Source organism: Cygnus olor, chromosome 2 (assembly GCF_009769625.2).
Source record: "Cygnus olor isolate bCygOlo1 chromosome 2, bCygOlo1.pri.v2, whole genome shotgun sequence".
Classification (NCBI taxonomy): Eukaryota; Metazoa; Chordata; class Aves; order Anseriformes; family Anatidae; genus Cygnus; species Cygnus olor.
The window spans coordinates 19089274-19161362 of record NC_049170.1 but is presented as its reverse complement, the minus strand read 5'-3'; the positions used below and the strand labels follow the sequence as shown (position 1 = coordinate 19161362).

Sequence of the window (72089 nt, the reverse complement as noted above, 5' to 3'; positions counted from 1 at the left end):
CGAAAAACATACACTGAGAAACTGTGCGGCAAGGAATGACCTTCGAGAGGCAAAAGCACCCAAGAGGCCTACACAGATCCGGAGGTAGTTTGTGGCAGAATTGTTATTGTTGTACCAGACTGGTGGCTGTCCACTTTCTGGACTCATGATGGACTGTGCACTACCCCGGCTTTGTCAGCTTTCCCATTTCAGGTGTCCTTCACACCCATCCATACTACTTTGCAGGACACAGAAAGGTCATTGCAAGCTTGGGGGCTCATGAAATTTGTCATGCAGGACATACACTCCAGCCTTTTAAATGCAGCAAAACTGCTGTGCTTTAGCCACCAAATACCTTCCATCTGGTCATGGGGCGAGCTGCACTCACCCTCCAAACAGGTCTAGATGAGGAATAAAGTTTATATCCTAGCAAAGACTTACACAGACTCATAAAGAATCTCAGTAACACTTCAGATGACAGTGTATCACTGGGAGTTCATGTTCAATCTGTTATCCACAAAGTTTCCTGTGGAGCAATTGTTTTCCAGAGGATATTACTGCATAATACAAGCCACCTTATTATTATTATTATTAATTATTATTATTATTATTATTACTACTACTACTACTACTATTATTTCTAGATATATTATCTTGCTTTGGTCATTTTCAAGCTGTTTGTTACCTGACACACCACCCACATTACAAATTGATCCACCTCACTCAGTTTATATTACTGATCTGTCCTCATTATTAGCACTCATCAACTTCTCTCAGCTACAAGATAAACTTTTAATTTTTTTCTTCCTATTCAGTGATGATAGTGTACAGCAGCTTCTTGACCAGGAGACTAAGAAGTCATGTCAGCCTCTCAGGTCACTGTTTTTAAGCTGCAGCAGCCAAAAGGCCACCTAGTAGTACATAGGCTGCCTGGCCTTCCCTGTAGTAATTCTGTAGCAACACCCACTGTATTCTCTTTTTTTCTCAAACACTTCGCTTTTCTTGCAGATCACTGATAATTCACAATCTCTTTCCTAGAAAAGTAAGCATGAAGAAAAATAGGAAGCCCAGTTATTTAAAGAAAGACTGGTTTCATAAAGGGAGTCCATAATTTTCTGAACTACATCCAAAAACAAAGAGAAAGAGACAAAATAATGTGCAGCTAGTTAAGAAATAGCATTCAGACTCTATTTGGTTGTGTAATGTTTTAATGTTGCTCATCACAGCTAGACAATAGGGGCATGACCTGAACATCCTAGGAAAATGCCAGCTGCTCTGAAAGAAAAAAAAATTAAAACCATATGGTGAAACTGGTAATGCTGAGGCTTTTAACTTGACAAATTTCACAGAAGTTAATTCCGGTGGTAATGCAGTTTCTTCCTGGAACATTTATCTATTCACACTCTGTTTTCCAAGAGAGGCACATCCTGTTTTTTTCCCTGAGGTTCACTGTCTCTGGGGAATTTAATTCAAATCTAATGTTGCTTAGACTGGTCTTCAAGCACACTGCTCAAACAATGCCTTGAACAGCACAGTTGCCTCTCTCTTCAGTCAAGCCCTCTCTCCTCTTTTCACTACCTTACTTTCAACCTTACTCTTAAAGCTTACTAATTTTGTGAAGGATCTTCCTCTTACCTTAACACTTTTTTTTTTTTTTTTGGTCTGTTTTCTTCACAATTAGATGCTTACTTCCCTTAAATCAGTCTTCTACTTCTTTCTTCAGGAAGATATCTTGAGTCAGCTTGGACACGGTCTACTTTTCTTTCAGCTTTGTCTGATGGGCTGCCAGTAGCTCTCCTGGACCTGCAACAGCTATTGAAATCCATAATCATGTCCCAGTCACCACATCCTGACTATTGCAATTTTCACTTATGGTTCTCCTAAATCCTTGGTGTCTAAGTTCTGAGGTTTCTGGGATGCTTCAGTGCCATTAGAGGTGATACTGGTCCCTCTCAGGTCAGAGGTCTTTAGACTGCTCTGCTTCTTGTGACCTGTCCTAGCTGAAGTCTCTCGGCCATGCGGCTCCATCAGCACAGGCAATTCCCTTCTTCTGAGAACAGAACAAAACCTGCATTGCAAACCTCCATGTTAATGTCCCTGTCTGGAAACTGCACGTGCTAATCTGCATGAGAAACTACTTATCTTTAACAGGTTGATACACATTTCTCTGTATATTAGCCCAGCATAGGAATGCATTTTTCCTCCTCGGTATAAGGACACATTGACTGCCTTTCAAATTTCTGAATTCCATTACTGAGATTCTGTCTCCATCTGTAACTATGATTTTTTTTGGCTTCTCTCCGGTCAAAATTTCACAGATAATCTTCATATTCCTTTGCTGCCAAATACATTATTAAATTACATAAAAAGAAGACAGAAACTAGGGTTCTATGAGCAAGAAAGATGACATAGATCAATATTTGTGTGCAGTACATAAAAAGATGCCAGTATACAAGAAAGAGCAGAAGTATTGGAGCAGAATTTTCTCCATTGAAGTTTTTTTTTTTTTTTTTTTTTTTTTCTTTTTCTCATATTAAGTAGTCCAAAACTGAAGGCATGAGGGAATGCAGCATGAGAAGAAACATATCAGACAGGCAGGAACATAGGCCAGAGAGGCAAAGATGTATGGTGCAGTGGTGCGTTTGAGGATGGAGGGTGGCTCTTCATCCCTCCTGGCTTGCTCAGCCCCTGAGATCTGGGTGTGATGTCTGGGTGTGATGGAGGGGGGGGGGGGGGTAAGCAAGCCAACCCCAAAACTGGGGTGTGGCAAAAACACAGGGCTGTTACAGGCCTCTGGGGTTTCTGAATGAAAACAAGAAGTTTAGCAAGCATCTACCATAAACCTCTCTTAATCTCAAACTGTTTCTTTCAGCATATGGAGTGCATTAAAAGAATATAAAACTATTCTCAGTGGAGGTTTACTGTGTATTATACAAAAATTGAATTGTTGTAATAGCAACTGCAGCTGACTACCACCTCTAAAGATGCACCATAAATCTAAGTTTTAGTGCCCCATATAGTAAACGTTTAGTGGCTAACTTTGCAGTCTGCACAAACGATAGTATGGAGCAGTGCCTCTGTACCAAAAGAAACACACAGCCACTAATCTGCATTAGAAATAAGGAGGCCACACAAAATTACCAGAAATATATATTAAACAAAGCAGACCGTTATTAGACACATAAATCTAAGTTGTTGTGAGATGTTGTTTAGCAATACCAGGATCGTAAAATGATCCTAATAGCCTATAGAGCCATTTGGCTTGATATAAAAAGGCACATATTCCTTTGACATATATAGGAGTGGTATATTGTTACAGTAATTACCTTAATCTCACAATTGCCATAAATATTTCTGCTTTTCTAGGACTTGAGGATGCTCTGGGTAGTTACTACTCTTACTATAGTATTTTTTTGTTGCACAAAGTAATTATTTAGCATTTGAATGTGACTAATGTCTTCCATATAAATGTATTTAAATGTGTATAAATTATTAACTGTGACTAAGAGGAGAAATAGAAAAAATCAGGACCCAACACAGAATTGTGGTAATGTCTCATGCATATATTTTTCTGATTTTCCAGATTTTATGTCATTTCCCACATTAATCACAAAATATCCCTGTTCTTCTTCTGTTTGTCAATGTGTTTTGAACTTGTGATTTCTGCTGAAAATATACATAAAATGAATTGTTCAGACATCTTTAAATTCACAAGCAAAGACCAATGGAGAAAATGTTTTTTCTTAAGTCTGATGAATTAAAAGAGAAAATATCAATGAACAGTAAAAAAGTTAACACACACAACCAATCTTTTAATCTAGCAAGAGCTATAAATTTCATGAATAGAATAAGGCAAAATAAATACAAAATGTCACAGGGAGGAAATGCCTTAATATCAGGAAGAATCTTTGTGTCCCATCTCTATAATATTAGAAACATTCTGATGTGTATGTACAGTGATTCTGCAGAATATAAAAACCGTGATTCCTCTGTCATTTATAATCCATAAGCAATAAAGTGAGGTCTTTCTCATTTCCCAGGTGAGAAGGGTTGTTTGCATTCAGAGAGGCAATATGCAGTATTTTGGTATTTCAGTACTTGAAATCGTGACTCATTGAAAAAGCAGAGGAGCATTGAGTGCTGAGCTCATGAGGAAACACCTAAATGCACGAATTTGGAGTTCCCACAAATGAATAGATGAACATCTTCTACGTGTGGACCTAAGGCAAGGGTAGGAAGATTCAATCTACAAAGATAAAAATGAACATCACAATTGTTTACAATACTTACAATGACTTTAGACAATATTAGAAATACTAGAAGACATAATAACAAATAATCAATTTCACCCAATAAAAATTATAAAAAAAATAATCAATGTCACCCAACGGTGACACCATTCTGGTGTTGTGCAGAACACCACCAACACAGTATGCTCTTGCATTCTAATAGCTGCAAGAAGTTTCTGAGGATGCTCAATCTGAACTAGCTTCTAGAAGCCTAAGCAGAGCTGGGCCAAACTGAGCCAAATCAACACATGGAATTGTTTTGCTTCTAAAACTTACCATACTTTAAAAATAAAAGTAACATCTCCATTTAGCATGAGGAATGGGGAACAACAAGTTGACTGCAGTACAATATAAAATCTTGTCTGAATTCACCAAATGTGTCCAGGACAGTTCCTGGACGTGGGGCAGCTGCCATGAAATGGCCCAGGTCTGTCCTGAATTCCCCCAACCCCTGGGACAAGGTGTCATATCTAACCTGACTGATGGGAACGAAACCAGGCCGTGCTAACTCCCCAAATCTGTCTAGGGATGTTTTCTGAGAGGAGGAGCTCTGACAGCTCTAGCGCCTGGGAACACTCCCACAAAGTGTTGACACAACTAGGATTGACACAACAAAAGGGGCAATAGTCAAACAATAGCTGAGTGTGTGTATGCATGAGAAAAGTAGCCATGAAAAACCCTTGAAGTCTAACATATTTTTAAATCTTTCTGAATACATACTGTTGGTTCCTGCAATCGTTCTCTTTAACCACAGTCACCAAGAACCCGGACCTGCATCTGGGGAAAGTGAAGGTCTGGTCAGCAAGTAGGCAATATTTGCAGGGAGTGTTGGCAGGACTGATGCCCAGGCACCTCTGCTCACCATGCCAGCATACCAGCATTTAATACAGTCCAGTGTCCCTGGAGCAAGACTCCAACAGTGTAGCAGCAGAATGCAGACAACTCAGCACTGCCTGCGTCTATCTCACGCCAAAGCTGACCCAAGTCTCACCGCTGCCTGCATCCTGCCTGCCAGCCCTGCTCCTGCTTCCCTGTCCTCGTTTGGAGGCACTGCCTCCACCTTCCTGCACTCCCCAGGCCCATCCAGCAGCTGGTTGTGTCCCCCAGGCCCATCCAGCAGCCGGTTGTGTCCCCCACCACCCACACCCTGCCTCTCCAGCCGCCTCCTGCTCTCCCAGACACAGCTCCACCTCCCTTGCCTGTGAGTCACATCCTTCCCCTGCGCTGCTTTTCACCACACACCCTGCCTCTGTTTTCCCTCTGGCCTCAGCCCCAGTCCATTTGGAGAGCTGATATCCACCATCAGTGAACCTCAGCCTTCCCAGCATCGTTCCTCTGCTGTTTGAGTCATCTCCTCTTGAGCACGAAGCAGCTGTGGAGCCCAGGACACCCACTACAGAAAAATCTGCCTTGGCTGCGTGTCCTGGCCCCAAGACGGTGAGCCACGCCACGGGGACACTGCCCTCCCCATCACTGGGGCAGCTGGAAGAAGACCAGAGGAAAGGGAATGCTTGGGAACTGTGCTGAGAAAATGGAAGGCCCCACCCAACAAAGTGCTTCCCTCTTCTGAAATTTAGAAACTGGCAAAATCTGGGCAGATTTTCACAGGGCAGAAAAAGTGCAACTCAGAAGCAGGATGCTTGTGTCAAAACACTCCAGTGCTAGTCTCTGCTGTAATTAGGATTTTTAACACTGCTAAAACAACATATTTCTCCAAGTCTTGCTCCCTGAAATGCTAAAAACGTTTGGGCAGCAACACTGAAAACAGGCAGCAGCAGTAACAAATACCACTTGGAGCAAAAATCCAGATCAGAAATTTCTCTTAACTGAATGGGCACAATTCTGCAAGAAACTGAAAAATGGGATCTATGGGACTGTCAACACCCCCTGCATATAAAAGCATTCTCATAATGCAGGTAATATGGATGACCAGTGCCTACCCAGTTTAATGCTGAATGGATTAACTGTTTCAATACTGCATTTGAAATGTTCATACGTATGCTGGGCTCTCACACAATAAAGTGGCAGTGGTTGTTGCTGTTGTCTTTTTTTTTTTTTTAAAGCTGACTCTCCAATACCAATGCTGTACCGTAGCCTAAAGCAATTTAAATGATTGACTAGCAGAATGTGCTAATAACTTTGATTAGCTTCATTTATTTGCATATAATTATTTGCTAATTTCTCTGGAGTAATTAGAACTGTGGCACATTGCTGACATGACTTTTTTAAACAAGAATGTTTTTAGTAATATTCAAACCTGTTTTGTAGTTTCCAACTGGTGCTTTCCAGAAAGAGAAATCAGCTTCAGGAAAGATATTTCTGAAACAAATATGTAGTACTTGATTTCGAGCAGTCGTTATACAGACATTTTCCTATGACTATGCATGTTTGAAACACAGAGGACCAAGAAATAATAGAAGTGACCCAATGTTCTGCACTTGAAGCCCCAAACAGGTTGAAAGAAACACGGATAGAAAATAGTTCAATCCTGTACTACCCTATTAAATGTATTTCAGTTGACAACTGTATTTCAATTGACAACTCTACCTGTGGTTTTTAAGCACATTTACATTTGCTTACTAATTATGCATATTGCATTTTGGTTAGCGATTTTGGGGGCTGCTAGTGACTATATTACTCTTGTAAAAGTATTTAAATGCTGCTTTTTTTTCTTTCACCATTTTAAATTGCATGTCTACTGTGGATGACTGGGTGCTAACAACTGAAATATTTTTACAGAGCTAGCCTGGATACTAGTGTCTTTTCTTTTCTCTCATTAACATGGGGTTAGCATGCAATTCAGAACCCAGTTTTGTGCCTATGTCCCTACAAGACAGAAGAATAAAAGTCAGGGAAAAAAACAACTCTGTTCTGGAAATCATGACTGGGCAAATGTAAACTTTCCTGAATGCTTTGCCAGCCACCTGACAATTTTAAATAGAAGACAGTGAGCAGGTGAAGAAACCAAACAAAGTCAGCATTAATGATGCTGCCTAAACAGTTTAGCTGTCTTTGCTCCATTTCTCCCCCAGCTATTGCCGACTGTGACTACAGATAAGTTGAACAAGGATGGAGGTCACCAAAACAAGAAATGCCTCCATAATTAAGGGCTCAATATGTTTCACAAATACACCTTCTTCTCTGTCTGCTGCCAAACAGCTGTGAATCTGTGGTATCTTGTAAAAATAAATTAAGAAACCTGAAAGGCTCTTCTCGTAATCTAAATGTGGAACTGGAGATGCAGAATGAGCATGAAACTCCTAATTACTCTCCCCAAGCTCATACTCGCAGCATAATCAAATCTGTCTACCAGGGCGATCTGCACTTAATCAATTGAAGTGTGATATAACCTTGCACTTCACAAGACTGTGAAGCTAGAACTAAAAAAAGCCCTGTCATTGTTATGAGCATATTTTCAAGGCACAGAATTAGCAAGCTCTGCTCTCCAAAATGAGCCCCTCAACATTTAATTAACTATAGTACACTGAAACATTTGCTATGGTTTGTGCCTAGCTAACAGCTGAGCCTGCCAACACCACCAGGTCCTTCCTCTGCGGTCCTAAGAGCAGCCTGCTATTGGGATTCCTTGTTCCAGCATGCTTATTAAATGGTAAAATGTTAAGTTCTCTGCTTGTTTTAATGCAAATGATGACTTATTCAGTAAAGAACTAAAGCACTTTACAGTTTTTGCATTGCTGTATCTCAAAGTCTGAAGAAAAACCTAATTCTAGAAGAGAAAAGATTTTTTTTTCTCTTTTGTAATTGAGAATATTCATGATAGCCTTGCTGAAAACCTATGTGTAATGTCAATAGATGCTTAAATGCTGTGTTTGGACAAATAGCAGAATTTCTAAATCACAGGGCAGCTCCTCTGAATGTTACATCAGGAGTGGCAGTTTGAGAAGCAGGCTTTTCCTCCATGATTCTCTTGTCTTTTAATTATGGGGATTCAAAATAGCCGGGATTTTTATGACTTCTACTTCCAGCTGAAAATGGGAAATACAGGGACACACAAAGCCAGAAAAAGATTTCAGGTTTCTGAATCTGTAACTTTTGGGTTAAAAATTTGAGTAAAGATTGTGTGTCCACTCTTGTTTCACTCAGACTTGTTTTTTCTGCCTTCACAACTGATATTGCTATTCCATGCCCATTTCCATGTTCCTTTCCAATCAACATTTGAAATAGAAGTATCAGTAGAAAACACTTCGGTTTTGTTTGGCATTTCTCGTGGAAGGCAGAGTGTGTCAGATGAGTACTCATCTGCTTTTCAGTTTGGGTAATCGCTTGCACCTGTATGAAGTAAGGGTCCAGGCCCCTGTCCTGCTGCTGTTACACATCCTGCTCTGATGACTGTACATCATTGTATGAAATGCAGGGGGAAGCATATGGCCTAATTACTGTGTTTCTGCTGAAAACAAAATCTGTCAAGTAGCAAAGACAAAATTCTGCATTTTAAAACCTTCACATTTTTTGCATCTGTTTATTGTGACGTCTGTCTCGTAAAGAAATGAAGGCCATCTTTATGCCACGGCATAAATGAGCAAACCCCACATTTCTGCTTCCTAGTTGTAGCACAGCCTGTGCTCTCATACAAATACTCTACTAGTAAGCAAAATGGGAACGCAAAGGCATGGTAACTCTTCTCACTCCTATTTTGTCTTATCACCTTCTGTCAATCTCCAGACAAGTGGAACAATCTTCATAATTTTAAAAAATAATACAATCCCCTATGGGCCTCCTTCCATTAAACAGGAACAGCAGAACATTAGAGGAGGTCATCTGTCTCCCTGAATTTGTCAGCAAAATAAGAACATCGGAATTATGAAAATGTCCAAACTCAACCAAAAGTTCATTAGCATTCTGAGGAGTCACTTCAATTAAAGACAACTCTTTTTTTTGTCTGTCTCACACTTGAAATGTGGACTAAAACTGGAATATAAATGTGACTATATTTTATAATGGTTTAATGTGACAATCTTTCTATTTGCAAATGGCCTAGCAAAGGGTCACAACATCAATTCATAATGTGCACGTTCAAAAACATACCATAAGAATTTGCAGGATGCTTTTTAATTAGCTGGCAAAAGACACATGGAGATTTCTTACATGATTCATTTTTTGCATGTGTTGCCAGTTCTGAACCACTGGTAACTTGAGTTTTTAAATTTCTCTTTGGGATGTTTGCTAAAATCTGTCAAGAAGCTCCAGCAAAGCTTCCCTTCATTTCCAAACAACTTCAGGTGGGCTGCCTTTTCCTGCTGATGGGATAAATGTGCTGAGCATTTTCAGCTGGATATCAGATGAAACGAACCAAAATCACGTCCTTAAGGCTCTGATTTTCAGAGCACTTAACACTAATAACTGCAGCTTAATGTGGTTGAAGCTGCTGGGGCACTGTGTCCCTGAAAACTTGAAACAGCGCTGTCTTCTTGATGAGGATGGTGCTTGGTTCATCACGTCTGCCTGGAGAAGAGAGGTAGGGTGATTTGGCACATATTCTAGTGGAGGGAGAGCAGTGCCAGCTCCATCACACACCATGCAGGAAACTATAAAAGCCAAGTGAAGTCAGGGGTCTCTTGCAGCTCTTGATTTCCATATTTCCTTTTAGGAGAAGCCATTGGGAAGTAAGGGGTAGTGGTATTTTGGAGGTTGCTTCTTTTTTGTTTTTTAACTACATCTTTATTAACCATGATGCAAAACAAAACAAAACAAAAAAATAACAAAAAAGGAGCTTTTTAACGTAGTTTTAGTGTAGCCTTGTCTATTTAACAGCAAATTCCTTGCAACTATTTTTTTTTTTTTCTTTCAAAGAGCCAAGAGCTTCCTTCTTCAGCTGAATGTGACAGACTGGTAGCTGAGTGTGTCTCAGTCATACCTATGAACATGAGGCCATTACAAAACCTCAGGCTTGTCCTCAGACTTGCTGTAGCCCTGCCATGTGATGTGCCCATTCACAAACACCTTGATTATTTCTCCCAGCTGGGGGTCCAGAAAAGGAGCAGGACTCAACAACATCAGCACTATCAAGTACTGGCACCCAAAGTCAGCATCAGCAAACCAAGGTCTAAACTCTGACCTCCGTAACTGACAGTCTGTGGTTACTGCAAACTGACAAACTAAGGCTTAAACCACCATCTCGGCGTTCATTGTAGTTGAAACTAAGGAGTGCTGTGACTGATATGAACTTCATTTGCACCTAAATGGGCATGCTAGGGTCAACCCAGTACAACTGGCCATTGCCAGTTGCTGTAATGTCATGCTACAGTTAATTTTCTGCTGAAGCACTGCTCTTGTGTCAATTTGTCAATAACTTGCATTCACTTATTTCTTTCACAGCTCCAAGCATGAAACTTCAAAGCACCACTGAAAAAATATTATCATTTTCACAGTCCAGTAGGGCTCCTTGCTCACCATCCGTAGTGAGTTCCACACAGAATATGTTTACTTTAATAGAATAAAAAATAAAAGTGTTTTATTAGCTGTCAGTCTTAGAAGCTGGAGTGGATTGATTAAGCACACGAGACAGGCTGTACAGGGTTAAGCTAAGCAGTCATTTACTCCATCATCTCTCTGACAGCAGCCAGTGAGAGGAGCACAAAGCCGGGACAGCCATAAAACACTTCCCCAGCACAATGCCGCGGCTTCAGGTGACCCGTCACTCCTGCACTACAGATTCTGTTGCCAGATTTAATAGAGCTGTATGGAGTTTTCTTACCCTGCTTTGCCTAATCGCTTTGTGAAGCCCAGAAAGCTCTGTTGAAAGTCTCTGGAAAGACATTTTACAGCTAACTATGTATTATTTCTTCTGTTTGTTTTGAATTTGCCATCTGCTTTGTCTGAATCTTCCTGGTTCTTTTATTAGAAAACACGATGAGTGCAACATCCTTATTTATGTTCCCTATACATTAGTGGTGTTGTAGACCTTTCTTACAGCCTCATTCAGTCATCTCTTTTCAGATTGAAAAAGCCTAATCTATTTAATCATTTCTGATGCAGAAGCCATTTGATACCTTTGTCATCCTGATACTTTGTCTCCAAATTCTTTTTTTCAGACCTGCCGTATGCTTTTGAGATGGGTGGACCCATCAATATTCATGGGGTGGGTGCCCCACATTTATACAGTGTGGGATGACTTTCTCTACCTTCTTCTCTTTTTCCTTCCTACTAATTCCTAACACTCAATTTCCTTTTTTTTTTTTTTAAATTTATTATTATGACTCCTGAGCATTGAGCTGACACATCCATAAGCTGTTTATTATATTTTCAAGATCTTATTTCTGAATTATAATGATAATTTGAAGACTGTCACTGTATATATAAAGCTAGGATTGTTTTTCTCAAGCTTGCTACTTTACATTTATCTCCTTTGAATTTCATCTGCCACTTAACCATCCAGTCAGTCTGTATCACCATGTTGTGCTGGTTTTTTTTCAATTGCACTGAAAAACTTTTTATCAACAGAAAACATTGTCATCTCCCACTTAACCTCCTTTTGTGGGTGATTTAGAAGTGGGTTGAACAGCTCAGACCCAGTAAGACTCCACTGGTGCCTTTCCTGCATTGAGAAAATTGACTGTTTATTCCTATTCTTCATTTCCTAAATCTTAACAATCTTAACTCCTTTTTTTTTTTTTTTTTTTTTAAGAACTTTTGTTAAAGGATATTGTCAAATGCCTTTTGGGAATCCTAGGAGGTTGAATCCCAATTAGTATGTGCAGAATAGGGTGGGAATTGCTTGTTCAGTGTCTCTTCTGTACATGAACTAGGGGCCATTTAAGGGCACTGCTAGAAACCACACTTAGAACAAAAAGCAAGGTGATTCTTCATGCGATGTGTAGGTAAGTTTCAGAATTCATTGCCACACATTAGCAGGATAGTGTAAGGTTTTCTGGATTCAAGAGACAGACTGGCCAAGTTCGCAGATGACAAATCTATTTAGGGTTACTAAATTCATAGAAGTCTGCCCGAGGAATTCCTGGAAGCCAGAACAATTGGAGGCCCCAAGAGTACTCATCAGGAACATCACTTACATATTTCTCGGTCTTCTCTTCCCCAGGCATTCACTTATGGAGGCGAGACACTGGGCCATTAGCAAATCCAGCACAGCTATTTTATTTTATTTTATTTTATTTTATTTTATTTTATTTTATTTTTTATTTTATTTTTTCCTGCTGCCTAGGTTCTTATCTGGGTGTCGTCTTGGTTGCCTTCAAAGACGCCTGCCTGGTTTCCAAGGCATGCCTTCCTTTTTAAAAGCTGCTTCTCCAGGGTACTACGCTTTTCCCAGCATACACTGATTTATTTTCTACCAATTATCCCATCACAGTTGTGAAAGCTCCTAGATGGTAGCTATCCTTGCAACTTTTTAAAACTTGTCATCACATTTGCCACCCTTCACTGCTGCAGTGCCATGTCAGCTTTAAATGCCTTTGCAGCTTCCATTAGTAGGTCAGCTTTTAAATCACCTGGACCTGGCAATATGTTACCTTAATTTTTACAATTTCTTCTAGAGATTCTTCTAATGAACTCACTCCGAGATAGCTTCTCTGACATATTGCCTCTGATGTATGAAGAAGGGTTCCAGCCCAGAATTTTCTCTAAACTCCTTCAAGGCTGCAAAAAATCATTTAATTTTCCTCCTCTGCTTTATCTTCTCTAAGAGCTCCTTTTGTACTTTGATCAATTAATGGGCCTACAAACTCTATAGCTTCCTGCTCCTGATGTGTTTGAAGAAATGATTAATTATGAGGTTTTTACGCCTTCTGAAAACTGTTCTTCAAACTCTTTTTTACTGGTCTGAAACCAGAAACAAGGGAGCTTTGCTAAAGGCATTCATTTTGATCTTCTTTTTTTCTTTCTTTCTTTCTTTTTTTTTTTTTGTATTTGTACTTCATAAAAGAAAAGAAAATTTCATAATCAAGCACATATACAGATTTGCAACTGAATATACTTTTATACCAAATTTGTTACTCTTTTGGTCCTACATATATATTTATTACAGCAGTTACACAGCATAACCTGTTTTTCTCTGTAACAACATTTTACATTTTTTCTACCACATTAGTATACACCGAATAACTAGATACTTTTTCCCTTGTGATTGTACCAAGTGGCTACAGTATGGAAAGTGGATTGCAATTTAAAACACACTAAAACAGAATTTCAGCATTCTCTTTCCTTAGGCAAATGAAATGACTCAGCTTTTATTATTTATTTCCTTTAAAGAAAAGCTAAAGAAAAGCCTTTCCATTCATCTGCTTATGTCCAGCTGATTCACAGTTTACTTTATGCTTATGCCAGTTTGTTGCTCTGGTGTTCTTCCAAAGACACTTTTTGCTCCTTTGCATTCTTATATTCGCTTCTGGATGATATTTACTGTTGAAACTTACATGCTTCTAGTTTTGTACATGCCCAGTTCCATGTGACAATTTGTGGTCATTAGTATGTCCTTTGTTTGTTCATATGTTTCTATATTTGTAACTTTGCTAGTCTGCTCAGCTTTTGATAAAGAGAACATTGTGAATTAAAATTATTTCTTGCTTTCTGTTCTGTCTTAGGACAGTGTTGTGTTTGGGCATGCCTCTGTTCTGCCTCCTGATGGCAATAATCCTATGTTGTTGCACAGCTTCATCTTTGTAGATGTGACAGATGCTTCTTATGTTGCTTTCTGCTTTACCTTAAGTACTCATGTTGCCAGAAACTTTCCCTGATTATACCTTTATTTATGCTTCTTTCTTGTTGTTCATAATGCTACTGAATTTTCCATAATCTCTGATTTACTCTTGGTTATTCACAATCATTCAAGTTTTGCCAGATTTGGTGGTCTTGTTGAAACATGTTATTTTCTCCATTGCTCATGACTTTGGGGTTTATCTGTATGTGCACAGAAATGGGGGGAAGGTTAAGTCATTAACAAAATGCAGCTCCTCGCATTTCAGATGTTCAGTCCCAGGATCTCCACGGTGTCCCTTGCCCAGGCTGTCTCATGGGTCTCTCTACGGCCAGCCCAAGAGGCTGTGATAATAACACACTAACCCGATACTTTTCACTTGTTGCGCTCTTCTCCTTCTGATTTCATGGCTAACAACATCTGCCTCCTCACTAGAGGATTATTACTCCTATATAATTCTAACTATCTTTTGAGGTCACTTTATTCTATGAAGTGTCTCTTGAATGACTGTTATTAGAGATATTTTGCACTTCTAGGATTCTTAATGACATAACTTTTTGTTCAATGTATGATTTTCCTTCTCTGAAACCTTGTTCTTAGGTACTTGTCTCTGTCTGATTTCATTCACTGTAATATGACCGACATTAACATTTTCTGGTACTGACACTAATAATAGCCTATTTCTTATATTTCAGATTGCCATTCATTTGGCAGTTTGACAGTAAAACCCTTTCTGACATTAGCAAAAGTAAGACATTAGGCTTGTTGGGCACTTCTAAAAATCTCCCTATGCTTCTTTACTTGTAGTTGCCTACATTTATTTATTTATTTATTTATTATTATTATTATTTTTAGTCAATCTCATCTCCTCCCATCTGTTTTTTTTTTTACTTCATTAGGAGAAAACAATAAACTATTTTTAAGGCAAATGCATCTAACAAATAATGAGTACTATTAAGTAGTTAACCATGTTTACAATTAAACAATTGTATATCCACAATTTAAAAAAAAAATCTGTGTTGGATAGCAGGCATGGATCTGTCTGTGTGTTATGAGATTTCTAACCCTTCATAACCCCTGGCGCTCCAGATTCTGTTGAGGTTCTTGAGTCAAGGCGTTTGTAAGAATAAATTTCTAGAAGTTTAAGGATGTTCTTTGAAATTTCTGACAACAGAACCCACTGTAGAGGGATTAAATATGCACTGTTTACTCTTTCCCTTCTACTGCCCTTAGAGATGCTGAGCAGAGCGCAGGAGACCTGTGATTCTATGAAATGATGGAGGAAGATGGTGCCCATACATCACCTCAGATGTTGCTCTGCATGATCGGAGAGTCTCTCGTGATTGCCTCTTAGAGGTGAGCATGTTTGCCTTTGCACCTCCAACTGTTAAGGAGTATTTTTGCTTTGCTCACTTGGTAAGCCTACCAATGCCTATGCCCAGCAGTAAAGGAAACTGTTCAGATGAACTGCCTGCAGTGCTTATTCATTGACAGTTGACTCAAGACCAATCTAAACTGGTATACAATGCAATTGACCCCTCAGTGAGCCAGCCAGTTTCAAGGCACCAGACACATGACCGATTTCTGCTGGGAAAAGAGATGCAGCTATATTCACCCTGGCTCACTGTCCAGCCCCTATCTTAGTGCCCAACTCCCCTTCCAAACTCATCATGGTATGCTGTTAGGGCAGCTTGGGCTTGGCCAGGAGATGTGCCCTCCCGCAGAGCCCCCACTTGCTTGTTGTGTTTTCTGATGGGGGGAAGCTGCTGGTGGCTCCCTCCAGGCCTACCCATGCCACTCCACTTGTCCACACAGAATATTGCACATGGGAATTTTCAAGCGATTAATGTTAGCTAATTCCTACAGCATGATAATTCCTGCACTGCGGTCGAGCTTTCTTTTATCGCTTTGTTCTTCAGCATGAGCCTGGTGGCCCCAGAAGGATCAGGGTCCCACTAACCTGGGACTCGTACAGATCTTTAACGGGATGTGGTTCCCTGCTACACAGTTTGCAATCTACAAATTCCTTGTGACGTACAATGAAGACCAATCTACAGAACATAGGCAAAGGAATTAATTGAATGTCATATCTGTGAAAGCCAAAGGGCAAAATCCTGGCCTCACTGGGGTCACTGGCCAGGCTCCTGTTCATTCCAGCAGTGCCAAGAGTCTTTGGGGCTCAAGCATTTGTATTCTGCTCATGTTGACCTATTTCAGGTTGAAATTCCTTTTAGTATTGTTCACTAAGCCATAGGGCTTGCCGGTAACCTTAGCATGTTTTGCCAATGCAAGCTGACAAGGGCATGACATAATTAGCCAAGTTTCACATCCCACTGACCTTGCCATCATGACTTAATCTGCCAGAGTCTGTCATCCCGAATGGTTTGATTTTAAAGTGCTTTACTGCACTTGTTTATTCACCTAGCATGGCCAAGTGTGAGTGTTCAGCTTCTGTTAAGGAAATGCAGATGTGCGGAAGCTGCTGTATGTCTCCTACAACATGAGAATTATAACAAAGTTTGATAATATTTTAGGTAGTTTGCTGGAGTAGCAGGCTGGCAGCTCTGCTTTGTCTTGTTTTCTGAGTTATGGATTTTTTTTAAAGGCTGATATTGTGTGAATTGTGTCATGCTGAACTTACCAGGTTCTGGGAAAACTTGGTGTTTCTACTGAGAGGGTGATTGATCATATTTTGCACATCTATCACATTTGTCTTTCAAAATTTCACACCATTTTATAGGCCTCGTTACCCTGATATTTAATTTAGAGGGAGTGAAAAATCATTTCACACTGGCAGGCCTGGCCAGGAACCATCTTCTTCACTGCTTCAGTCTCTCTGTGCCAAGAGAGGGAACTCTCAGTGCCGAATCTCCAGTAGAACGCTGAAGTACTGCAGGACTGTTCTGCAGACCAAGCACCCAAGGAGTGCACCTTCCACTAGGAATAACACGAATGAGAAATATTAATTCCAGAGCATTGTCTGTACTCTTCTCTACATGCTGGGGGGGGGGGTAAAAAAAAAAAAAAAAAAGTTAGTTTATGTGGTGTCAATCCTTCTCTTTTCTAAGTGGCTTGGGCATCTGGGAGAAAAGAGGGAGCTTATGGACCTGTCCCTCAGGTACTCCTGTTTGAAGTGTCTTTCCACGTTCCCAAGGTCTCTCTTCTATTCCTGCCCAACAAGCTGCATCATGGCCAGGAGAGCGAGCATTTTACCACATGAAGGAAGAAGTGTATAAGCTTTACAGCTGTTTTGCTGAACTCCTTATACTGTTTTCATTAAGAATTTGTTTGTATGGGGGAGTTATTGCAGAATAAATTTTTGAATTTAAAGTGTTACATGCAGTCTGTACTCATGCTCACTGAACCAAAGAGAGAGACATTTTCAGTATGGATCAGGAATGTCCACATGAAGAGTTAGTATGCAATAACTGTTCTAAGCTATTTCCCCAGGTAGACAAGCCTAAACATCTGATAAATAGGCCTATTGCTTTTTCTCTTAACCAATTAAGTACTTATTTTAGAAGGATAAAATGAATTATCACATAACTATTTTACTGCAATATGTCTTACTTAGTACTTTAATGTCAGAAAAGGCAAACTACTGTCCACAGAATGGAAGGAAAGGTATTAGTGTTTTTGCATGAGACGACTTAGAGATGACTTTTGGCCTTATTATATTTTGGGTGAAAATTATGATGTATTGTTGTTTTTGCAACATTTCACATTTATTTCACAAAATAAATCACATAATGGACTGTCATAATAGCTCCAGTAGCATGACAGCAAAAAAGAATTGGTAGAGCTACACTTCAGTGCACAGTGAAATAGCTAACAATTTGTTAAATATCCCATGAGTGGATTAAATAGGCATATGATCAGTTATGTGGCTGCCAAGCCACAGCAGGAACCAATTAGAATTCACCGAAAATAATTTAGATGAAAACTGATGAATCTATCAAAACCTAATTAAATTTATGGAAAAAAGCAAACATCTCATTGACAGATTATATAACCACTGAATTTCTCTGTAAACAGTCTGCAAAGGATGGCTACTGAAAGAAGAGCTGTATTACTGGATCTGGTTTGCAGAGTGCTGGGTCTTCTAACATTTAATATTTTTCTGGTATCGGTTTCACGTAAATAACTCCCATAGAACTGAGTTAGTCGATTTTACATGAAGTAGCATGAAGTCATCCAACAAATTGTAACTATTGTTAATAGTTATATTAAATATTATTAATATTGTCATGGCCAGTCTTATGTGAAACATGGAAGAGCCTGTTTAGGGAAGAATTAAATGCAGAAGAAAGATGCAGATGGGGACCTGTCTTAAGGATCTGATTTTTTTTTTATTATCTTGAACTATAAAATCTGTGAAATACAATTGTATTTTTGTCTCTGTTTTGCAATATCATTTTAGGGTAGGACGTTATTTTTATTGAAATGCTGGATATTAAGCCAGCAAAAGGTGAAGCAAACCTATATGAGAATGAACACTGATATATCGGTAACAAAATGCATGAGGCGGAAAGGCAAAATACCTCTCAATCAGGATTTTTAGCTGCAGTAAATAGACATGCTGCCTTCACAACAAAAAGACATAGGCTTGCGTAGTTATTCTCATTTAATCACTGCAAGGAATTTGCCAGAAACAATACTGCTGCTCATCTTAGTCTAGCAATGTCAGGATAGATCTTTCTGCAGTGTGCCTTACACTCCAGTTACTTCTCAGATTCCTGGACTGTTCATTCTTCCATGAAACGCTTGCACATCGTGAACTATAAACTGAGTTTTCTCTTAACAGAAATTCAGTTTTCCCTATTCAGAAGTGAAGCTTTCAGCTGCCAAGAGAAGAAATTTTGTATGTGCTTCTCCTCTATGCCTTTGCTTCTCTTTGGTGATGACCTGAGAAAGTGCTAGGAAAAAGTCTGATTCTTCTGTCTTCAAACAGGGAATAACTTTGTTCTTTTTTGGTCCTCTTTTCCCCCAAACTCAAGACAAGTGGAAAATCAAATCCTTCCAACACATGTAATAAAATTCTCCCAAACTTAAGAGGCAGATTATTTACAGACTAGATACCCTTAAAAGAAAAAAAACAAAAAAACAACAAAAGCGAGTGTATGCTCTGTCATCACAAGATGAATGCTAGTGTTATCCAGGTTCCTGCAGTGCATAAAGATGCCTGAATTGCCTTGTGTAAGATACCATTACTGTCTATGAAGACATTTTCAAAGGAGCCTCTCTTAATTCATAGATTCATTGTAAGAATGTGTTTACTTTCTTTGTGAAAAGGAGCAATCACATGTGCTTCATTTGCTGATTTTCCTCCCCAAAAACGAAAGTTATTCTTCAAACTGAGGGAAAAACAGAGTTGCGCTGTAGGATCTGATGCCTTTTCATTTCTCAAATTAACTTTAAACTAAGATGACCTGAAATGGTGAAGAAAACTGAATGGGAAAAAAAAAAAAAGAAAACTGCAAACCTGAAAGATGAAACAGAAGAGCTAATTGAATTAACCACCCTAAAAGCGAAGGATGAGTTCCTGGTCACAGCATGGGGCTGTATGGGCAGGTCTCAGCATCAAGCAGAGCAGCTTCCCTGAGCCTGAAGGCTGTAGGATGGTGGTGAGAGGATAGGATACGCGTGTTGCTGCCACATGAGTCTGTGTTTCAATACAGAAAACAGGAGAAGTGGCTCACCAAAAGATGTTTCATAACTCTGGGTGCAGCTCTTGCTCTGGGTGGTCTCTGAGGTGATGAGGAGAAGACTTTTGGGCACGCTGGGCAGCGTGGAGGAGCAGTGGGTTGCAGGAGTGATGCACTGGGTCATTATGCAGGATGACACCCTGTGCAACTTCTCACCAGCTGTGAGCTTCTAGCACAAAGCACACAGCAGACAAGCTGTGAACATGTAGCACTTCCTCAGCACTTAAAAACACATCACCTCAGAGCTAATACCAGAAAAGGAGGCTGCCACTGTCTCTCTCCTTGCTCAAATCAGTCTCAGGTCATAAATAAGTAACTTCATACACTGCTGCTAAGTACTGCAATAAGCTCTTCAAGGACCAGGACAAATCGGATTTTGCCGAGGACATGACAAAATACAGGAGTACAGTCCCTCACTAGTAGATTTCCATGGCTTGTTTTTAGGAGAGCTGGAGCACCATAGCTCCCACCGGTTCTGCCAAGAAGTCCTCTGATAACAAGGCCATTTGCTGCTGTGATGGGTCCCCCAGGCTCCTCCTGACCAGCCATAGCCTGTGCCTAGCTCTGCCCTTAAAGACTTAAAGGACAGCCTCCTTCTCTGTAGCAAGGAAACAGCCCAAAGCTAATTGCTAAAAACTTGCTATATTTTGAGTTTCTGAATGTGTGAAACAGAAACTTCAAGTATTTTCATTATCATAAGTTGATTGGACAGTAAAATATTTTTTCACACAAATATAAACACTTTTAGAAATATGTCCTTTCCACATCCAAGGATCAGTTTCCATGTGTTGCTCCTAAATAGTGTGGCTTGGGAGGAATGGAAGAAAATATGGCTGTAGATCCCTTTGAAACATGTATCCTCCTTTTCTGCTATGGCTGGTGCATGGAAGGGAATAAGGACATGTCAAGTGAGTGCAAGTGAAACTTGCTCATGTCTTGTGGTAGGTTTTGTATCAGATGTTGCCAGTATGTTCTATGTTTATGTCTGACCAGTTTTTGATAGTTCTTGAAAACTTTGTAGTTTGCCTTGTTAGCATTTTCTTGCTGTTTATTTTTATTTTTTAATTTTTCAATTATACACAAGTTGGATCTCAAAGTAACAGCACTGGGTATTAATAATATTCAGCAGTTGTTTATTTAAAAGACAAAATAACAACAAAACCAGATAGCTTTACTATCTATTTGCATAAGTAAGCAGGAACAACTTGACATGCGCAATTCCTAATGCAGAAAATTTCACGAAGTCCCCTTAATAGAGGCAGTACATTGTAAGGTCTAAGAATGTATTGCAGGGCATCCTTAAATGAGATTCAGAGTCTTGTGGAAATTGTCCATTTTTAAAAATTGCTGGATATGCTCATGATAGGGAGCTTGATTCATGCCCAATAACATCAATAAAACTATAGTCATTGGCTTCACTGAAAACAGGCTCAAACTAATTATTTGCTGCTGTTTTTACATGTGCAATTTATTTTGAACTTAATTTTCATAGGTACTAAGGCACACTCCCATAACCCATTGATTTCAAATAATGCTTTGGGTGCCTGGCACTTAAAAAAAATGAGGCTTCATTATCCTCAAATTCAGTCAAATTGATAATCCACATTGGAAATAATGGACTAAGCTAATGGAATCTGCAAATAATTTGGAAATGGTGAATTAGTGCCTCTCCTGACAGTTGTGGAGAGGTGCCTTATCTAACCAGCCCTATCCATTTTGTCACCTTCTCTGACAACAGGCTGCCAGGTGTAGGTTGCTCTGCACAGCAGCAGTCTTCAGCTGAGGCACTTTCTGTCACACAAAAATATATTCAGTGCTTGAAACTAGCCTATTATTAATAAACACTGGCACATCTCAGGGGTGGTACTCCTCTTAGCGCTATCCTTGTATAAATCTTTTTACTCTTTGTGTGATACATTCTCAAGATAGTAATATTTTGTATGTCTGGAAATTATTATTATTATTAATAATAAAATCCCTTCATTTTTCTCTGTGAATTCAAACCTGAAACTGGCCAGTGCAGAAACTGTATAAAATTGGATAATCTGATTACAGAAAGAGCTGGATGGGTAAAAGAGTCGGCAATGACATTCAGCCTTTATTTAATTGGCTCAAATACATTCCAAGCCAGTAGTTTCAGAGAGGCTTTACTGACTAAAAGTTCCTTTGAAAAACCTGTGAAAAAACAGTTCATCTGTCATGTTAGGAACACCATCCAACATAGAAAAGATACCAGCACACATAACATTGGCTGGTATTGTAGAGAGACTGTCAGGATTTAAACCAGAGATGATGAAACAACAAATGGGATTTCTGGTACTTACAGGAGCCTAGAAGATCTGGTTTCAAATGCTGATTGGCCTCACTACCCTAACTAAACAAGAAGAATGGGAACATATGTATAGCAAGAATAACTATATTTTGTTATTTTATACAAAAGAAAAAGGCACCTAAAAACTCATGCATGTTTAATAAAAGTCAAGGTTGGAATAACTATTCCTTATTTTTAATGTCCTAAGCTCAAGTTTCATTTCCAGCATCTCCAATGACTGCTGAATATTCTCCTAAAATGAACTTTGGATGAATGATTTCTCTATGAGCTTTAAATTCTGTATTTCAAATGTATGAATCTACTGGTATAACAAAATGGAGAAACTAGACTGAGGCTTACTAATGAAAGCTGAGCAGACATGAAGTTTAGAGTAAAGCCACGTGTATTGGTTCTGCCTGTTCTATATTTTAATCCACAGGATGCTATATAAACAAAAATTAAATGGAGAGAAGTTAACAAGTAAGGACAGAGAATGAATGAATTAAAGGGACAGAAATTGGCAAAATAAAACAACTTGTGTTTTAAAGTTAAAATGAAAGCAAAAGGTGTAAAATTTCCTGAAATACTATAAAATTATGAAGAATTTGTTGTTTTCCATTCTTAACATTGGGAGAAATGCAAATTAAAATAGGTTTTTATTTTCAGAGGTAAGTGTGATAAAGACATACATCTTTGCAATTTCTTATTGCTGTTTTGCTCATGCTGCACAGGTAAAGGAAGTAAAATCCTTTGAATATTCAGTTCTAGCTCTTCCTGTAGGCTGTTTGGCATCCTTGCAGCTGCAAGAAAATGTCATGCCAGATCCAGGTAAGTCTGGCTGAAGCAGATGGCTCAGCAGGAACGTCTCAGATGTTAGGACTTCTCCTCCATTTGAGGACTTGTAAACTCCCGGTTCATTTTTTGTCATGCTTGTGCTGTGTCTGTCCCATGCACAGGGATGGAGAACATTCAGTGCTGGATTCCATGTTGTGGTATGCCCCAAGGAGTAAGAAATAGCCTTCCTGGCCTCACTGCTCCCCTGATGACACAAAGATGTGTCAGGGCTTTAGTTTCCACCAAAATCTGTGATTATGGCAGTGAAGAAGTGCAGGTACTTTATTGCCTGTTGCAATTACAGCTTCAGTACCAAAGTTCTTACACCTGTGACATCTATTAGATCATTTTCACTTTAGTAGAACTTACCACCTATATGTAGCCATTGTTTTTCTGTTTCTCACCTGCCTCTCACCCTTAACAAAAGCTGTCTGTATTTATAAAAGTTCCTGCTGTGAAAGTCTTGCTTAGCCATGACATGAGTGATGACCTGTGCACCTGAATCTGGAGGGAATCTGCAACTGGAACAAATGCTCACCTTAGTGGCAGTTCTCCTCGGCCTGGGTACCTGAGAGGCAGCAGGGTTTTCTGATTTGTTTGTGTTTGGTAACAACATCACCTCCTATTGTGTTATGTTTTTTCTTCCTTCCAATAGTAGAACAAATACTTTTAGGGGAAAAGTCACTGTGACAGCATCCAAGTTATTTAGCAGGTTCCAAAATTCTGAAGGAATGTGATATTTGCAGGATTTTTAGTAGCCCCATAAGAATGTTTGACTGAATTTGCAATGCATGGTATTGCGATGGATATCAATCTGCGTCTGGAGAGGATTTTAAAAAGCAGTGTGCTGCTATAGACGACAGCAAGGTGAGTTTGTAATCAAAACAGTGAAGCACTGAAGTGAATTTTATCCTTCGCAAGCCACTCTATAAGCCAACAGAACATAAAGAAGTAGACAAATAGTTATGTCTCTCTCTCCTTTGTATTAAGCTATGTAGTACCCCTCAGAAGGCCCTGCAGCAGAGGATGATTGATGCACGTAACAGCAAATTTCATCCTGCACCCAGAGGACACGAGTGATTGCTGTGCCTTTGCTCTTCATTTTACGCAGCACACCATACTTTTGGCTTCATTCTTTTCAAGTCCTTGAGTGTAATCAAAATAGTGATCCTGAAGTAAAGCAGACAATTTAGAAAAACATTTCAGATATTCTCCCCCTCTGATTTTTTATTTGGCCTCGGATCAGTCTGTTTTCTTATTTAGGCAGCCACCACGTTGGCATTTAAAAACAAAGACTATACAGCTAAAGCCAGCCTTTGCAACAGGTACAGGAAAGACAACACTGTGTTCTCAGGCTGAGAAGAGTGCTTGACTGGATTGTGTCATTTTAAAAAAGTCTCTTTTGTCTGTAATAAAATATTAATTCAATATTTTGCATTAGCTGTTCTTATTTCCTTATGTGCAGCATTCTTTCATACGTTTCTGGTATATTCTAATAACTCTACAGACCTAGGAGGAAAAACATGCTTCTAAAAACTTCTTGCTAATGGAAGAGTGAAATTACAAGTCAGTCATCTTAAAACCACTGAGTCACAGTACTTTCCTGTTTACTAGAAACATTATTTACTTTTTCCAAATGGCTTTATCTTCCTCTTAGATTTTTCATCTCAGCCTGCTCTCCAGCAGAAATAAATAACTGAATACAGTCTTCTGGTGTGGCCAAAACCTGTCTCTGCATTAGCTGCCCTGGGAAGCCTGCACAAAATTCAGTGCTACCAGCACTCAGGTACGTCATCGTGATTTCCATAGGGTTGGGATCCTTGGTATTTAGAGGAGATCTGTCTAGGTCTTGGTATTATTATTATTATTTTTTTTTTCATAGAAATCGTTGTATGGAAAAACAAATATGAGGCTTAAAACGTGGGGAAAAAGCAGCTTGTGTGTCAGCAGAGCTTGCCTTGAGAAACCTAGTAACATCTACATTTTCAAAAGAGCATGGCACGTATGCAGTTTTGCCACAAAAACATGTGTGTGCACTGTGGGCTAGTCCCAATGACAGAAGTTTTTCCAGTCTTGGCAAAAAGACTTGGTTTTCCAGGTGATGTGGGAGCTGTGGCAAGGAGACTGGGATCCTGACAGTGCTGGAGTTGTTGTTGGTGGGAAAGGTTTCTTACAGCCACCATGTGCCACTGCAGCCTTCAGCTGGAGAAATGGCCAGTTGGGACCAGGTAAAATTTTAATCATGCAGTGAGTTTTAGAGTGGCTATTCTATGTCCTGAAATGGTGGAAAACATGGCATTTGTTGCATGTTCGTGACTGGTTTGTTGGCTGCCTTTTTATTTCACGTGGTGCATTACTGGGCAGGGGGGGAGCCAATCACACCCATACAGTCTCCAGGCATGATGAAATGCTGCATTTACTGATTTCTATGAATCAAAAACGCTAGAAACCCATACAAACTGCAGACCAATACAAAATATGGTATGGTTTTTAGAGCACAAGCCCTGCTACACTGTGCTACTCCTTCAGCTCCACAGGTGAATGCTGTTTAAGAGAGAGATCCTACACAGAACCTGCTGAGCCACGTTGGTGAGTTACTATTTGTTATGAATGTGATCTGCATTTTCTAGCTTCAAATTATGTCATCACTGTCACCGTTCAAAGGGCAGCATGTCATCTTGTCTTTGTGTGTTGATGATGTAGAAAAATAGCTTTATTACTTCATTTTCTAGAGTAATCACATGTGGTTTTGACATACTCCGTGTTTTCTTTAGTCTCTGGGAACTAATGATCCCTATAAACCAAGCAGGTTCCTTCAGTATTCATAAAATGTCTTGAAATGTTTACCAGTAGTTCACCACTGAATATGTAAAATGAAGTTCATGCCATTAGCCAGATTTACTGGAGTTTATTTTTGGAAGCTCCAAGTGTTGATTTCATGGTTTCACGATGGCTCTACATCTTAATATACTTGTTGCACAGAGCAGTAGTTCTGTTACTCTAAAGATAAACTGGAATACTCTATAAATCTATAAAGAAAGGCATAATCCCATAATTTAATGCCTGTTGGGTCTGTCATAGGTTTCCCTAAGTCAAAAAAGACAACTGTGGTTTTAGCATTTTATCAAAGGTGCTTTTATGATGTTGGGAACTGCTCAATCACGTAGTAAGAGCAACCATACTGGATGAGACCAAAGGCACACCTCACTCCACATTCTGCCTCTAACAGTTACCACTGGCAAATGACTACGGAGAAAGGAAGTATAAGCAAAAATTCCCACGATTTCTGCCAGTCATCAGTTTAGGGACTTCTGTGCCAAATATTGCATCCACAGAACTGTGTTCAATATTCTTGGACTTTACTTGTAGAAATCCATCTAATTGATTTTTGAAAATGTTTGTATTTCAGGCTGAGTCAGGCGTTACTCACTGGGTGCTTCAATTTCTTTATTTTAAACTTGAAATTGGATAATTTCAACTGTGATCTTAAGATATGAAGGAGAATAAATAACGTTTAATTATTTGCTAGCCCCATACTGCTCAAGATTTTAATACTTTAGTTACATTCTCTCAGTTACCTGTTTTCCAGAATGGGGGGTTCTGGTTTTCTTGGTTCCTCTTTGCAAGGAAATTGTTCTATCACCATTCAGAAGCTGTTCTACTCGGTGGGATCCTCTCTGTGGGATTGCTATTACAGCTCAGGCTCTAATAGGCTTCAAAAATGTGTTAAGAACCATCTACTGCTTTACTTAGCACCTCTAAAATCAAGCCATTAAAAATAAGAGTTAAAAGTTATTTTATTTTCCCACTGGAATTTACCCATGGTTAAGAAAAAAATAAAAATAAAACAAAAACACATAGTTAAAAGATATGGATCTTTTTTCCAGGAGGAAATTTGACAGCACAAATACACATTCACATGTTAGGTAATTCTGGAACTTTTTTTATCCTTGATGTAGAGGTGAGGAGAGGATGAGCTTCACTTTTTGCATTGCTCTTCATAACCTCATTCTCTACTGAGCGTTTAGGTGTCCTTCCTTCCTTGGTCACAGGCACATAAACAACAAACATGTAAAACAATTGTATGTATACACACACTTTCTTTTTCCTTCTGGCAACTTGTCTGCACTGCAGAATAGTTCCTGGTCCATTGCTGCTGCAAAACCATGGCTGGCAGTGCTTCAGCAGGATCTAATGAGCCTACGTGCCAATAGTGAAGACAAGGACACGGCGTTTGTCCCATCCTCCCACTTTCCCCTTGAAGACTGATAACCAGGAACTTTCAGTGCCCTACAAAAAGAGTTTGTGTGGTTCTCCAACCTACTCTTATTACTCTTCTCCTTGTAGTTGCATGTTACAAACTCCTACTGCTCAGCAGCAGAAGGGCTGACTTAGCTGGGAACAGAACCGAGGATATTTGGTTTGCCTTCCTGTTAATGCTGGTGTGTCACTGTTCATTTCCATTTTATTGAAATGTTATGACTTTCAGCATTTTAATGTAATTTCAGCGGATATAGTCCAGTACAGAGTTCAAACCTAAAACCTTTTTTTTTTTTTTCATTTGAGCTTTTATTTTCTAATATATTCTTCAGTTCAAAACCAGATGATTCCAAGGTCATCATGTTCTTGTAGCATCAGAAAACTAGTCTTCTTCTCCAATGCATAAAAAACATGCGACTAAATTAAACTGTAAAATGAATTGCTAGGAAGGGCAGAAAATGTCTTGTTCCACTTCAGTGCCAAAGTGGGCAGAGAAGTAAATCTTTGGGCTCAAAAATAAGGCAATACTTGGGATGGGGGAAGGCAAAAAGAAGCTTTCAGTTATTTGAGGGATCCAGAACAGATATTTGGGGTTGAAATTAAATATTTCGTTAAGGACTTTAGTTTGCCCAGAGAGGCTCTGAATGCTCCATCCCTGGAGCGAGGTGTTCAAGACCAGGTTGGATGAAGCCCTGAGCAACTTGATCTAGTGGGTGGCATCCCTGCCCATGGCAGGGGGGTTGGAACTGAATGATCTTTGAGGTCCCTTCCAACTCAAGCCATTCTATGGTTCTATGACTTTTTTTTTTTTTTTCCAGAAAAAGCAGAGAAAAATGTAAATTTGGGATTAGATTTGCAAGGGAGAGCCAGGACTCTGTTGCAAACACCCAAGCCAGAGGCATTGGTGATAGTGGTGATAAAGCTGGAGACAGTCCCCTGGCCCACCAGCTGGATGCTACACATGCCTCTCTGGGGGGCCCTTCCTTCACACACCCAGATCTGGGCTCTCACAGCAGACTTGATCTCACACTTTCCACCAGTTCACAGAGAATTTATAGCAACTCCATTGTTCAAGAAAAATCCTCCTTCATGTAGGTAGATTACCCATTCCCTGTCTTGTCCTGGGTGTCCTCAAGCAGCCAATTTTCATAGAAATTGTAGGAAATTGATTTTTCAAGACCTTTCTCTTGTTTTAAAACCTTGTTGAAATTGGCTGAGTACTGTCACATACTACTACTAAGCCCTATAAAAGTTTTAATATACATAAATGTTTGGTATGTATATTTTAATATTTTCTAAAAACAAAACAAAACAATTTTTCCCCCCTGCTGTGTATTCCCTGTTTTCAGGGAGGATTGTGTGCTGCAAGAGGGTGAGAATGTTGCCAAGATGAGGAAGTTTCTTGCAGTATTCCTTTCTTCCAAAATGCAGAAACTTCTGAAGGACAGTTTTTCTGCAGAGCTCCCTGCTCAGAGATCTGAATTAAATCCAGGAAAATATAAATAAATAAAGTCTAAAGCTCATCCCACAAGAAAAAAATGAAAACAAATGCATGCTATAGCCCCAGAAAATATAAAAGACTAAATTAATTCCTCATTGACGTGGATGCCAGGTCATGTTGCAAGGGGAATGAATTTGGCTCTGAACCTGAACTGCAAGCCTGCAGCCTCCCCAGAGGTTTGGGTTTGTTGCAGTGGCTCTGTGTTGCTGTGAATGCCGCTTTCTGGGAACTAAGCCTTCCTCCCCTAAGTAATTCTGTAGAATTGCAATACTGTATTTAATCAATTCAGGTATCTTAAAATATTTCCTTGCCCAGCAGGAACATCACTGCACAGACCCAGAGATCAAGCAAACGTGTACTTTGTCCCCATTCACAAAAGCCAGACATTCCTTCTTTAGGAGAACAAAAGGTAGGGAGCAGACAGAAGAAGGAAAATATGAAAATATTACATCAGACTTTTCATCCCTTTTGTAAGGTGATAAAACTTCAGGGAAGTTTGTTTTCCTGCTTATTTTTTAATACTCCCGATCTCTACTTGAATTTTGGAAAACAATAGTCTTAGACATAACAGTACCTTAGTGACCTCATGTTTGTCTCAGAAAGACAATAGAGCAATAAAATCAGTGAATGCAGAAGTTTTGTGGAGATCACATCAACAACAATTTTCTTCAATTTTCATGGTGCAATTGAGAATGAGAACTTTCTTATAAATGGGACATACTCAGCGAAGCACAACACATCGTCACAAGAATCCTGTCACAATACCAAATATTTAAAAAATGTAGATCTTCATCTCAAAATGGAGCAGCTCAAGCTGACTCAACACTTTGCTTTCTGCTTTCCACTTGTGAATAGCTGCATATCCGTATCTTGCTATTTGTTACGGTTACAGAAGCTGTAGATAACAGCTAACAAAATTATCAAATACTTAACCTTACGTGAAGACAATGTTGAAAAGGGATTCCTTTTGAAAAAATCCCACTGAACAGGGAAGGTGGTACTTTTAGCATCTCTAAGGCCCTTATTCTGCCCGTAGGAATGATTACTGCTGACTTGATTAGGAGTACCTGAAAGAACAATCCTTGTCTGCAGATGGCAATGCACTGTTTTAATGTAAGGTACTAATCCATGAGAATTTAGTTTTGCTTCTGCAAAGGACTTTATATGTACTTTCTTAAGGTCATCTTAAATTGATTAATCATGGGTTTGAATTAACCGTAAACAAGGTTTTCTTCAGTATAGCTCTGGTGTAAATAAGTTGTTGGAAGTACATGTTTACGAGGCTTTGAACATGCTTGTTAGTCCCACAGAGAGAGACTCTAGGGCCTGTACTAAACCTGAGGGACATCACTGGGATTTTCCTATAAAATGAGGTCATTTGCCCTGCACTCTGTAGGACTGGGACCTTCTGTCCCCCTGTGTGACAAGGCTTGGGAAGCATCCTGTGAGAGAGCAGGAGACCTTGACTCTGCTGATGCCAGTGAGAGCAGAAACCATGCAGCACCTCTCTGTATACCTAAACAGCATCCTAAATAGTGGGATCTCCTAAATAGCAGGATCTTGACAGCAGCATCTCTTCATGAGAGCACCGCACCCTCTGTGGCACATGGAGGGTGTATATATGGGTGCCTGCAGTGCAGCATCTTCTCTTCAGTCCCTCACAGCTTCCTTGACCCCTTTCTGGAAAAGAAATGGTAGACATTTGGTCTCAGCTGGACTGAGATCATTTCAGCTGTCTTTGAATGAAACCATCTGAAAAGTTTCTAAATAGAAAAAGATTTTTTTTCCTTTGGTTTATGCTAACAATATTGTTAATATTATAGAATCATTCAGGTTGGAAAAGACCTGTAAGAACATCTTGTTAACTGTACAAAATCACACTCTGCTGAGAAACTTACAGCCCAAGAGGCATCACAAGTAATGAAAACAAGAAAATCCTTAGCATTACTTTAAGAGAAAAATTCAAAGCTGGAAAAATGCAGTTAACTTTACGATCATAAAGTAAGCTACCACTACTGTAGCTGTTGTATTTTACACAAAGGCATGCAGTACATAAAGGTACATACTTTTATTTCTAGCACATGTAGTCAAATACCATCCAGCAATTCCTCTCACAAGTATCTTCAGTGGAGGGGCAATAATTTGCACTAATGCTTGGAAACCCAATCAGAATTCATTAATTTTGTAATTTAGCAAGGAATGGACAGCTTTAGCAAGAAAGAGTAAAACTCCACTGAAGTAACCTGACTAAAGTTTGGCTTCAGGACACCAGCATGAAATTGTATCGAACAACTTTTGCTACTAGTGCTTAGCAGAACAAAGCTTCAATAAATTAATGCACCATGACAACAAACACTCTTACTAAAAATGCACATTTTGTGCATTTGATTTTCAGGACTGTGCTCAGTTCATCATTTGAGGCAACGCTTGGCATCACTGCAACTGTCATACAGGCTGCTGAATCAGAGACACTGGCTCTGCATCCAGCACTGCTACAGGCCTTCTGCATGGTCTTGGACAGATTATTTCACCTCTCCAGGCTTCTGTTTCCCCTGCTGTCTCTTGCATGACTTATCTGTTTAGATCTGTAAATCTCCAAGACAGGCATTCTCACTCGATGTGTCTGGTGAGCAGAAAACCCAACTCCTGGTTCAGCTGCAGCCCCTGTGCATGGCTATAATACAAATAATAACACTCCCTCTTCCTGTGGGCAGAGATGCAGTGTATCACACTTAGCAAAACCAAAGGCTTTGTAATAGGATCTCCCTCTAAAGCATCTGCTCTAAAATCTCAGAGAGATGGGCAAACTGCCAATTTGTTATTTATTTAGATTAGCAAGTATGAAGTTTGGAAGATCATACATTAATGATGTTCTGTTGCAGCTCTAGGTCATGTTGAAGTGGGATTATTGTACTCCATCACTTTATTATACTCCATCACTTTTTTTTTTTTTTTCCTCCCAGCACTCTATGCAGACAAAGCAATCTGCTTCAGGATAAAAGGTCAAGTTCAGGCTGTCCGCTTTCCAGACAGAAGTGTCAGCTGCTTGGGAACACAAGGTGTAGAAAAGCAGAAACAGAAAGTGTGTTTCTAGCTGATTCCACCTTAAACATCACCTGTAACCTAAACCCACTGCCCTTTCAAAATAAACCCAGGCAAACTCGTGCCTTTGTAATCAGGCTTTTTAAGTCTCAAGCTTTCTCACTCTTACCTCTAAAATTTCTTAGATAAGCAAAAGTTAAAAAGATGGCAGCTGTAGAAGGAAGTACTCTGAGCTTGGGGAGCTCCTTGCGTGCCACCCGGCATCACAAGTCATTTATGTAAGTGGAAAAAAAGTGAGATGAATTTACTATATTCCATTCATACACTTTTTTGGGGGTCTGTTTTGAGACTCACAGTTATTTTTAAACACAGATGCAGTCGTATAAAGTTTCTGTCATGTCTTATCCTTACTTTCTAGAGGGACTACACAGCCAATTGCACCCAAGATTAGCTCCTTATTATTTTAGGGCTCCCTGCGCGTTCAGATTCTCGCAGGAGATATTTTCCACAGCTCGATCCGAGCATAAAAGCCTCGATTTCTCCAAGTGACGGTCCCACAGAAGAAAGCAGCAGTTTCCTCGCTGAGGGCTGCATCCTGACAGCCACCACCCGCCTTGGCAGGGGGCAGCACAGCCCCAGGGGCCGGGGCAGGGTCGGGGGTCCCTTAGGGCGCCCCCCCGCAGCAGGGGTGCCGAGCCAGCCGCCTTCCCCCCGCTACACACATGTAGGGCTGCGAAATAAAAAAGTGCTCCGCTGATGCAACCATGAGGATGCTTAATAAATATTTATAGCCCCTCACCGGGGAGGTGATTGGCAGCGCGGGGGCAATCCCTACCCAGCAGAGGCAGGCTGGGAGAGGAACCTGGGGGCTCTGGGCACCCGGGGGCTCCGTCCCTCGCTCCTCAGGTCTTTCGGTCCTTCTCCCTTCCCCGCAGCCCGGGGGCAGCCCCCGGCCGGGACGAGCGGCTCCCCCCGCGGGGCGGCGAGGGGAGGGCGCTGCCGCAGTGACTGCAGTCCCGGGGAGAGCTGCGGAGCCGCCCCGCCGCAGCCGGGCTGCCTGCAGGTGAAGTGAAAGTCGGTGGGGGGAAGGGGAGGAAGAGGAGGAGGAGGAGAAGGAGAAGGAGGAGGAGGAGGAGGAGGAGGAGGAGGAAGCACGCAGCCCGCCCTGCAGCCGACAGCTCCGCGCCGCTCCGCGCAGCCTCCGCCTCTCCGCAGCTCGCCGCGGGAGCGAGGGGTATCCCGAGTTTGCCCCCCTCGCCTTGGGGTGACCTTGGGCCGGCTGCCCCCTTCCCACCCTCCCACCTGCCCGGGGCCGGCCGTGAACTTGGGGAGGGCGGAGGGGGCTCCCCGTGGTCCCTGGGGAGCCGTGGGGGGCTCCGGCAGCCCGGGCGGGGAGGTCCCGTAGCGCAGCATCCTTCGGCTGGCCCGGCTGCCCCGTGCGGAGGAAACTTACCGGTACGTCCGACTTGCGAAGTTGGTGCTTTGTGAGCGCGGAGTACCGCAAAAATGACTTTTTTTTTTCCCCCAAAAAAATGTTTGCGGGAGGAGGGGTGTGTCGCGTGTATGGACTGATGTCGGAAGCTTCCCATCATAGAATTGCTGCGCTCTTTGGAGGGGGGATACAGAAAATGATGTAAGAGAGTGCGATGTCGGTGGGAAGCTTTCCCTTTGAGCCCTAGGGGCAGAAATCAGCGTCCCCAAAGAAGCGTCCCCAGGCCTGGAGCCGCCGCTCTGCCCGCAGGTACAGCGGGGGGATGCTCAGGGGTGTTTGGCGTGTGGCTCTGCCCTCAGGTAGGGTCTGCTCGCTGCCCAGGGCCAACTTTCTGCTGCTTCTGAAGTTAAAACTAGTGTTAACTTTAAGAATTTGGCTTCTTGGTGTTTGGCAAAGTTCAGCTGCATGCGATGCTGGTGGCTGTGGTGACGTAAGTTTCTCAGCATATTTAGACGTCGTGTTTAGTGCTTCGTTTCGTGCGCTGCTGTTGAAAATCGGTCGTTGTCATTCACTTTCATTTTTCTTGGACTTTCTGTGACGTGATAGTTTCAAAAGAATTGTTTGGAGCCCTGCAGATGAGCACTGCATACCGCCCGGGGAAATCGCCAGCTGCTCTCGGGTTGCTCAGGAGGGCTGTGTGGACGATAGCTGCTTCTTATCGTGACAGTGTGTTTAGACTCTTGGGCAAAATATTGCATAATGTCAAACATTAAAACTCCTTAAGTTTACCTCTTAATAAGCTGCCTTTCTGCAAGTTTGAACTGAAAATGAAAACCATGTTTATTTATTTATTTTTCTTCTGACCTTGTGAACTGTGTGAAGCAAAGTGCAGTGAGGATGCAGTGTATAGGAGTCTGTATCACCTGTCTCTAAGAATTAAAATTGTATACAGTGACCAATCTAGAAGATCTCTGACTAAATGTAACAACTCTTTTTTTTTTTTTTTTTTCCTTAGCTCTATGTTTATCGAGAAATTTAACCTAATCTCAAATTCCTCCTGTAGGCTTTGATAACACCCTAAGTAATGCATGCAGGAAGTCCTATGCACGTAGTTGGTCCTGGTGTTACGTACATTGAGCAGGGTGCAGTGCTAACAGAGCACAACTCCTGCAACCAGAGAACAGCTCTGACCCCTTATTGTACGGACCCGGAGCTCTGACTGACGTACATAGGCCCGAAGACTTTACATAATGTCATAGTTCAGGCTTGTGGGTTTTAGACAGCTTTTATCCACAGATCATTGCAAAATTGGAGGAGGTCGTCTAGCACTGAGTGCTCTTAATGCTACTGTGCCTGGAACTATACACAAAGGGGGTTTTGTTTGTTTGTTTTCTGCTCCTGTGCTGCAGATGAATTATTCTAAAACTGTTTTGAAAATTTACTCTAGTTTAGACTGGCTGTGTTTTCTAAAGCACTCAATGTACAACAATAAAACTGCCATTGAAGAAAACTACTGCATTTAGTTACTTTTTTTTTTTTCCACAGAAACTCTTCCCCCCATCCCAGAAAGCATTGCTTTTGTATTCAGTCATCTTTTTTCCTTTCCCGAAAACAAATAGATGTTCTGAATAGCTAACTGTTGTCTACCTATTTCTCTATTTGAAATAGCAATCTCCTGTTTATTGCTTTGTGATAAATTGCTGTGCTGTTAAGCTGTATGTGTAGCTTTTGGTTTAGACTATTGGAAAAGGTGGGAAAACTTTAGTTGCCTTATTCTGTTCCCTCCTTACCCCCCCCAATTCCTAAGGAAGCCACTACTTTGGAACAGCAGAATTGTTTCTTGAGAGAGTACATTCATCTCTCTTTATTGAAGGTTACAGCTTGGCAGTTCTCAAGTGTGGACACTTGTGTAATAGCTTCTGTCCGGGCGGTGGTTTTGCTGGGGCAAGGATGACGTCTAGGCTGCTGATGGTAATAGTTTGGATTTTGTAAGGTTGCCCTTAATTGAACAGCTCTCTTGTGTTTGACATTTGCCATGACCTCCAGCTGTAAGCAAAGGGAGACTGTTAATGATTTTGAAGTTCATCTTTCACTCAGTTGAAAATGAGGATGTTTAGTTCTAGTTCCTGTTCTAGCTCTCAGCCATGGCTGAATCTTCACTTTTTTTTTTTTTTTTTTTTTTTCTTTTTGGATATTCTATTGCATCCCTATGAGTCTTGACTTTTACACATGTATGGAAAAATTTAGCAATGTACTGAAAGCCTAAGTACTTACAGGCTGTTTTATAGATACAAAAGTCTTAAAGATAAGACTTGCTTATTTTTATAATTGCTATCTGGATTAACCAGAGTTTGCGGAGGACTATTAAAAGTTGCTACAAGCAGTGAAGAAAGCAAGGAGGAGAAAATAGACTATGGGTGGCAAACATGGCACTGAGAATGGACAGCACGGCGAAGCAAGAATCAGAGGACATGAAACAAGCTGAAGGGGGAGGCAACTGAAGTAAATGGAAAAGTAGGATGGAAGTAATGCTGGCAGGCAGGGAGAGAGGAAAAAACTGGGACTTTCTTGTTCAGTTTGACTCATCACTTCTATCAAATTGTGCTGAGTTAACAATCTGATGCAGGATGAGAGATTATTTTTTCTTACCTTTTCTTATGCTGGTCATTTGACATTATTGTGGTGGGTAGAAGCTCAAGCCTGTAGACAAGAACTGTGTTGCAAACCCAGCTTAGTTATCTTAGTCCAGTTCTGGTAACTGACTAATTCATTTTGTGCACTACCTCAGTCCTGGGCTCTTCTGCTAAAGTAGTCCATGTGGCTGGTTTGTCATGGTATCTCTGCATATTTGATCTCTGGCAATGATACTGAGCTTGTCGGCTCAAGCTTTCAAAGAGCCATTGGTGGTAACTGCTTTCCCTTGTAAATAGCCTGGCTGGAACATAAATTGCTGACCTGGTGGTGAAGGTCTTTCCAGTCCATTACAAATATGTGGGTCTTTGGGCCTCTTTCAAAACATCATTTTCCAGCAGGCATCATTGAGTCTTTCAGTCTGCAAAAAATAAATTGCTTTTGCTTGAATGTATTATACTGTGGTGCATAGGAGCATTCATGTGTCATACTAGAGATCCAAATCCTTCGGACTGAAAAAGAAGTGTTCACTACTCTTCCAGTGGAGACTCGCACAGATGCTTGACATTGTTTATCCGTAAGTCTACATGGCATTTGGTTTGTAGATATGGATTCACTGAAGATGTATGGAACTTTGTATACAGAGTTTATATATGTGAAACTGCTCCTATTATGTTTTCTTGACAGATGAATAGTAGTGTTTCTTCCATTTTTCACCTAACATAAGCTGGAATTGGCTACATTCTTGGATGCTTTGCTTCAGAATTCATTAAATATTGGAATGGTAGTTTTCCAAGCCAGCATGAAATGAATTTACTCCAAATGTATATAAAGATTCAAGGAAAATACTGAGATTTTCATTGCTAAGACTGAGGTATACTGCCTGATCTTGGGGGTAGTAATGTTATTTGTGCCAGGATTGTGTGCAATGTCAGGAGGAGAAACAGATTCCACGCTGTGGACAGAGTGGAATGGGACAGAGCAGTGTAAAGGTTTGCATGATGATAAAGGCTTGTGTTTTGAAGGGGATATTAAAATGATCTGTTATGCCTTTTACTGAAGCTTTCCCATGTAAGGGGAAGGGAAGAAACCCTCCTTTAAATCTCTTTTGAAAACTTCTTGGGAAATGCTTCACAGACCTATTGGAGTATCTAGGAATTGTTTGATACACTTTGTGCAATTTAATGGTAGGTCTGTAAAATATTGTGGGCCCTGAGTGTTTTTTTTTTTTTTTTTCCTTCATACACTGTAGCTTTTGTATTTGTAACCTTATAGTTTCTTTCCTTGTATCTCTTCCTTCCTCCCGTAGTACTCTTAATCTTTTTACTCTAGGCCCCAAACTGCCCCATTTTTAAAGTGCAATTTTTTATTAGTTTGCTTTTAATAGCATAGACTTAAACCCGTTTTCATCTATGCAGAGGAGAGAGGAGGAAATGCAGGGGAGCCTGTTACTCTTCTATGCTTCTTCTAGGAGCATGGAGAGACTTTAAATGGTTTCCCTCTAGAAGCAGTGATTTTGGCTGAGAAAGGGTTTGAGGTTGTAAGGGGCCTCTGGAGATCATCTGTTCAGATTTGCATCTGCTTGAGCAGGTTGCCCAGGACCATGTCCAGGTGGCTTTTGAGTACCTCCAAACTTCTGGTGTTTTGCATGTTGTAATGATGCTATATGCATCTCTGTGTTGCCCAAACTCTCACAAGTCACCATTTTTACTCTATGGCTTGCCTACCTGTTCCTTACCTCTCATCTTTCATTCAGTTTTCTTGTGATCTGTCCCCCCAAAGAGGGGTACAATGCTTATTGTTCTCATGCTCATTTCTCTTTACAAGGACAGGGCAGGAAGCCCCTGCAGTGCCAGGTTGCATGGTGAGAAGTGTGAGATGTCAAGGCTCTCCTCTCTGTAAAAGAGTAGCAAGAAAGAGCTGCAGCAAGCAGGTGTGGGTTCCAGGAGCTTGTACATGCAATCTCTTTTGTTGTTGTTGCATTTTGGGATGTGATGCCACAAGCAAATGAAGCACTGCTCTCTTAGTGTGCATTTGCCCTACTGGCTATAGGACGCCTTAACTCTGGAAGAATGTAACTTAGTTTTGTCTGATTTAGGGGTTCTGGACAACATACATCTCAACATACGTGTATCCCTCCTTCTCCTTTTCTCTGCAGGTGTAATGTTAGGGTAGTCCCAGATCATGCTTTTGTGTGCTCCCTCTCTCTTCTCATGTCTGGATGTGCAGCTCACACAGAACTCTCTCTAGGTGGAATCCCAAGTCTCAGAGGAGACCTGCTGGGGAATGAACAAGTATTTACTTATTTGCAATCTGTGATGTGTTCATAGAATTTCAGAAAACACTTCAGGTTGTGAAATTAGTTACTGCATGACTAACGCTGCCATTTAATTCTGTACTTACCTTGAAATTCATTGAAACTGTATTGCTTACATGAGAAGTCCTGCTGAGTAACTCAAGTGTAACGTACAATGTAACATGCAGGATTGCTTATAATTAGACATTTACTAATTGTTTTAGAATTGAAATGTATAGATTTTTTTACATAGGAAGGTTATTCAAAATGAAATGTAGCAGTGTCATCTTTTTCTCATCGTTGACATATTATTCACTGATTTAAGAACTTTTCTTGCACTAGCAGATAAAATAATAGAAGCAGTTATTCTGCAGAAGTAGAACCTTCTATGAACTTGTTGGAGTCAGCTTTACGTTGATGTTGGATATTGGGATGGCAATGGGAAAGAAAAACTACGGGATTCTCTTGGGGCCAGATAAAACAGACCATGCACTGTCAAGACAGTTAAGATTGAGTAATGCTTTAGTAAAGATGAGTCCTTCCTTGGAAACTGCATTCTGTCTGGCAAGAGTCTGAATTCTGCAATTAGGAAATATTTTCTATCCTTTATTGCTATGGCTATATATGGAGGTTGCTTGGAAATGTTTGCTGGAGAAAGTTTTTGGAATTACCCATCTTCACTTTGAAATCCGTAAGGATGGATTATATATGTTCGTTACGTAGTCATAGGGTATGCAATTAAGACTCTGGCTGAATATTTACTACGCATCTGGTGAGCAAATGCTTTCTGCCGTAACTTTTATTCTAATAAACAATGCTTCAGTATGGATAATCCTGTTCTAACATTAATTGGAACATAGAGCTAATACTTCTTACACATCTTCAATTTAAAGACTGGTGATGTAGTTTTAGTAGGCTACTGCAGTATCAGCAAAGCAAAATTGGAGAGAAGTGTGGAGTCACATATTATAAGCATGAATACAGGATTTTTGTACTTTGTCCAGTCACATTTCTAACAGTCTCATACGTGGTGATATAGTCATTATAAATACTTTAATTGGCTAAGAGCTTGCCAGCTTGCATTTGCCAACTCTGCTGAAATCCTGGCCAAACTTTTCAAGAGTAATCTGCAGTTGGCTGAGAACAGCGGATATAAATAGATGATATGGTGCTGAATTACAATTGATTATTGAAATTCAGCTAGTATGTAATAGATAGCCATAAAAAGGCATCATTGTTTCCCTAATATGGGGCTTGAAATGAATGCAGTCTTTTTTTATTTAGCAAAGTTAATGTTTATCACAAAATCATAAAATCTAGCCTGTATTTTTGTGATTCTTTGCAAACAAAAATCTTTTTCTGTTCTTAATAAGAAAAGAGTTGTGGTCTATTATCTGGTTGATTTCCAGTAGGAACAGTTCATTATTTTATTTGGTGCTAGGCAAAATCTGGATGAAGACAAAGTGTATTTTATATAAAAATTAGTTTGAAGCATTTTGCTTCAGAAATCATACTGGAAAACAACAGTATCCAGCTGATGCTTTTGTCATAATTGTTTGCATTACCTCCTCCCAGTAATAAAGAATATTTGGGGCCAAATTGGAACTTAAAAAAAAGGGGGAGTGGGTAAACAAAATTAAAATACAAAGTCTTATCTGTGGAATCAGTTTTTACTAATCTGTACTTAATTCCATAACAGACTTTTTCAGAGGCTAACATAACATGCCATGCAGTCGGACCTTGATATTTTGTATCATAAGGGCTCAGGAGGTAAACCAGACTGGAAGGGACCTCAGGAGTCCCCATCACAACCTCCTGCTCACGGCAGGGGCAGTGAGGTCAGACCAGGTTGCTCAGGGCTTGATTTGGTTGGTTTCTGAAAACCTTCAAGGATGGAGCCTGCACAGCCCCCCAGGGCAACCTGTGCTGCTGTTTCACTCTGCTTACAGTGGAAAAAGCTTGCTGGGTTTCTCCAACCTGTGTGATTGTTTTGTGCTTTTGTGTTTGATCTTGCCTTTGCTGTTTGTCACCTAACAGGACGGTTTGCAATTTGATTTCAGGAGAAGAGAGCCACATCCCTAACTTGGCTATTTCACTGAAGTGCTTGGGATGTCCCCTTTGTACGTAAGGGAAATTCAGGGCCTCAGAGACAAGCTAAAATGCCGCTTCCTGGCACAGGAGGTGAAGCGTGGGGTTGTGTTTGATATCCTGTCACCAGGGTGCTGAGACACGTGGGGCAGTGCCAAGCAATGGGTGTGCAAGAAGTCCAAAGTCTAGCATTTGCGAAGTGTTATGGGAGACTGAGACCAGGACTTAGTCCTGAAGCTTTGTTGCTGTGTGTTGTGCAGCTGGAAAAGCCAACATTTAGTTGCTGAATTACTTCTGCTCCTTCAAAACATGGGACCTGAATACAAGCAGTACAGGTCATTTTAGGTGAAAGACGAACAGGTTACATGGAAGCACTTTCAGTAGTTTTAAGTTAACTTGTATGTGGCTGCCCTCAAACTAGCAGTTCATCTATAGTAGGTGTCATGGGAGTGGTGACTTAAGGAATTACTACTCTTCAGCTCCTAGTTGGCACTGCGGGTTTGTACAGCACAATTTGTGGTGAAGATGCCTGCCATTTCTTCTCAGAAAGAGCACTCAGGCATTGGAATGGGTTGCCCAGGGAAGTGGTGGAGTCACCATCCCTGGAGATGTTCAAGGAAAGGTTGGACATGGTCTTGTGGGTGATATTGGTGGTAGGGTGATGGTTGGGCCAGATGATCTCAGAGGTCTTTTCCAACCTTAATGATTCTATGATTGTTGAGTTCACTTGGCTTGAAAGTGGGAAAGAGCAGATCCTCAGCTTAGGTGGATTTAAACCCATGTCTTCTGCACCCTCATATCCTAACTGCTAAGCTGCAGAGGGCTGTTTATGTGTCTGTTTCAATAAACTCTGGAGCTGGAAGAAGAAACTTCAAAATTCAGGGGGGCAGAAAAGCAGAGCCATTTCTTAGTTTGATAGCATCGGGCTGAGGAGTATGTGTCACTCAACTCAAGTTTGGTCTCTAGATGCATGGTTTCTCTGGCTTTACCTGTGTTACTATGAAGTTTCTCACTGCTGCCATTTGTGCTAATGGTATTAAAAATGAATACATTAGCTGTCAGCATGCTAATAAGCATCATTAACTATCCTCGAGCAGGTAAATGACACAGCTGTTGAAAAGCCAGGGGTTGCACACTGCCTCGTGTCTGAGCTCCTCGTTCAGGTCTAAGGGATGGAGCTCAGTGAAGGGAAATGTTAGGGCAAAAACTTGGAAACAGATGAGTCAAGGTGTGAGATTCTTCCTTTAGATGTTTGTTTATTGTTACCAGAACACCAGCACGCACCGGAATTGCTTGTCTGTGGTTGCATTGTTTGAGTGGTCTAGCAACCCATGGCAGCTTAATAGTTTCTCATGTTTTAGTTGATATTGTTGAAATTGCACTATGACATCTAAAAGCTTCTAAGTGATGCAGCGAAGAACATGATAATTCTATTTTAACTTTGTTTTAGTTTAAAAAGTCTCTTCCCTACACACAGGAAGTTTCTTTTGTGTCTACCTGACATGGTTGCTGTGCCATTCTTGGTTACTTGTAGGTGCAGATTTCCTGAGAGTTAACTTCTTTATTATTTTTACCAATTCCAAGGTGCTGTCTTGTTTATGCTAAATGTTTAAAAAGCAGATTTGCAACCAAGTGTCTCCATGGTTAGACATTAAGTTCCTGTTACTTACTGTACTTCTGTAATTTCATAATGCTTGTAACCAGTTCTTTTATGGGATCCTCTTTACAGTCTCTGGCACAGAGCTGGTCTCTGGCTTGCACAATAGAGACCAGACCTCCGAATGCTTTATATCATTCACAAAAAATTAGGCCATTCACTAGCATTCAGCGCAGCAACAAATTGTTTTATTTTATTTTATTTATTTTTTTTTTTTTTGCCTGCGAAGGAGCAAATCCCACTCACATTTGCGGGCAGATTTAGAAGAGAAGCGGCAGATGGAAAAGAAGCTGGGGCATGAGATGCGCGGCCCAGGGAGGAGTTCAGCATCCGCTGCTGGGGATTTGTGCCTGAGGGATGCGAGTGGCTGAGGCTGCTGCTGCTGCTCCTCTGCAGCCACCGGAGGGAGCTCGGCGCTGGGGCGAGGTGGCTTGGGGGGGACCAGGGGAGATTTGGGGGGAGCCGGGTGGGAGCCCCCTTCCCCTGCAGCTCCCCTCACCCGCCTGTTCTTGGCTCAGCCTGCGCACAGAAGACAGGATTTGTCCTTTGCAGAACATCTGTGGCTTAGCTCTTATTTGCAGCGCCTTGTTTCTCGGGGCGCTGGGATCAATGCTGTTTTATGCATCCACCAGCTTGAAAGGTTACACGAGGCATTGTGTGCCGGGCCAGAACAAGAGCCTCTTTCTTACGCCAGCATGTAGCAGATTTCTGGAGTCGCTGGCAACTTCTAATGAATGAGAAAATTTTACTTTTTCTTACTAGCTTTATTTTTATGGTTGACATTTTAAAAATTCTGAACAAATATCTGTAAAGGGCACTGAATAAGCTGAAGATTATTAAGTTACAAAGATACGAAGTAGAGTGGTGTAAATATTTAAAACACTAGTCTCATTTATCCTTTCTCTTCTCTAGTAGATTATGCCAGTCAGATGATCCTGAATGGAAGAAAGTTTTCATACACTGTTCCCCCCCACCCCAGAAAAGGGAACCCCAGTTCTACTGCTTGTTTAACTTTTTGTTTTGCTTTCTTCTGCAACAGGAGTTCAGTCACGTTACTCCTTTATTCTGAAGAATTTTAAAGAATAGCAGAGACTAAACCATGCAAGTTTATTAAGCTTCATAGCTTATCAAATTGTTGAAAACAGTGCTTTTTTTTGACCAGATTTCTGATTTCAAGGCACCACAGATAAATGCAGACATTCTTGTGCACAGAAGCTAATGTACCACTTGTGTGTGAGTGTGACTTGAGCATCTGCCTGCGGCATTGGGCCCCTCGGCTTATGCCTGAAGAGATGTCAAGTGTGCAGAGGTGTGCAAGGAACAGCATATGGATGCCTTCACATATCCAAAAATTAAGTTGTTCTGCTTTACTCTTCCATTTGGAGGAATTCATTTCAAGCAGAAAGTATGCTCAGAGCTACTTCTGTTTCCAAAAGCACGCATCATTGCTGAAGAGGCTTGGAAGGATTTCAGATCTGATTGTGCTTTTGCATTAAATAGATGACTTCTGGTGTTTCTGTTTCTCTGCCTTTCCTCTACTGCTGCTGTGTGTTTCTAGATTTCCCCACATCATTACTGCTGTTTGTCCCAGGAAAAGCCCTCGAGTGGTTGCTTTCCTGCATGGGTGGGTTAAGGCACACTCTGCATCTTCTGTGGCACCACCTCTGTCTGGCTGGGGGACGGGAGGGGAAGTGGGCTCTTCCCAGTTTACAATGTGCTATTTAGTTCAATTAGTTAAATTTTACATACCTTAATGTGGTGTAACTCCTCCCTCATGGAGTCCCCTTCTCTGACCTGCCTCTGGTGTGTGCACTGGCAGACTTCGGTATCATTTGCCCCTTGTGCAAGTTCTCGTGCTTCAGGGAAGTGGAGGAAAATAAGTGTTTTATTTCCTTTTTTTGTCCTGCTCATTGTGGTGGTGGGGATAAATCTTCTCTAGGTCCCAAATATTAAAAGCCTGCAGCAGGCCCAAACCCAAATCCCATCCCATTGCTGGGAAGAGAAGGGCAGGAGGTGATGGCTGGGGTGCGTAGGGGTTCGGTGGGTGTGCTGGGACTCTGCCTCCCTCCTGCCTGCTGTGGTCCAACCTCTGCCTTCCCTGGCTCTGCCTGGAGGATGGCATGCAGCCTTCTGGGAGCCTTCAACTGTGTCCTAAAACTATGTGTGAACTGATGGGACAGGAGAGTGAAAAGCAAAACATGTAAAAGTATCGCTGAGCCAAAGAAAAGCAGGGTGGCTCGTGTCTTCTGAGGTGCATGAAGAAGCTTTAACATTTAGAATTTAATTTAATTTGATCATTTCTTTATTTTACTGTTGTTTTTCTGACTTGTGTTAGAAAAGCAACATGATGAGAGGAAGCTGACTTCTGCTTTTTTTTTTTTAAACACAATTCAGAAATCTGTTAATATTTTCAATGAGGAAGTCCTAATAGTTCTAAAATAAGTATATTTCAATTATCCTTTTGTGTTTTCTTGATATACCAAAATGCCGGCATCTCAGGCACACTTTAGTTTCCCACTTTGCCTATTTGAAATGAAACTTCTGTCCCCTATGCATATTGTTGTTGACCACATCAAGAAGTTATATGATCTAAGAACCTATGTCATTGTTAGGATCTCTTGTTTCCTACCAAAGGACTGGAGTGTCAGTTGGGCAGGAGAAGCAGTATTAAAAATAGCTTGATAAATATTCGAGGGTAAAAGTTTCTGGATTCCATATGAACTTGAAGGTGAATATTTTAGACGGGAATCAGATACACAGTGAGAGTAATAAAAATATGTGTATTATAAATTGAAAATGTGGCAATGTGTATTTTCCATATGAATAGTTTAATTTAGAAAATGACAGTGGAGATTCAGAATGCAGAATTTAACACAGTCTTACTGTGAGGCTTATTGTCTTTGTAGTCTTGAAGCTCCAGCACAAGGAGCCACATAATATGAGAATTTTACTTGAAGAAGAAATATTTTTCTCTAATGGAGAAATCTTCAAATATAAATCATGTATTCAGTGAATGTCCCAAACCATCAGAACATGAAAAGGATCTAAATTGATATTCTGAGAAACAGTAGCCTTCCAGATCAAACTCCTTTTTCATAGGTAAAGAGATAAATTATGACTTTTTTTTTTTTTAATATTTGGGATTTGTGATAGTCAGTGTTCATCACATAGAAGGATGTATGCACAGGGTCAATTAATAACACACATCTGCGATTGTCATCTGTAGTTTCACTTTAAATGTTAGGAGAGTTGTCATTTAGCCAGTCTGGGATTAAATTAAATCTATGAATTAATTTAAAAAAAAATGCTAGAAGAACTGCAGACTGCAGATAAGGTTGGGACCACAACATTCTACTGCGATGTAGTGTATGGGAAAGCTGGGCTACTTCAGTAAATGCAATTGAGACTTTATGTAGTATTGTGTTCCCTGAAAACTTACGAGGAATGCAAGTGAAGTGTGACACAGAGTTTTGCATGAGGGCTTCACCAGAAGAACTTTCAAACCCAGCAGAGGCATTCTGAACCACTGAGGGTGGTGCTTGGGTTGTAGCCATGGTGTTTTGTTTGGTTGTTTTTTTTTTTTTTGTTGTTGTTATTCAGAACCACTTATTTTAAATACTGCTTGATAAGAAAGTCTCCAAATCAGGGCAATAAGCATTGGTGGCCATCCTCATAATCCCTCATTCTGACATTTTATTATTACACTTTTTTCCTTTAATTTCAGAAGTGCTGTCTCAGCCAAGAAAGGAGTCTGTGATAGTTTATAAACAGAACCGATATATATGTCTGTGTATATGTACTCATCTGTGTATGTGTATATATATACATGTATATGGAACTATGTGATTACACACATATTTGTATTACAATACAAAGTGAAATCATGATGACCATTATCTACAAAATTCTTTCGGATTAAGAGTATTACTTGCTTGAAGAGCACAGCTGTCAAATGTAAAGAACAAATATTTTGAAGGGACAGGAACTTTTTTAGGAACTAGGTTAACCATAGTGAGGCTCTAAAAGAATTAAACCAATTGCTCAATCTACGTCAGTTTCCTCATATAGCTTCCCTTGAGAGTTTGCTGCCTGCAGCACCTTCCCAGCCCAAAATTAACCTTTTTTTCCTTGTTGTGGGAAGCACAGGATCTTGGTGAAGTCACCTGGGAGGAAGTCAAGGTCCCAAAAGTCACCTAGCTGAAGTTTGCGTGCTGCTCAACCTCCTGACACATGAGGCTGCAGGCTCCCGTGCAAATCCTGCAGCAGGAAGGCAAATAGATGGTTCACCTCACGTAATGCACAATGTCTCTGCTTTAAAGTTGAAACTGAGTTCATGTTTATTCCTTTCAATGTTTCATATTTAAAAATGAAGAGTAATCATCTGTAGTGGCACACTAAGTAAACTGCTTTTTTTCCTCTTCAGAAATGCTTTTCCCCTGGAGTACTCAGTGGCAACAGGGGTAAAAAGCAGCCTCTGTGGTTGTGTTCAGAGAATATGATTTCTTTCCCGGCCTTGCTCTTTCAATGAACTTTTATCTTGCTAAAATGAATATTTTACGATTAAGAACACTTGGTCACATCTGGTACTTCTCGAAAATGCATGCTTTTCCAAGAATAGCATGCAAACATGAAATCAGAATCACAAGCAGATGTTTGCTAATATGGCCATAGATAACCTTTCAGCTTCATGCTTAATTTTCATAAATAACCATCTGTAAGGAATGCAGATTAATGGAGAACAGAGATAATCTCTGTCAGTGTTAATATGGTAACTTTACTGTATTGCTGATATTGCACTTGTTACTATAAAATTGCATTTCCTTATTGTATAAAATTGTCAGTTGCTATTTTCAGAAAAGTGACACTTCCTTCTTTTCCATTTTGTCATAATATTTTCTTTTTTTTTTTTTTTTTTTTTTTTTTTTTTTAGGACACAAGGTGAATACCTGGGTCAACAAGACTGCTAATTATGGCTTAATTCATTAACAAACACTATTGTCCCTTCCCCCCATCCATAGTTGATTAGTCAGGGTGCAGTGGAATAGAGCAAATCCCTCACTTTTCTCCTCCTTTGCCTTTGTATATTCAGTGAGCTCGGTGTGGCTCTTGCAATAGGGCTGGTGTAAGTGGGGTATTGGTTCACTTGAGTGCTGGCCTCGAATAAGCACATTTAAGATAACCTTAAAAAACAAACAAACAAAAACCCTCCTGCTTGAGCTGGGCAGGTGGAGAGGGGAAAGATGGGCTAAGCACCAAAACAGGTTCAAGCAAGAAAATAACAAACCCATAGGAAGTATTCAGTTAGTTAGTTTAGAAACTTCCAGGCATGTCACTTGGTGAAAATATTGACATTCCTCAGAAATAGAAATGTGCATGGGCAGAAAATCTATATCTCAACATCCAAATTTGTAGATGATGTAGAAACTGTTTGGGAAAATAGTACAGCACTGAGAATTCATTAGAGCTTTGCTCACATTATAGTTGAAATACCTTCAAAGAGAAGCTAACAATTAAAAGAAGTTCAGAAGCAGAATAGCCTTGCAGGCATTAGGAGAAGGGTGGGTAGAGGTTTACGTGTTAATAAAATATCCCAGCTAGGATATTATTTTACATCCCCTGTTCTTTAGTTTGCTCCCTTGGTAATTTACAAATGGAGAATAAAATTTACAATTATAGCTGATTAGATATTATGAGTTCTCAACAAAGCATGTTTATGTTCTTCATGCAATTATTACAGAGTTGCTGGGCACAACTCCGTGGTTGAATTTGAGTTATCTTTTGTGTTCAAGCAATTCAGTCTCTTCTGTATCGCATGAGAAGAACACAGTTCATTCTTCAAACTGTAGTAATCTTTGGATAAAGAATATTTTATATGATTTATTTATTTATTTATTTTTAATCAGTAAGTCTCTCTGAAACTTGTAGTGGAAAATTAACCTAATTTCTTAAAGTATGGCCTATACAAAGGATTTTGATTTTGTCAGTTGTGATTATGTGGACTGCATTCAGGTTTAAATAAGCAATGTTGCCATTCTCAATTTGGAAGAAATAAAACCAGCAACCCTCTCTGGCTGCTATTCCTCCTCCTGGCTCGCTGACCTGTGTGCCTTCAAGGACATCGGCACTGTGAATTCCAAATATGAGCCTGTGGTTTTGGTTAATGGATTGTCTGGGCTTGTTCTGAGCAATGCCACTTGTGTGTCCTGGCATGGGTGTTGGGCAATGCAGATACGTCCTCCCACTGCTGCTCCATCTTGCTGGGAAATGGAAGCAAGGAGGCTCTGGGGTTCTGCCTTTTGCTTCCTCTTTGGATAGTTGGAGTCTCGCTAATGCAGCCAGTGGTTTTCTGATGTGGCTACCTCAGAAATGGTGAATCCCCACTGTTAAGCAATGTTCTTAAAAAATGTTTGTGTTTTAAAGTTTTGAGAGAAAATACACTGTGATTATCAACCTGCAAAACTTGGCGTAAATATGGCGTATGGGAAATGTCACTTAACCACTGCTAGATATGAGTTAAAGGGCAAATTGCATAATTATAACTGAGACTTTGGTAGATTTGGATTGTTTGGTGCACTCTTGAAAATGCTTATTTTTTCAAGGTACCATCACCATGAACCTAACTTTCATTAATTACACAATGAATTGTTCAACTCATACTGTTACCAAAATTTTCAGTCATTAGGCAGTATTTGTTCTGGCCTTTTGCTTTTAGATATAATGTCTTATTTGAAACAGCTAGAAGTAACTTGCAAATGGATGAAGCTTGGAAATGGATATTGGTAAAACAAAGCTGAAAAATACTATTGCAAATGCCAAAAGTTCACTGTTTCTTCAGGCATATGTTAACTCAGCCTTGTGGCCAAACACTGGGACAGCTGACGCTATAAAAGTCTGACCGTCTGTTTGCTAACAGCTGTTGCAGGACATCACTCTGGGGTTAGAAATGTTTGGTTTTGAGACTCTCACAGTATTTTCTGGTGTGTATAGTTTCTAAATTACTTATACTTCCAGCTTTAATTGCATTTTAACAAACAGTTTTTTGGTTAGTCAACCTTGATGATGTGTTGCGTGCAGCATTTAAAGCTGAGGCAATGCCACAGCTGCCTGGAAGGACACATCTGCTGGTTTCGAAAGGGGCTTTAGCACTTTGGCTCTCAAATCCCTTTTTTTTTTTTCCTGTTTTAGGTTTCCTGAAGCCGCAGTGCTGCGATGCCCCGGCATGCTTCATGGCAGAGGTCCCCGGCCACCCCGCTGGAGCGTGGCGCTCCCCTGTAGGGAGCTGGGTAAGTGTGACACCTCGTCCTTGGTATGGATATGTCTCTTGTGTTTGCACAGGTCTTCCTGGGAGATGGGGCAGACCCGGTAATGTGGACTGCTTTCATCAGCCTCTTTCTGTGCATTTTACTGTGCTCTCTTGGCTTAGAGTACATTGGGAAAAGATCTACTGGCTGAAGATGGTTTCACATTCATTTACATTTATTTCTAATGTGCTTGAGCAGTATTCCTCTGGAGAGGTGGCTTTGGGTTGGATGAATTGGTAGGAGCTGGAGATGTTCACTAGGATGGTGAGCTGCCCCCTCCTCAAGGCATTTTTTAATACAAAAGAAAAGCACCGGGGTAGGTAAGGTAGTGTAGAGGAGGTCCAACTGGAATGTCCTCTTGCTCCCTTCTCTTAAAAACAACATTTTTCCAGAAAATAATTGTCTTCTCTGCCATGAACAATGTTGATTTCCTTCACACATCCTGAGTACCATCACATCTGCCATGTGTTCCTAAAATTTCTGAGGTAATGCTACCTTTCTTGGAATAATTCCTCTTTGTGCAATATACTAGTTGAATCATTTTCCTTTTGCAAAATAAAGGTGTAGTGGGTACCTGGAACCTCCTGTTTGACCCTGTAAGAAAGGTATTTGTCCATATTCAGTGCTTGAATTGTAATTGGGCCATTCTTTGTGGTTTTATGCATAGATCAGCACGTTTGCTAGGGAGCCTTGCTGAGCCATAGCAAACATTGCTTATGATTCTTGTCTTTGTGAATAAATCTAGATATTTATGTCAGTGGTTGTTGGTTTATGGATAGTTACCATCTGTTAGACAGAGCTGTTGACTTCTGGATCCTTCTGCTCTCCCTAGTGAGAAGCCCCCGTGGGTCTGTGGGGAATCTTTAGGAATTTATCTGTCTGGGCTAAATGTCAGAGGGGAGGACAGCTAAAGTGCCAATTGGTATCTGATGGCTTGCTTTAGTTGTATGTATGGGCAGGAAAGAGATGCATATCTGAATCAAAGAAATACTGTCTCTTATTTTTATAGAGCTAAGAACAGTCCAGCTGCACTTGGTAGCCTGGGGCCTGAATATGTCAGACTGAGCTGAGAAGAAATTATCCTGATTTATGTAGATAACACAGGCTGATGCTGGGATGGTTCTTCAGACCTTTGGTTTAGGAAACTTTCAGATTACTAATGGACTGTTGCCCTTCAGATTTAATTTAGACTCTGACAAGAATGCGTTTTGATTCTTTGAATTCTCTCAGGCCAAATACTTGCATTTTCGGTCTACTACTGTACTTGCTTTAGTAAGTATCAGCTCAATTATGCAGTGATTGACAACCATTGTCAGTGTCTGACATAATGGGGAAAAATGCTGCTGATGTTGAAAAATAATCTCATTCTTAGGAAATGACCCTCCAAAGTCATGCTGTTAACCAGTTGTTGTCCCTTCTTTTTCTGTCTTCTCAGTAACAGTCATTTTAACTTCTGATCGTGTCCTATCCAGTGGAATGTGTTCAGGACCAGGGTATCTCTCTGTGTCCCAGGAGGGACTGCACTTCTACTTGCCTCTAAGCAGTGCAGTGGCAGCAACCGCTGTTCTTCTCACCTTCAGGCCTCACTACAGAGTTACCTTGTCACCGGGATTTTAAGGCCAAACCACTGCTGTTCGCTCAGGTGTTTGAAGCTGTTTCTGTTCATCGTGCTTTGCATTCATTAAATTGTCTGCATATAGATAGGGTTTAAATTCACCGTACTGGTATGACTGCAGTTCTGAGGCCAGGATCTCAGTCTGTGCCAGACACCTTCTTTGATCCAAAGTGCAACAATTCTTTTTAGTACGCTTAGGACTTGCAAGTGGCCTGCTATTTAGGGGGTTGCTATTAACTCAAGCTGGGAGACAGAAAAACTTTGAAGTGGTGTCTCTCCCTTTAAATCTGGTCAGTGTCACTCCAACCTTGAATATGTTTTTTAAAATACAACTTTTTCAGAGATTAAAAAAAAATAAAATCTGCCTTATTGTAGTTTTTCATGGTGCTTTTAAGTGTGAGCACCTTCCAGCAGTAGTTTTTTTGGGGTCAGTTGATTCACATCCAGCTATCACTGGCATTCTCTGCAGGTTGATTGTTGTATTAACTGATTAAAACTGGTTTGGTAATATCAAACTAAACTAGACCATTTTGGGCAACCTAATAGAGAAATGGTTAGGTGGCGGGGTAGAGCTGGAGCAGCACTCCCAGCCTTTGCCCTACGTTCCTGGATTCCCAGTGCTGAGCTGCAGTTTTCCTCCAGCTCCAGTCCAGCCCAGTGTTTTTTTAGGAGCTGAAATGAAGCTGTTGCAGTGGCTGGGGATCTGGGGATGAGGGACATTGAACAGCTCAAGCTTTATGACCCTGTCACTACTATGTCTCTCCCTCTCCTACACTGCTCCCAGACATGTACTTGGAGAACCATGTGAAGATGAGGAGGTTGAAGGGAATCTTGTGGTTATTTATTGCTATTTACTGTTGTTATCCTTGCTGCTATGGATAATCAGTACATGTTTTTGGTTAGTTGCGTTAGATGCTCATCACTTACCAAATTTGTGTGTTCAGAAAGTTTTTTTCACATTTGCTTTTCAAATCTATTGCTTTTCCTGCGGGAAAAGAAAGTGCGTGTGTTCCTGGGTCGTGCAGTATGTCTACCTTCTGGTTCTCCTTCTGAGTCCTTATCTCTACACATCTATTTGCATCGGGTGTCTGTATTACAAGTGCCCTACTTGGAAATGGGCTTTTCTTGACAGCATGCATAAGGCACTTGCAACCTGTGTTTCTTTTGCTTGTGTGCCTAAGCAGAACAGAAGTACCCGGTGTATGATTTTCAGTTCCCGTCAGTCATTTGAATGAGTCAGAACTCTTTTGCTTTACAGAATTTGCCTTTGCCAGTGTGTTGGTGTAGTGACTGCTTGCTCTTCTTGTTCTTTGCGTGCGTCTGTTTCTGTGTGTATCTTCTGCATTTCTTTTCTGCTTTCACCTTTCTTTAAATGTTAATCAAGGGGGAACATCCTAGCTGTATGGCATTCTGTCATCCCTTTTCTCATTTTTATTATTTTTTATTCCTTCCTTTTGTTCATCCTTCCTTCCTGGGATGACTGTAAAATTGGCCTATCCTATGGTGGGATGCTTGTTTTGAAGTTGTTCACATAAGGTGATATTGTGTAGGAGGAAACTGCATCCTGAGCAAATGCTCAGTTTGCTGGTCTTTTAGTTCTACTCTGTTTAAAAAATATTAAGAAAAAAATTAAAAACATGTATGTGAACATACTTACTTGGTCAGTCTGGACTTCATCTCAGACCTGGCAAGTCAAGGAACTTGGCACTGAGAGCATTTCCCTATCTGTGCAGCTATCATCATATTTTTTAATAAAATCTGCAAAATGCTTCTTCTGAACACTGCAAGGTCCTGAGAGAGGCAGATGGTCTGTACAAATGAGTACACCATGACCCTTTTTACCTTCTTCTGTGTTATTATGAATGCCAAAGATGTAGCTCTTAAAAGCTCCTGCATCCTGAAATGCTGGACATGGCCTTGAAAAAGAGGCCACGTGCTCCTCCTCACCTTTTCCATGCTGCAGCAGATCCTACAACTTACTAGAGCCTCAGTTCTACTGCCCTAGTACCTTTTTTGGTGAGAACGTCTAGATGTCTATTTTAATTGTCTGTGTGAATTTATCTTCTGTGAGATATTAGTTCCACTCCCTCCTTCCCAAGCTATAAAAATTCTGTGTCTTCCATTGAAATCCTGATAAAGAGGGCATCTAGCACCCTTGCTGTCCTTAGAGGCTGGGCTCAGCACTCACCATGGACATGACCTGGGCAATATCATTACAGTAAACCTCAGATGCCTTGTGATGAGCCCTGGTGTGTTAAGCTCTTCCTTAAGCAATGAATCCATTTTTAAGGTAGGTGTGCTTTTAGATAAAAGCTGCCCACCGCAAATAGCCCCCGAAGCAGGGAGGAGTCTCATCCATCTGTGTGTTGATTTCTACCTCCCTGACAAGAGCTGCCAAGACGTTCTCTTCATTTTTCCTCTTTTACTCAGAAGGAACTATAGGAATCCCTGTGGAAGAGAGGAGCATTTTCTTTTAACACCACCAGTTCTCTGCTGGGGGAGTGTCTTGAGGGACTGTTTGGTTTCTTCATCTCTGTTCTTCATTAGCTACTAAGCTGTCTTTTACTCTGTCCACCTGATTGCTCCTTCCAAGCAGGATGCCTACATTTGTCTAGAATGGGAGAGGACAAATTTTGGTCCTTCATGAACTCAAAAGGGATGATGGCTAATTCTTCCTTTGGTAACTATTGAAGAACACATTTTTTGCAGTGAGGAGTGTGACTAGGGAAACATATAGGACTTTTCCATCATCTGAAGCTTACGTCTATCCCCTTAATCCTGGGATATGGGTGCTGAATCCTCTATCAGGATAGAAAAGTTTCTCATTGCTGTGAGGATGTTTTCTCTGTTCACTCTCCACCAGTTGATGATCAATTGACATTTTCTGGGGATCTACAGGGTTGAAATCTTTGAGAGTGTGTTGTCATGTCAAGAGCCCTCTGTCCATACCAGGCTGATCTGATTTTATGTAACGTCACATGTCAGGTACTTGACTCTGACCTGCTCTTCATCTCTGCATTTTTCTACTGAGCTGTATTTTCCCCTCTTGCCCAAGGCCATTTTCAGGGAAGTGGGACACATCCAGTTCTGTACAGCTAGTACTCTGCAGAGTGTCTGTCCCTAGGAAAGGGATAAACCCCTTTTTGTTCTCCCACAAAGCTCCCTCCCAATTTTGTGTCTGAGCACCAGCATCTCTGGGAGTTTTCTGTTTGGTTGTGTTTTTACTCTTAAGCCTTTCACCTTTCTCTGGGGCTGAAATACTCCTGCTGCTTCTTGGTTATCAGGTGGGCCTAGGAACCTCTTAGGAAGCTGCCAATGCATTTCCCATTGTTGTTGACAGCTCAGATGAGGTCAGTAGCATCATTTAACCTCTGCTGATCATTGGGATTCTGTATTGCATCTCTCTTCTGGTTTCAGCCATGTACTATGCCAGTGTGGAATTATCTAGAGATTATTTGGTCTTTGAGTGTGTGTGTGTGTGGGGGGAGGACATTATTTATCAACTTCTTTCTTTAAAATGTCTGGTGAGGCAGAAGGAGCCGCATGCAGCACTACCGGTGGTGCTCAGGTACAGGAGGTCATTTAGTGGAGCCGAGTCATGAACAAACAGACAACATGGTGCAAAATGAGGCAGGTATAGGTAACCTCAGTGGGTGTTTCCTTTTAAAATGAACCCTTGGCGTACACCAGCATTCAAAAGAGGAAAAAGAGTCGGTGTTGGGACTTCGGTGAGAATTATAATATGGGGAAAATGTTAAAGCAGTTACGTTTTTTCAAATATTTTCTCTGTACCATTTTTATTGCTTTTTTAATTTAAAACAAACAAACAAAGCAAACTACTGTGACGCATAATCATGGCTACTTCAGATCCTGTGTGACTTCAGGAGAAATGCCCTCAATACCAAGATTCCTTCTGGCCTACTTTTTCTCTGTTAAATTAATAATGATTTTAAAAGAATGTGTGAAATGTAGTCATAGGTGCAGAGCACAAAGAAGTGGATGTGAATATTGAACAATAATCACTGTGCTAGAAAATATTTCTGTAAATAGAATGGGCTTTTTTTCTTTTTAGGATTTTTTTTCCCTGTGTTTGTTTTAATAAACCTAAACCCAGGTAGTTCTAGAAGGCTTGGTCAGCAACTAGGCTGTACTCATTTTGAGGAGTAGATGATTATATTTACTGTTGGAGGAGGACATGGCTAGTAGGAACTTTGTCTTGAAAATTATTTTAAACATGATGAAAAATGGCTCAGTTAACTGTCACTTTTTCCTGTCTATATTATAAAAGGAATGAAGGATCACAAATCAGTAAATGAGAGGAAAAAATGGAAATCACATGAGGAAATAGATCAAGGCACACTAAACACTACTATGGGAACAGTAAATTAGAACAACCGCTTCAGGTTTTTCTGGGAAATCAAGAAACAACTGGAGCAAAAAAAAAAAAAACTGATAGATTTTTCTTGGATTGCACTTCTATTTCTGCTCTCAGACCTCCTCCGCCCCTTGGACTTTCTTTTTTCCTCCGTCTCTTTTTTCTCCTTTTCTCGAAACAGTTGCTTCATTGAAAACCAAACTGAAGCCTACAAAGGCTCCACAGTGAATGAAGAATAAAGGACAGAGATTCCGAATGTTGTTGATTTGGGCTCCATTTGTCTATAGTGCTTGTTCCTGCTTTGAGATACAGATGTGCCCCTTGGTGGTGGTGAGGCTGGCATGCCAGGCATTGGGTCATGGGACACGCACTGGTGAGCCTGGTACCTGCAGCTGTGCCAGCAGCATTTATTTATTATTAAGAAATTAATACAAAAGTGACATGCGGTGTAATATTTTCACAGATGGACCACATCTGTGGCATAACCTGGAGATATAAACTGGAGGATTATCCAGCATTTTGCCAAATTATTTGTCTCTAACCTTCTCTTGTCCCCCTTTTGCTCACAGCTCAGGTCTGCAATGTTGACGGGCTTCTCTGCTGCCTGAAGGTTTCTCTAATGCATCCTGTTTTGGGGCTGTGTTCATGGCTGGTGCTCAGCCCCAACCCCTGGCTGTGGGGCAGTAAGCAAAGCAGGGCTGTGGGCAGCGTGGCGGTGTTGGTCTGGAGGCAGGGTGCCAACCCAAGGCAGCCGTGGTGGGCAGTGGCCCCATAAATCTCACCGCCCTCCCTGAAGCACATCCCCACGCCTGCTGCCTGCTGGGGGATGCCGTGGGATGCCTGCAGCTCATGGATCTGTGATTTATGGCCTGTGGTCCAAGGTTTGCCAGCTTGGCAGCACAATGCTAGTGGGGGCTCTTTTACTATGTCTTAGTGGTATTTTGGAGGTTTATTTGCTATTACACGCTTGTCATTCCAAAAAGGGTATTAAATATGAAATAAAAACGGCAAGGTTTTAAAACACAAAAGAATTCAAGAAAAAACATAAATCTGTCTACTAGCTTTTAAAGTTTTTATTTCTTAAATGTTAAGGGCTAAAAGTCTATTGCTTTTTTTTTCTTTTTTTCTTTTTTTTTTTTTTTGGTGAGCTTTTTAGAAGTAAGTGTGGCACTTCTGCAAACACCAGACTACAAGAACTAAGACTTTGAAAGAGCCAGATGATACTGTGAGACTCTGGGGGGAAAAATGTGATGCTTATAATGCTGGAGATAGCTCCTTAAAGTAGGCCCTCTGCTTCCACATCTCTTTATTCTGGGACATGAAAGAGAAACCTGAGCCAGTGCAGGATTACGGAACTAGGTTACAAACCTGAAGCCAGACTATTTGTTTAGTTAAAGCATTAGAAATGTATTTTATACATTTATTTTGGTTTAAAAAGTGTATGGATTTGGAAAACTCCTTCTTTCCCCATGAGAGTTCTTCCTTTCAAGTAATTAAAGCAAGACAGTAAGCAGCAGAGACAATGAATTGTAAAAATTCATTGCTGGCTACAAGAAGAATTTGAACCTCATCCATCTGTCATCCAAAAAAAAAAAAAAAAAAAAAAAAGAAGAAAAGAGCCTTTCAAAAAGCAGATGGTCCTGTAACTAAAACAAATCTGGATTCTGGCAGACAGGGTGAGAAATGTGCGTTTTGAGAAGAGGGGAAGCACTGTGCTGGGAACCATTCGTCCAAGTAGAGGGCTCTGGCTGCAAGCACCTCCTTGGGCAGAGGATGCTTTGGCAGGCCAAGCGAAGGGAAGGGATGTTTCTATGGAACACAACTGCGAGCATAAGAGGTCAAAACTCGTAATTTCATTTCCCTGTGCAGGCTCACTAGAAAAGAGCTTTTATGTTCTTTTTCTGAAAGGCGCTGTCTCCTAGTGGGTATTGATGAACATCTTACAGCAGTTTGAGCGTTGCTAACAAGTGGTTCTGCGTAGGATGGATTGAATCCTATAGTGGGAATCATGGACTAGCATTACAGAAACCTCTTCCAAAGTAAAGCTCCACACTTAGTGCTATGCACATACATAATTTTTCACTTTTACTGTTGCAGTCTAGCAAGGTTCTTAAATTAACAACCTGATTAATAAATAATGCCAGCTGTCCATCATTTAATGGCACTTAGATGATAGCAAAATACTTGCTAGAAGTTTTTCTGCCTATTACTCTTATGTGTGCTTTGTCTAGATGAAGTTGTAGTCATGTGACTTTATCTGGGGCTCATTCTCTCTGGCAGTCCCTGTGTCATTTATTGTTCTTCATCAGATTCATTGGCTGCAATGGATAAGTAAAACTCAGTGTAGGCTGCATGCTTGCCACAGATAGCATAACCTATGCTTGGCAATTGAAATTTGTGGGGGCTGTCTATACTTCTTGCAGGTGACTTGGCCCTGAGCTGCCCAGCACACTATTAAAAAGACTTTACAGATGGCTGACCATTTGCTCAAAATCACAAAAAACCTTCTCTTGGACACAAGCAATGCTCTCAGGAGTTTTTCCATTGTCTACATGTACAGCCAGCAGCCTTTTCAATAGTATGTGGTATGTGGGAAACACTGACAAACACAGCTGAAAAATACAGTAGCTAGCTCAGATGCATCCTCATTTATAGGAGGAAAGTTAAGTACTTCAGGTTGAGCCTTAAGCCTAGATGATGCTTGTTAAATGGGTTAGAAATATGAGGACAAGTGATTTGGTAACTACGAAATTGGTATTTCATTGCGTCCTAAAAAGCAGGGAAATGACTAGAGAGAAAATGATCATGAAAAGTCAGGTCATGGACGTCACAGGGTGTCTTCTGGGCAGGAGCCTCCTTGCTGCCTTGTGGTGCTGCTCGGAGCTGCTGGCTGAGACAGAAAGCAGGGGGATGCTTTCTGCAGTCCCTCGGGGTGAGTTTTATGCCCAGAGGGGCAGCACCTGCCATGCACAGAGAAGAAAAGCCAAGCAGAAATGTTTTGTATGATTTGTGAATATGTAGCTTGGTTTCAGCAAGCTATCCTCCCTTTCTAACCCTTATGTTAGTGTTTTTTTAGTGTGTTTTTCTTTCTCCTGCATGAATACATGACTATCAAAAATATTTTTAACTCAAAATCAGCTGATGACAGTTTTAAAACATTCCACAAGGCAAAAAATAAAGCTGTGTGACCTTGCACCTTCCTCTTCTGTCTCTTTAACCAAATGATGTAGACCAGAAGATGTGAAGAACCCTGACATACACTGCTGTGTGCATAGGGAGGCTTCTTCTAGAGCCCATCAATCTTTTTCTTTATATCCAGGAATGTGACAATGGTACAGACTCTTCCAGTCTTCATCCTCATGCATGTCCAATATTGTATTTTAAATGAATCTTAAAGTACACGAGCTTTTAGTCTCATGAGAATATATGAATAAATGATGTGAATATTGGTGTGGAGTTTTCTTCTGAAGGACTGGTGGTATTGTTACATGGTTATTGTATTGATGTGTTTTAAAAGTGATTCCTTTTAATGCATGTTGTCACATTTCACTGACCCATACAGTCAAAGTCAGAAAATGCCCTTAGCTTGATAAGTAAGAAGCTAAAGGGGAGGGACCCAGTTTCGAATCCATTCTCTGCCCTGTTCATGGCAGAATCTGAACCACAATTTCTCACCTCAGGAATTCTGTGAGGGGCTGTGCTGTAGGTGCCCTGTTTGGCATAACTGACTACACTCTTCCCAGAGATGGGTTGTGACCACTGGGACACTGCCTGGGACAGCAGGTGACCCTCTCCTAACCATTGTTCCTGTGGTTCCTGCATCTGAATGCAAAGCCCCAAAGGGGATCCAAGAATCCCAAAGCGGATTCTCTACCCTGAAATTTCGATTTCTTCTAGCTGAACCCTTTGCCAGAGTGACTTACCTTGTTTTGAGTCAAACAGACCACTTCATAATCTGGTTAAAAGCGATTTTTATTTATTTTTTAATACAATATTTTGTATTAAAATACAAATACAATATTTTAAAACAATAAAAATTGAAGCGCTCCATGTGCAGTGCTAAGGCACAGTGAAGCACGAATTTATACATGCATACGTTAACGTGTATTCAGTTTTTCTTATGTTCTGTTTTATTAAGTATTACATTTGTTTGAATACTTATTTAAAATTAATCTTGCTCCTCTTTGGGATGTTTGTGTATGTACTTCTCATAGCAATCCATTGGCTCTTCACAGTAAGATTTACAACTTTTGGTGGTGCTCATGGCTGTGGCACTGTCCTCTGCCAGTTATGTGACAAATGCCTGTTGGCTTTTGCTGAGGACAAGATAATAGTAAAAGTTTGGCTCCTGCCAAGCTAGAAGAGCCCCATCTCCTTTGGCTTCCCTGCTAATGAATCAAAGCCAGCCACTGCGTTTTTTTTTTTTTTTTTTTTTTGTAGTCAGTGAGAATGTGCTGCGTTTGTTAAAACTCATTTATTAAGATCCGCTAATGGGTTCAAGAAGAAAATGAATTCTGCAGTTCTACGTGTCTAATGGAGTATTCCCACTCAGACCAATTTATTGAAGAGTTTGAACCCAGCTCCTTTTCTCTAGTCCTTCGCACCTCTCAGGTGTGTCTTTGTCAGGCTGTTGATGCAGTAATTTCTTGAAAATATTAGTGGGAAAATAGGGTTTGAAGGGAAGATTAGACTTATAGTCTAATAGATAGGAGTAGTGAAGGAAGGAAAAAGACAGAATTCACAGGCATCTTTCATAAGTCAAATTTGCTGTAATAAATGTCTGTGAAATTCTTGAAGGAAAATGAGTTGTAGGTCATGGTGGTATTTTTTCCCCCTCTCTAAGGAAGGAGTTGAAACCTCTTCAAACTCAGCAAAAAGGCATCAGTAAAGTCATTATGTCTGATGACCACAGCCACTGCAGGACTGCATCTTTCATTTTAATTTCTCCACAACACACAGTATCTTTAAGATACCCCTCTGTTGTGGGGTCTTTGGTGCATCCAAGAGTAATTATTAGATGCTAAATAAATAACACGGTGAATATTTTCAGAACTTGGAGCCTCTCAGATATTTTGCATCTCAAATATGTTATGTGCTTTATAAAGACACTAACTCAGTCCTGGCTAAGACCCAGCAAAATTGAAATGGAAGAAAGCAGAAACTGTGGTGGTCTTACAGTGATAGATTAAAATTAGACAGTCGAGGCTGTTGCTGTCCAGAACTGGTCATCCCACTTCAGTAACGACCCTGAGCATGGGATATCTGATTTTTGCTTACCCTAATACAGTGGTCTGCAGATTTAATGGGTGGAAAAAAGCCTCCTGCCATAGCAGTAGTGGTGGCCAGACCTGGGGATCAGTGTGGCGTGGGGAGGGAGGGGAAGGATGATAGCTTCAGCTGATTTTAATTTGCCAGAAGTCATCCTGCCCTCTCTTTTAATACAATCTGCTGGAGAGCTGTGATTAAGTGTTCTCCCTCTTGATAGCAACTCACTGAAAAGCAGCTTGCAGGTAGAGACAGCGGCCAAACAGCTGTGTGTTTTAGAAGGTGTCTGATGATGCTCCAGCATCCCTCGGCAGTGCTGCTGATAAGCTCCAGCATGAAACGCCACCCACAATTTCTCTGGCACTGCAGTGGAAGGCTGCGTGAGTTGCACTGTGCACAATGTGCTAATTGCTACAAAGTGGCTACATTTGGTTGGGAATGACAGGGTGATTGTTTTTGTGTGTGCGTGTGTTGGGTTTGTTTTTTAGATCTCGTTCTTATGTACTTAGCTTGCACCATTCTTGTTCTGAGCACTGACATGCAGACAATTTTTTTGTACTTTGGCAGCAAAGGGAATTTTTGTTAATCTCAAAAATGCTGTTGATTAACTGCAACACAAAATTCAAAGCAATTTTATTTAAAACTAATTGAAAATGCAAGAAGAGGTTCTGAGTTACAATATGAAGACCTTTTATATTATTGAAATACCATAGAAAACTATAGCAAATGTTTAGCTTTTCTTTCAAAGATGTTGTATAGTCAGAAGTACCTCCTACCCAAAAAGTAACTGGGCTCTAAAAGCTCACAACTGAGTGTCCCTCTGAATCCCCTCAGGGGTGGGTAGGGCAACCTTGTTCCTTCTTTGGCAGAGGGTGCTTGTTGTTGTTTATCATTCCCCCCACCATCTGCATCAAAACATTTCTTTAACTGTTGGAGCCGTTCCAGCCCATGAGACAGGGATATAAGGTGCTGTATGCAGAAATAGGGAGGAGCGTGGGTGTGTTGATTCGGGAGGATGAAGTCCCTCTGTCTGAAGGGCAGAGCTGGGGCACCTCAAGCACCGGTGGAGGTGAGGAAGAGGTGGAGATTTCCCCATGGTTGGTCAGAACCAGCCAGTGGCCGCTCCCAGCAGTGATGGTGGGGCTTCATTGCTCTGTGATAACACCCAGGCTGCAGGGCAGCAGTGGCAGATGTCTATGAACCTCTTGTCTTTCCATGGCCAGGAGCCACAGAGCTCTTCCAACACTGCACAGAGAAGGGCAAGTTGCTCACAGCTCCTGTTGCAGCACGTGAGCATCCTAGCACGAAACAGGTTGCTGCTGCTGCTAGCCCCATATGAGGGACATAGAAAAAATGCAAGTTCATGCTAGTGTCTGCTTGTCCTTTTGCAGCCAATTCATGGCGTTGATCCTAGAAGCGTGCTGGGTACGTGCATTTCTTCTTGCTGTATGAAGCTCTTCCCTTTCTGCCACCTTCCAGCTGCAATTCAGGAGGGGTAAAGGAGGTGCTCAGAGAAGGGAGCTGGGAATGTGATGGCAAGAAAACTTCATGGTATTATTTTTTGCTATAATATAACAAAAAATAAAGTGATATGTAGTCGTACATGGCAGTACCACATGTTCGCCATGCTGTGGGAATTGGAAAAGGCAGCACTGACTGAGTGAGAGAAGTATTAACAGTATTAAGGGAAAATAAAATGCTGGGATGCCTGGGTTCTGTCAAAGAGTGCCCACAAACAAGGGAGGGAATAAAAAGCTGGAAGGAGGGAAAGAAGATGCTGTATAGCCTGGTATTCAAATTGGGCTAAAAGGTCTTGTCTGTCTCTTGATGGAAAGTGAAGGGAGAAGGCAGGGTGTTTGGAGGAAGGTGTGCAGTGTATTGAAAAGCACTTAAGTCAGGAAATTAAGAAAAGTGTTTAGGTTTCTTGTTGTTTTTTTTTCTTCTTTTTTTTTTTTTCTTCTCTTATACTACTAGTGGCAATAGACTGGATTGCTCTTTCATACAGCAGAAATCATGGTTGTCACCACAATACTGTGTGAAGTGCAGGATGAATGAGAGAAAAGTTTGAAAGAGAGAGAGTGTTTATTTAGGTTAACAAAATAATTGGGCAGATAGCCACTGAGCTTCCTGAAGTGGAGCTGCACACGTGGCTTTAGCTGGTCCTTTCAGTTTTTAAGCCCCATTTTTAAAGGGGTGTATTAAATGTCAGAAAATAATTATGTAGTCCCTGAAGAATTGTGCCCTTTGGTTTAGATTTCTTTAATGTTTTAGGTTTTTCCTGTTTAAAATTATAAGAAATCTTTAGATGAGTCCATAAAAGTTGCTTTTACATTTTCATAGATATCCCTAATAAATATGTATGTAATTTATTTTTTTAATTCCCTTGCGGTTTTCCACTGTTTTCAACATAAATAACGCACAAACATCAGACATGTATGGTTTTAAAACAAGCCTGTATATCTCCATTCTTGGCTGGAAAATTCTACATTAACAGTCCGTGGCCTTTTCCTGCAAGGGCTGTTAAGTGTGGTGCTGTGAGCTCTTTAGCTGTGGCCCTTCTTTCATGGGCAGTGAGCAGCTTCATGGGCTTCTGTGCCTCTGAGCATCCTCCTACTCTCCAGAGAAGGAACAGAATCACTAGTGTTTCCACAAATGTGTTCACATCCCTCCCAGCTCTGTGCTCAGTGCCTGTGACTTGGAGGCTTTACAGTTTTACAGAGCCCCCTGGTTTTAGGGGAGATGTGCTTTTTCTTGGTCATAAAATTTAGGTGTAAGAACGAATTTCCTTCTCTCCTCCAGAATTAGGCATGCTGGTATCTTCAGCTATGTGCTGGGATTCTGGCCGTAACTTACCAGTTCTCCATCGTATTGCAGCATCAGTGCCATCTTTGCCATACAGGTACTTGACCTGCAGAACAAACATTTCTTGACATGCCTTAAAGAGCTATTGGGTTCCACGTGGGATTGAGGGTGAAATGAAATGTTTTGTGAAAGGCAGGCAATCCAACTGGATGATTTAGCAGCCCTCTCTGGCTGTAACCTGTATGAAATAGCTGAGCTGTTTTGCTGAGGGCTTGACTTTGAGGTCTGATTTAGAGCCGTGCCCCGCAGAAGGATATGGCACACTTTGGAGGTATTTTCCAGGCTAACCAGAAGGATGCAATAATTACCAGTTGCACAAATCATTAGAGGCCTTCTGTGGTATTCAAAGAATGTTAAAATAGACAGAATAAAATGGGCCTTGTCTGTTTGCAGTTGCTGAAAGATTGCCAGAAGGCTTCCTGAAATGAAACCTAGCTCCCCATCCACCTCTTACACAGTTTGCTTTGTAACTTGCAGATCTATCTTGTCAGATCTGTACATAGCCTTTCATTTTTGATGAGATTATTTGCTGTTGTTACGATATATATTTTAAAAGATTTTGGAGGGTTCCAAATCATTGTGCTTTGATCAGATGCCAAAAGTTTTTAACAACAGCTTGCTATTATTTTACTGTAAAACTAACAAATGCAGGAAGTAATATATCTCACGTGTCTTAAAATTCCATGAGCTGGCTAAATTTCACGTTAGCACATTCATTGCAGTGTTCTTCAGAGTGCAGTACCAAGTAACTGGCTTCCAGACACAACCAGTAAGAAGTGAGGGTGAGTGGGACCATCTCTTCATGCACTGGTACTGATTTCTTCTGCCCCCTGGGTGATGGGTAGGAGCTGCCAGCTCCTGCCCTAATGGCTCCCACGTAAAGCCAGTGCTGCTTCCTCGGTTGTAGAGTGCTTTACGTTTTGTAGGTTTAGGTTTTGTGCCTGCTGTTATACAATATATAATTTTTGTAGTTAATAGCAGTTTAAAACTCTCTTCTCTCAATGCTGTTTCAAACAGACATGATTTTGCAATGCCACCTCCAGTTTTTGCTGGTTTTCTTTCAAAAGATTGTATTAATGGTCCCTTTTAAATATTCTGAATGGAGCCCTCTGTGCATTAAGAGCTAGATCCTAGGCTATATGAAATTCCTACTTCCACATTTAAAAAACAAACAAACAAACAAAAATTGTGAAGATGATGAGAGAAGCACTGAATTTTCTAGGTTTGCTTTAGGCTGACATATGTCTGCTGGAATGGCACAGCTGCCTCAGCCAGACACTGGTTTTAGTGGAACTGAAGACTCAGACTCAGTCTGCAGGAGGTTGTTTTTAGCCTCCTAATGTTTTACGTTGTATTTTGCATTGTTCAAGTGAAGTCAACAAGAAAATTTGCAGGCCTATTTTCCTGTGGTTTTTATTATTATTGTTATTATTATTATTTATTAGTGTGTGTGTGTGATCTCCTCTGCTGTTCCCAAGTGCAACAGAAAGGGCATGTGTCTCCCTGCAGTTCTGCTAATTACTCTGAACTTGGAACAAGAGCTGGTCCCCTCTGAGGGACCCATGGAGGGAGAGGTGGCTGCATGAAGCAGTAGCAGACTTCTTTGGGTTGTGTTGGAGTGCGGTATCATCAGCAGGTGGCTGCTGGGAATGCCTGTGACAAGGGTCTTGGGACGTTGTGATCGATTTTTGGAAGCTATTGAGATTTTATCTGGCTGCCTTCTGTTGCTATCTTCATCTCCGAGTCCTGTGATTGTGGGAGATGCAGCCTTCATTCTGCAAATGGCAGTAATCCGTTGCCCTTGTCATTACTGCAGAAAAACGTGAAGATGTGAAATGAAAAGGGTGAAAGCTTCTAGGATCAAATGGGGGAAAAAAAAAAAGGAAAAAAGGAAAAAACAACTCACAATTTCCTTCTCTAATAACCATGAGTCATCTTTTTGTGGGGTCATAATTTTTTCACTGCTTAGGGTTGGAAGAATTGTTTAAAATCCACAAACATAAATATGTTGTTGTGCATGCTTGTTTTGTGACTTGGGAACTTGATTCCTTTAGTTTTCAGTGAATAAAGACCTTTATAAGACGAAACTGCATAACAGGAACTGTTTTTTCCACATGGTGGGGGAAAATAACTTTTTTTTTCTTTTCTCTTTATAGTTGTGACTCTAGTTGAGTCTCTGTTAGAAAGCAGTTGAAATGTGCAAGAAAATGTCCAGTTCATATTAAATTTATATCTCTTCTTATAAATGATCTAGTTCAGGTACTGTAAATTAATCTTAATTGAAAATAGAACTTGTATCAAGTGTATTATTACACAAAGGAGAAAACCTCCCTCTGTGCCATGCATTGTTTTGTAGTCCCGCACCCTGGACACACCAAATCTTAAACTAAATATTTTGAGATCTGGTCACAGTTTTGCTCACATTCTCCAAATGGGTCTGCAGTCTGAAGCTTACCAAAGTATCTATCCTGGAATGATGTTTTCCCAAAGATAGTTTCACTTACAAGCTTTCTAACACAGTAAAGAAAAGCCTAATCCGATTCTGGAAAGGATGAGAAACAAGGCAAACCAAATTGCTGAAAATTGCTCTGGAAATTGCTGTAAATACAGTGCAAATGTTGTGCTGTTCTTGGAACTTTCAGTGGTCCTGATTAGCTCATGTGCAGGCAGGTTTTCTTTGGACAAAAAGAATCGACTGTACTAAAACTGTTTTCTTTATGTGGAGAAATGTGTATGTTATGTGAAACTCTATCAGTCTTCTAAGCACTTCTTGACCAAGTTCTTCTCAACTTGGATACTAGGAGGCAAATGTGTTAAAAGTATTGGTTGGATGTCATGCTATAAAGGACCCTACTGTTAGCATGTGTGCCCAGGTAAAATGGTAGAGCACTTCCCAGTGTTCCCCACTCCCTTGTTTTTTTTTTTTTTTTTTTTCTTTAGTGCATGGATGGGGTACATGTGCAGCACATGCTTTGTTTTGCTGCTGTACGCAGAACTTCTGGTTAGCCAAATTCCAGGCTGACACACAGCCACAGGAGTTCACCAGTAGGTCTGCTGGCCTCCTTACCCTGAGCTGGTCTTGAACTGATTTCTCCGTGCAATCAATTCGTATCAAAACAGATGCCAACAATCTGTATTAGCTGTGAGTTAAATTCTTATCAAAATGGACTGCCCCAGTTCGTGGTGAAACAAACAGCCCGTGTCTCTTGTTCCAAAAAAATGTACCATCTGGCTGATAATACTGATTATCCAGAAGTATTACTAAAAATGTCTGCGTGTCTACAGAGGAGCAAATAATTGGCCCTAGGCAGAAAAAAATCCCGCCTTCACTTCTAAAAGTTATGCTGATTGATAAGGTGATTTGTTGTCCCAGAAGGCCCAAAGATGAGGAACCAGGGAGGGAGGTTGTTTATGGGGTGGGATTCCTTCTCCTGCGGGTCCGAGAGGGGCTTGTGTGTGCTCTGCTTTTAGTCCTCTCACATTCCAGCAATGCTAACTTTTATAACCATAAAACATGATTATCCCTGAGACATGCCTGATACTGTTTTGAGAGCAATTCTGTTGCAAAATAACTGTAATACAGCCGAATGAAGAACTCAGATGGTTTCTCTTAAAATTGCAGGGCAGGTCATGTTCAAAAAAAAAGAATTAAATATTAAATGGGGGGAAATACGTTGGAGCCGAGCCCAGATTCTAAAAGTAAATTGTTGAAGACTATAACCTGGTTTCCTCAATGAGTATTAATCCAAATTGTGTATAGCAGACATGGCGGTGAGTAATAGTAAAGCTAAGGATCAAGAGTCCAATTTCCTTCACATCTTTCTAGGAAATATAAGATCTCGTGTTGCATAGCAACAGTCGAAGGTATAGCAATATTTGCACATGAAAATGCTTAGTGTTTTGGGAAGCATTAGATGGCTGATGGGATAGGTAGTGGAGAAATGGTATTATTCTCTCTTAGGGTGCTGGTTTAAATTCAGTCTTGACTGTGGTGACTGAAGACCATTAGCATCTGAATAACTAGCTTGAGGTCTGCAAAATGAGTTACTGGGCTCTGTCCAGTGTTCAGGGGACCCATATTCACATTTCAAAAATGATCCCTGTAATTGGCAGTGCTGTTATTCTCTGAAGGTGCAGTAGATACAAATAGCTGTGGAGGCAGCCACGTTACTCCCTGCTTGAGAGCAATCCAGCTCTATTGCAGAAGGCCCGCTGCTCTCGTCCTTCTGGCAAATAGAGGGGTTTCTGCTATTCCTAGCTTCTTCCTAGATTTTTTCTCTACATCTGTGTGGGAAACTTGGAAGTGTGTTATTTAAATTTCAGAGGATCCTGGTATTTTCTTTGCTTTTTGTGTTAACTGTAAATATTTTGAATAAAAGGTGTTACCTAAGACTTATTTTCATCATCTTCTGAGATCCTCCTAAATCGTATCGTTTTATTTTTTCAGGATCAAATTTGAGTTCCTGTTGAAGGTAAGCTTTCCAGAAAATCTGAAGTCTCTGTGATACCACTTTTCAGAGCATCTCTGTTCTTCTCATATGGCACACATGGAAAAGGGTTGGTCTGCAAACCAGGAGAGCGTCAGAAGAAGCAGAGGAGTTAAGGTGCTGGAACCACGAGACAAGAATTTGGAGTCCCTTATAAGCAATTGGGTAGTGCTGTCCTCATCAATTGTTAATTGTCAAAAAGGCTTGTCAGATGCTCGGTATTGCTTCAGGACATGCTGAGCTTTGCTGAGGGATGCTCCTGCTGGAGTAACAATGAGCAAATGGCATAAAGACCGGTAGCTGGTAGCATACCGGTTTACCAGTCATGGGGCTGGTTGTTAGCTTTTTTTTTTCTTTTTTTTTTTTTTTTTTTTTTCCACTTTAAAACACAGATTTAGATTTAGCTTATTTTACCAGTATTTAATACACTTTACAGAAAGTGTGTGTAGCCAAAGATCGCTAGGGTAAATCCAGCACAACTAAGAAGCATCAGAAGTTGTGAGAATGTCCTACGCCACATGCAACTGTCAGTCAGTGCTAGAGCTGACTCTTCTTTTGCTAAACTGCCTAAAGTAAGCTTGGTAATGAACTCTGTAAGAACACTTACAACAAAAGAGAAGTCTAGTTTTAAGATCTAATAATCTTTAATCACCTGAGAAAGAATTCAGTGATGGACTCCACTTCTTTGCTTTAATACAGGAGACCTCAGGGCACACTTAAATTAAACAAATGACAGATTTACAGGACATATCAGGCTTTTTTTTTTCTGTAAAAATACATCTTCTGTAAAAAAAAAAAATATATATATATATATATATATATATCTTTGAATCAGAATAATTTTTAAAAGTTGTAGCCATTTCAAAATAAAAATATTTTTAATGATTCTACTTCTGCTGCTTTTCCTAAAGGTGAGAAATTATACCTATGGCATTTAACTGAAAAGGTAATAGCAAGAGCAAGAAAAAGGTGTTTAGTAATGAGGCCAGTGACACTAGAATAGTAAATGAAGGGGGAGAAAACCCACTGTACACTGGTCATGAGAATAATTTTGGTGAAATCTGTACTTTTGAAGATCTTTGGTAGAAAATGATTCACCAATCTGGAGTTCATGCTCATTATATGAATGCTATGCCAGCACTACCCCCCTTGCACGGGTTGAGAAGTTTGGAGGCTGCTGTTGCTCATGTGTGGAAGGTGAAGAGTAATATTCCTTCTGTAAATCTGGGAACCAGCAGCAGATCCAGAATAGTTTAGGCACTGTACCACCTGAAACATTGCTTCATGAATTTTTTTATTCTCTCTATGTACTACACAAACAACATACTGTTGTATATGTATCGTCTAACTGTTTTTAAACTTGTGGATTTAAAAATACATTTAGTAAAAAAGGTAATATTCCAACATTAAACTGTTGCTATTTTAAAAGATAATCCCCTCCCCCCCAAACAAATGAAGTGTCTAATAACACTTTTTAACCCACAAACCCACACTCTACCCAACATTTTTATTTCTCTCGCATTTTAAAATTGTGCGCACACATTATTATTATTTTCTTTTTTTAAAAATTTTCCTAGCAGTGCAAGAGAGAATGTGGGGCTAGGAGGATGGACTATGAACAGAAGCAGGTGGTGACAGTAGCTTTTGCGTCTTCTCAAGGAATTCACAACAGCCTGTTTTAAAATAGGTGAATAATTGTAACCTTACCAATATTTTATGATACTTGGAACCTGAACAACTTACCATGTATTCTTAGGTACTTCTCCCCCCCCCCCCAAGAGCTTCTAATGGTTTGTGCTTTATTTTTATATATATATATATATATATATATATATATATAAAATCTTATTTTGACTGTAAAACTTTTTATAGTGCATGGTTTTAAATATGCTTTCATCTGTCTATTGAATGTGAGACAAGGCAGTTTTCAATTGTGATTTTTGTTTAAGAGGGAAGTGATTCTGAAAAAGGAATTTTATAAAACTTTGGAAATCATATCCTATCCAAAGCACATGTGATTTTTTTATGGGGGAAAATTTGAGTTTAGTCCAAAAGATTGCAGAATTTCCATTACCTTAGAGACACTTGTATCCACAACAAAATTGTTAATTGTGATCTGCTTTTAAATCTCAGGATCTGGTTCAGTTTATTTCAGGAGTGTTCATATGAAAACTGGAAACAGAAGGGAATATATCTCATGTTTGTACAATCAGGGCCAGCATTAGCATGTGAATGGAGTACCTCTTATTACATGTCTGTGTTTCTGTTTATTTAAACTGTATTAAGTTCTGCAACTTCTTTGGTGGGAATTCTGCATGCCCCATATATCTGCAAAACTCGTCACATTCACATAGAGTCACAAATATGGTTTTGATTTAAGCAATTATTTTAGGCACCTTTGGGGCTGAATTCTAAATAAACTGGATCCAAAAAGAAACTGAATATTCTGCATGCAAGTACAGCATTATGTATACCAAGCAGATAAGTTAATGCCCAAGTTACTTTTTTATTTCTAACTTTGGCTGAAGAAATTTGCTATTGCTTCTTTACATTTTCACTAAAAATTGTTTAAAAATATGCAGAAACTTGGAGAGATTCATAACATTTCTTGTTTCTTGGCTACTGCTGTGCTTCAGATGTGTTTTGAGACAGTGTCCCAAATTTGAATTAATTTTTTGAATGAAACTACTCCAATGTAACCTTTCTGAAGTTTCACGTTTTCACCTTTTTCATATAGTTTTGTAGCAGCAGGAGTTCTTGTATGCCCAGTGCACACCAGGACTGATCTCAGGCCATGTGTAACTTATGTTCCATTAATTGCAAGGGGAATTTCCTTGTGCATGAATGTATCTCTAGGCTTCTTTCCCATATGGAACTCAGAATTAAACATGTAAACCTAGGTCATCTGAGTTTATAAAGTGAAAGGAAGATGATATTTTCACTGGAATTAGCTACTCCTAAAAGCAAATGAACAAAAACCACTTTTAGTGTATTAAGCCTATTATTGAGTTTTTGCATAGAAATAATATTTTTCTTTGATATTTTTTATATTTGTTTAATTTGATGCAGTCTAAATGAACAGGTAAAAATGATATAAGTGATAGCCATCCCTTTCATTTTGCTTGAGTTTTCATGTGATTCTGTCACAGAAAAGATGAAAGGCTATTTCCTTTGCTGTGACTTCAAAACATATACACACATTGTTTTTGAAAGATTCTACATTCAATGCACATATATCAGATAAAAAATAATAATAATTAAAAAAAAAATCTGATTATATAGAAGTTATGTTAATCTTGTAGAGCAATGGCCAATGTTTTAGGGCCCAGCACTGTAAAAGCATAAGGATGCCTTTGTATGCCTTGGTATACTATATTTCTGTTATGAATTAAAAGTTGGGGGGGGGGGAGGGCATTTTTAAAATTTCATGCTTATGAAGTAGTCTGTACAAAACACACTGAAGGCCTTAATATCCTCTGAAATATTCCTCATTTGATACCCCTTTCGGTGCTTCAGATCATCAGATTTTTGTCTTAAGCTAACAAAATGGCTGAAGTGCAGAGTATGGAGCGGCTTTGCATGAGAGAGATACAGGAGCTGAAATCCACTTCCATGAGCTCTCGGTTGTGTTTCTTGGTATAGTTTGACCCACCTTCTTGAGGAAGTGCCTGCCACCAATGAGCCCACCTGAGAGCCAAACTGCCCCAGGAACCAAGGCTGCTTCCAAAGTAGAGTCTGGATCTGTGCTGATCAAAGTGTGGTGCCACCTGCCACCTCTGGGCTTCTGTTTCCTGTTCTGGCTTCAGGGTAGGTTTCCATGAATGCAAACAAGAGGATCTACTGATATTTTGGAGTCCATGAGTACAGGGAGCTTACAGAAACATGGAGAGTCTGTAGCTCAACCTTCTTGGGCCAGGGGAATTGCTTCTATTTAAGTTGGTGGGACTTCACAGAGGCAGCAGCCAGTGGAGAATTTACTTTAACACCAGGAGCTGATACTATGTGGGATGTGGCAGGCAGTTGACAACAAGCAGCAGAAAGCAGAAAAAATACTCAGAATAAAACCCTCAGGCAAGTGGTAGGCAGTGTGTCAAGCTGACTGAGTGAATGATGAAAGGAAGCGAGTAGGTGCCTGTTTCCAAACAGCAGTGCTGTATGAATGGCAGCACTCGGGGGAGTGGGTTAGTGGGAGGATAAAGGGCTGCAAGCTGAAAAATTGGCATATGGAGAGAAATAGAGCTGCATTTAAAAACATGCAAAGGAAGGCTCTTCTTGCTCTTAGGGAGGCTTTGGGAAGAGGTAAGGTGAGCAGAAGGAGGTGGTGAGGAGGGTCCTGCAGTCCTGGTGAATCCAGCCACACTGCAGCTCTTCAGCTTAAATACGAAATTTACAGGCTGCTCTGCATGCCTGATGTTAGAGCTCACGTCTTTTTTGTTTGCTCTAACCCTGCCCTTCAGTGTGGTGTTCTTCATCCCTTGGCTTTGGCTCG

General features: G+C 40.5%; 1 long non-coding RNA gene across 1 annotated transcript; it reads left to right on the top strand.

The window, feature by feature from the left end:
- Positions 1–32622: 32622 nt before the first annotated feature.
- On the top strand, positions 32623–68337 carry LOC121064568. The gene is made up of 3 exons (XR_005816553.1): positions 32623–32654; positions 48881–48978; positions 67561–68337. It is a non-coding gene; the product is annotated as an uncharacterized LOC121064568 (long non-coding RNA).
- Positions 68338–72089: the final 3752 nt, after the last annotated feature.